Genomic DNA, 72,089 nt, shown 5'->3' with positions numbered 1-72,089 from the left:
TAATTTGCCGATTGGTTTCAGAACGGCTTGCATCAAAATGAACTAATTTTTGCCAGACATTCATTGTGGAACAAAAGTGATTTTCTCGGCGAGTTAAGCATTTTGAGTAATTTGCCCATTCGTTGCAGAACGTATTGCACTGAAATTTACTATTTTTTGCCAGCCATTCATTGTTGGAAAAAAGTCATTATCTCGGCGAGTTTAGCATTTTGAATAATTTGCCGATTGGTTTCAGAACGGCTTGCATCACAATTAACTATTTTTTGCCAGGCATTCATTGTGGAACAAAAGTGATTTTCTCGGCAAGTTAAGCATTTTGAGTAATTTGCCGATTGGTTTCAGAACGTCTTCCATCAAAATTAACTATTTATTGCCAGGCATTCATTGTGGGAAAAAAGTGATTTTCTCGGCGTTTCAAGCATTTTGAGTTATTTGCCCATTAGTTTCAGAACGTCTTGCACTGCAATTTACCATTTTTTGCCAACCATTCATTGTGGGGAAAAAGTGATTTTCTCGGCGAGTTAAGCATTTTGTGTAATTTGCCGATTGGCTTCAGAACGGCTTGCATTGAAATTTACTATTTTTTGCCAGGCATTCATTGTGGAACAACAGTGATTTTCTCGGCGAGTTAAGCATTTTGAGTAATTTGCCGATTGGTTTCAGAACGGCTTGCATTGAAATTAACTATTTATTGCCAGACATTCATTGTGGGGAAAAAGTGATTTTCTCGTCGCGTTAAGCATTTTGCCGATTAGTTTCAGAACGGCTTGCATCAAAATGAACTATTTTTTGCCAGACATTCATTGTGGAAAGAAAGTTATTTTCTCGGCGAGTTAAGCATTTTGTGTAATTTGCCGCTTGGCTTCAGAACGGCTTGCCTTGAAATTTACTATTTTTTGCCAGGCATTCATTGTGGAAAGAAAGTGATTTTCTCGGCTAGTTAAGCATTTTGAGTAATTTGCCGATTTGTTTCAGAACGGCTTGCATCACAATTAACTATTTTTTGCCAGCCATTCATTGTTGGTAAAAAGTGATTATCTCGGCGAGTTTAGCATTTTGAGTCGTTTGCCGATTGGTTTCAGAACGGCTTGCATCAAAATGAACTATTTTTTGCCAGGCATTCATTGTGGGAAAAACTGATTTTCTTGGCGAGTTAAGCATTTTGAGTAATTTGCCGATTGGTTTCAGAACGGCTTGCATTAAAATTTACTATTTTTTGCCAGACATTCATTGTGGAATGAAAGTGATTTTCTCGGCGAGTTAAGCATTTTGTGCAATTTGCCGATTGGTTTCAGAACGGCTTGCATTGAAATTTACTATTTTTTGCCAGGCATTCATTGTGGAAAGAAAGTGACTTTCTCGGCGAGTTAAGCATTTTGAGTAATTTGCCGATTGGTTTCAGAACGGCTTGCATCAAAATGAACTAATTTATGCCAGACATTCATTGTGGAACAAAAGTGATTTTCTCGGCGAGTTAAGCATTTTGAGTAATTTGCCCATTAGTTTCAGAACGTCTTGCACTGAAATTTACTATTTTTTGCCAGCCATTCATTGTTGGAAAAAAGTGATTATCTCGGCGAGTTTAGCATTTTGAGTAATTTGCCGATTGGTTTCAGAACGGCTTGCATCAAAATGAACTATTTTTCGCCAGGCATTCATTGTGTGAAAAACTGATTTTCTTGGCGAGTTAAGCATTTTGTGTAATTTGCCGATTGGTTTCAGAACGGCTTGCATTGAAATTTACTATTTTTTGCAAGGCATTCATTGTGGAACAATAGTGATTTTCTCGGCGAGTTAAGCATTTTGCGTAATTTGCCGATTGGTTTCAGAACGGCTTGCATTAAAATTTACTATTTTTTGCCAGACATTCATTGTGGGAAAAAATGATTTTCTCTGCGAGTTAAGCATTTAGAGTAATTTGCCAATTGGTTTCAGAACGGCTTGCATCAAAATGAACTATTTATTGCCAGACATTCATTGTGGAACAAAAGTGATTTTCTCGGCGAATTAAGAATTTTGAGTAATTTGCCGATTGGTTTCAGAACGTCTTGCATCAAAATTAACTATTTTTTGCCATACATTCATTGTGGGGAAAAAGTGATTTTCTCGGCGCGTTCAGCATTTTGAGTAATTTGCCGATTGGTTTCAGAACGGCTTGCATTGAAATTTACTCTTTTTTGCCATACATTCATTGTGGAAAGAAAGGGATTTTCTCGGCGAGTTAAGCATTTTGTGTAATTTGCCGATTGGTTTCAGAACGGCTTGCATCACAATTAACTATTTTTTGCCAGCCATTCATTGTTGTTAAAAGTGATTATCTCGGCGAGTTTAGCATTTTGAGTCATTTGCCGATTGGTTTCAGAACGGCTTGCATCAAAATGAACTATTTTTTGCCAGGCATTCATTGTGGGAAAAACTGATTTTCTTGGCGAGTTAAGCATTTTGAGTAATTTGCCGATTGGTTTCAGAACGGCTTGCATTAAAATTTACTACTTTTTGCCAGATATTCATTGTGGAATGAAAGTGATTTTCTCGGCGAGTTAAGCATTTTGTGTAATTTGCCGATTGGTTTCAGAACGGCTTGCATTGAAATTTACTATTTTTTGCCAGGCATTCATTGTGGAACAATAGTGATTTTCTCGGCGAGTTAAGCATTTTGAGTAATTTGCCGATTGGTTTCAGAACGGCTTGCATTAAAATTTACTATTTTTTGCCAGGCATTCATTGTGGAAAGAAAGTGATTTTCTCGGCGAGTTAAGCATTTTGAGTAATTTGCCGATTGGTTTCAGAACGGCTTGCATCACAATTAACTATTTTTTGCCAGGCATTCATTGTGGAACAAAGGTGATTTTCTCGGCAAGTTAAGCATTTTGAGTAATTTGCCGATTGGTTTCAGAACGTCCTGCATCAAAATTAACTATTTATTGCCAGACATTCATTGTGGAATGAAAGTGATTTTCTCGGCGAGTTAAGCATTTTGTGTAATTTGCCGATTGGTTTCAGAACGGCTTGCATCACAATTAACTATTTTTTGCCAGCCATTCATTGTTGTTAAAAGTGATTATCTCGGCGAGTTTAGCATTTTGAGTCATTTGCCGATTGGTTTCAGAACGGCTTGCATCAAAATGAACTATTTTTTGCCAGGCATTCATTGTGTGAAAAACTGATTTTTTTGGCGAGTTAAGCATTTTGAGTAATTTGCCGATTGGTTTCAGAACGGCTTGCATTAAAATTTACTATTTTTTGCCAGACATTCATTGTGGAATGAAAGTGATTTTCTCGGCGAGTTAAGCATTTTGTGTAATTTGCCGATTGGTTTCAGAACGGCTTGCATTGAAATTTACTATTTTTTGCCAGGCATTCATTGTGGAACAATAGAGATTTTCTCGGCGAGTTAAGCATTTTGAGTAATTTGCCGATTGGTTTCAGAACGGCTTTATTAATATTTACTATTTTTTGCCAGGCATTCATGGTGGAAAGAAAGTGATTTTCTCGGCGAGTTATGCATTTTGAGTAATTTGCCGATTGGTTTCAGAACGGCTTGCATCAAAATGAACTAATTTTTGCCAGACATTCATTGTGGAACAAAAGTGATTTTCTCGGCGAGTTAAGCATTTTGAGTAATTTGCCCATTCGTTGCAGAACGTATTGCACTGAAATTTACTATTTTTTGCCAGCCATTCATTGTTGGAAAAAAGTCATTATCTCGGCGAGTTTAGCATTTTGAATAATTTGCCGATTGGTTTCAGAACGGCTTGCATCACAATTAACTATTTTTTGCCAGGCATTCATTGTGGAACAAAAGTGATTTTCTCGGCAAGTTAAGCATTTTGAGTAATTTGCCGATTGGTTTCAGAACGTCTTCCATCAAAATTAACTATTTATTGCCAGGCATTCATTGTGGGAAAAAAGTGATTTTCTCGGCGTTTCAAGCATTTTGAGTTATTTGCCCATTAGTTTCAGAACGTCTTGCACTGCAATTTACCATTTTTTGCCAACCATTCATTGTGGGGAAAAAGTGATTTTCTCGGCGAGTTAAGCATTTTGTGTAATTTGCCGATTGGCTTCAGAACGGCTTGCATTGAAATTTACTATTTTTTGCCAGGCATTCATTGCGGAACAACAGTGATTTTCTCGGCGAGTTAAGCATTTTGAGTAATTTGCCGATTGGTTTCAGAACGGCTTGCATTGAAATTAACTATTTATTGCCAGACATTCATTGTGGGGAAAAAGTGATTTTCTCGTCGCGTTAAGCATTTTGCCGATTAGTTTCGGAACGGCTTGCATCAAAATGAACTATTTTTTGCCAGACATTCATTGTGGAAAGAAAGTTATTTTCTCGGCGAGTTAAGCATTTTGTGTAATTTGCCGCTTGGCTTCAGAACGGCTTGCCTTGAAATTTACTATTTTTTGCCAGGCATTCATTGTGGAAAGAAAGTGATTTTCTCGGCTAGTTAAGCATTTTGAGTAATTTGCCGATTTGTTTCAGAACGGCTTGCATCACAATTAACTATTTTTTGCCAGCCATTCATTGTTGGTAAAAAGTGATTATCTCGGCGAGTTTAGCATTTTGAGTCATTTGCCGATTGGTTTCAGAACGGCTTGCATCAAAATGAACTATTTTTTGCCAGGCATTCATTGTGGGAAAAACTGATTTTCTTGGCGAGTTAAGCATTTTGAGTAATTTGCCGATTGGTTTCAGAACGGCTTGCATTAAAATTTACTATTTTTTGCCAGACATTCATTGTGGAATGAAAGTGATTTTCTCGGCGAGTTAAGCATTTTGTGCAATTTGCCGATTGGTTTCAGAACGGCTTGCATTGAAATTTACTATTTTTTGCCAGGCATTCATTGTGGAAAGAAAGTGACTTTCTCGGCGAGTTAAGCATTTTGAGTAATTTGCCGATTGGTTTCAGAACGGCTTGCATCAAAATGAACTAATTTATGCCAGACATTCATTGTGGAACAAAAGTGATTTTCTCGGCGAGTTAAGCATTTTGAGTAATTTGCCCATTAGTTTCAGAACGTCTTGCACTGAAATTTCCTATTTTTTGCCAGCCATTCATTGTTGGAAAAAAGTGATTATCTCGGCGAGTTTAGCATTTTGAGTAATTTGCCGATTGGTTTCAGAACGGCTTGCATCAAAATGAACTATTTTTCGCCAGGCATTCATTGTGTGAAAAACTGATTTTCTTGGCGAGTTAAGCATTTTGTGTAATTTGCCGATTGGTTTCAGAACGGCTTGCATTGCAATTTACTATTTTTTGCAAGGCATTCATTGTGGAACAATAGTGATTTTCTCGGCGAGTTAAGCATTTTGCGTAATTTGCCGATTGGTTTCAGAACGGCTTGCATTAAAATTTACTATTTTTTGCCAGACATTCATTGTGGGAAAAAATGATTTTCTCTGCGAGTTAAGCATTTAGAGTAATTTGCCAATTGGTTTCAGAACGGCTTGCATCAAAATGAACTATTTATTGCCAGACATTCATTGTGGAACAAAAGTGATTTTCTCGGCGAATTAAGAATTTTGAGTAATTTGCCGATTGGTTTCAGAACGTCTTGCATCAAAATTAACTATTTTTTGCCATACATTCATTGTGGGGAAAAAGTGATTTTCTCGGCGCGTTCAGCATTTTGAGTAATTTGCCGATTGGTTTCAGAACGGCTTGCATTGAAATTTACTCTTTTTTGCCATACATTCATTGTGGAAAGAAAGGGATTTTCTCGGCGAGTTAAGCATTTTGTGTAATTTGCCGATTGGTTTCAGAACGGCTTGCATCACAATTAACTATTTTTTGCCAGCCATTCATTGTTGTTAAAAGTGATTATCTCGGCGAGTTTAGCATTTTGAGTCATTTGCCGATTGGTTTCAGAACGGCTTGCATCAAAATGAACTATTTTTTGCCAGGCATTCATTGTGGGAAAAACTGATTTTCTTGGCGAGTTAAGCATTTTGAGTAATTTGCCGATTGGTTTCAGAACGGCTTGCATTAAAATTTACTACTTTTTGCCAGATATTCATTGTGGAATGAAAGTGATTTTCTCGGCGAGTTAAGCATTTTGTGTAATTTGCCGATTGGTTTCAGAACGGCTTGCATTGAAATTTACTATTTTTTGCCAGGCATTCATTGTGGAACAATAGTGATTTTCTCGGCGAGTTAAGCATTTTGAGTAATTTGCCGATTGGTTTCAGAACGGCTTGCATTAAAATTTACTATTTTTTGCCAGGCATTCATTGTGGAAAGAAAGTGATTTTCTCGGCGAGTTAAGCATTTTGAGTAATTTGCCGATTGGTTTCAGAACGGCTTGCATCACAATTAACTATTTTTTGCCAGGCATTCATTGTGGAACAAAGGTGATTTTCTCGGCAAGTTAAGCATTTTGAGTAATTTGACGATTGGTTTCAGAACGTCCTGCATCAAAATTAACTATTTATTGCCAGACATTCATTGTGGAATGAAAGTGATTTTCTCGGCGAGTTAAGCATTTTGTGTAATTTGCCGATTGGTTTCAGAACGGCTTGCATCACAATTAACTATTTTTTGCCAGGCATTCATTGTTGGAAAAAAGTGATTATCTCGGCGAGTTTAGCATTTTGAGTAATTTGCCGATTGGTTTCAGAGCGGCTTGCATCAAAATGAACTATTTTTTGCCAGGCATTCATTGTGTGAAAAACTGATTTTCTTGGCGAGTTAAGCATTTTGTGTAATTTGCCGATTGGTTTCAGAACGGCTTGCATTGAAATTTACTATTTTTTGCAAGGCATTCATTGTGGAACAATAGTGATTTTCTCGGCGAGTTAAGCATTTTGCGTAATTTGCCGATTGGTTTCAGAACGGCTTGCATTAAAATTTACTATTTTTTGCCAGACATTCATTGTGGGAAAAAATGATTTTCTCTGCGAGTTAAGCATTTAGAGTAATTTGCCGATTGGTTTCAGAACGGCTTGCATCAAAATGAACTATTTATTGCCAGACATTCATTGTGGAACAAAAGTGATTTTCTCGGCGAATTAAGAATTTTGAGTAATTTGCCGATTGGTTTCAGAACGTCTTGCATCAAAATTAACTATTTTTTGCCATACATTCATTGTGTGGAAAAAGTGATTTTCTCGGCGCGTTCAGCATTTTGATTAATTTGCCGATTGGTTTCAGAACGGCTTGCATTGAAATTTACTCTTTTTTGCCATACATTCATTGTGGAAAGAAAGGGATTTTCTCGGCGAGTTAAGCATTTTGTGTAATTTGCCGATTGGTTTCAGAACGGCTTGCATCACAATTAACTATTTTTTGCCAGCCATTCATTGTTGTTAAAAGTGATTATCTCGGCGAGTTTAGCATTTTGAGTCATTTGCCGATTGGTTTCAGAACGGCTTGCATCAAAATGAACTATTTTTTGCCAGGCATTCATTGTGTGAAAAACTGATTTTTTTGGCGAGTTAAGCATTTTGAGTAATTTGCCGATTGGTTTCAGAACGGCTTGCATTAAAATTTACTATTTTTTGCCAGACATTCATTGTGGAATGAAAGTGATTTTCTCGGCGAGTTAAGCATTTTGTGTAATTTGCCGATTGGTTTCAGAACGGCTTGCATTGAAATTTACTATTTTTTGCCAGGCATTCATTGTGGAACCATAGAGATTTTCTCGGCGAGTTAAGCATTTTGAGTAATTTGCCGATTGGTTTCAGAACGGCTTTATTAATATTTACTATTTTTTGCCAGGCATTCATGGTGGAAAGAAAGTGATTTTCTCGGCGAGTTATGCATTTTGAGTAATTTGCCGATTGGTTTCAGAACGGCTTGCATCAAAATGAACTAATTTTTGCCAGACATTCATTGTGGAACAAAAGTGATTTTCTCGGCGAGTTAAGCATTTTGAGTAATTTGCCCATTCGTTGCAGAACGTATTGCACTGAAATTTACTATTTTTTGCCAGCCATTCATTGTTGGAAAAAAGTCATTATCTCGGCGAGTTTAGCATTTTGAATAATTTGCCGATTGGTTTCAGAACGGCTTGCATCACAATTAACTATTTTTTGCCAGGCATTCATTGTGGAACAAAAGTGATTTTCTCGGCAAGTTAAGCATTTTGAGTAATTTGCCGATTGGTTTCAGAACGTCTTCCATCAAAATTAACTATTTATTGCCAGGCATTCATTGTGGGAAAAAAGTGATTTTCTCGGCGTTTCAAGCATTTTGAGTTATTTGCCCATTAGTTTCAGAACGTCTTGCACTGCAATTTACCATTTTTTGCCAACCATTCATTGTGGGGAAAAAGTGATTTTCTCGGCGAGTTAAGCATTTTGTGTAATTTGCCGATTGGCTTCAGAACGGCTTGCATTGAAATTTACTATTTTTTGCCAGGCATTCATTGTGGAACAACAGTGATTTTCTCGGCGAGTTAAGCATTTTGAGTAATTTGCCGATTGGTTTCAGAACGGCTTGCATTGAAATTAACTATTTATTGCCAGACATTCATTGTGGGGAAAAAGTGATTTTCTCGTCGCGTTAAGCATTTTGCCGATTAGTTTCAGAACGGCTTGCATCAAAATGAACTATTTTTTGCCAGACATTCATTGTGGAAAGAAAGTTATTTTCTCGGCGAGTTAAGCATTTTGTGTAATTTGCCGCTTGGCTTCAGAACGGCTTGCCTTGAAATTTACTATTTTTTGCCAGGCATTCATTGTGGAAAGAAAGTGATTTTCTCGGCTAGTTAAGCATTTTGAGTAATTTGCCGATTTGTTTCAGAACGGCTTGCATCACAATTAACTATTTTTTGCCAGCCATTCATTGTTGGTAAAAAGTGATTATCTCGGCGAGTTTAGCATTTTGAGTCATTTGCCGATTGGTTTCAGAACGGCTTGCATCAAAATGAACTATTTTTTGCCAGGCATTCATTGTGGGAAAAACTGATTTTCTTGGCGAGTTAAGCATTTTGAGTAATTTGCCGATTGGTTTCAGAACGGCTTGCATTAAAATTTACAACTTTTTGCCAGATATTCATTGTGGAATGAAAGTGATTTTCTCGGCGAGTTAAGCATTTTGTGTAATTTGCCGATTGGTTTCAGAACGGCTTGCATTGAAATTTACTATTTTTTGCCAGGCATTCATTGTGGAACAATAGTGATTTTCTCGGCGAGTTAAGCATTTTGAGTAATTTGCCGATTGGTTTCAGAACGGCTTGCATTAAAATTTACTATTTTTTGCCAGGCATTCATTGTGGAACAATAGTGATTTTCTCGGCGAGTTAAGCATTTTGAGTAATTTGCCGATTGGTTTCAGAACGTCTTGCATCAAAATTAACTATTTTTTGCCATACATTCATTGTGGGGAAAAAGTGATTTTCTCGGCGCGTTCAGCATTTTGAGTAATTTGCCGATTGGTTTCAGAACGGCTTGCATCACAATTAACTATTTTTTGCCAGGCATTCATTGTGGAACAAAGGTGATTTTCTCGGCAAGTTAAGCATTTTGAGTAATTTGCCGATTGGTTTCAGAACGTCCTGCATCAAAATTAACTATTTATTGCCAGACATTCATTGTGGAATGAAAGTGATTTTCTCGGCGAGTTAAGCATTTTGTGTAATTTGCCGATTGGTTTCAGAACGGCTTGCATCACAATTAACTATTTTTTGCCAGGCATTCATTGTTGTTAAAAGTGATTATCTCGGCGAGTTTAGCATTTTGAGTCATTTGCCGATTGGTTTCAGAACGGCTTGCATCAAAATGAACTATTTTTTGCCAGGCATTCATTGTGGGAAAAACTGATTTTCTTGGCGAGTTAAGCATTTTGAGTAATTTGCCGATTGGTTTCAGAACGGCTTGCATTAAAATTTACTATTTTTTGCCAGACATTCATTGTGGAATGAAAGTGATTTTCTCGGCGAGTTAAGCATTTTGTGCAATTTGCCGATTGGTTTCAGAACGGCTTGCATTGAAATTTACTATTTTTTGCCAGGCATTCATTGTGGAAAGAAAGTGACTTTCTCGGCGAGTTAAGCATTTTGAGTAATTTGCCGATTGGTTTCAGAACGGCTTGCATCAAAATGAACTAATTTTTGCCAGACATTCATTGTGGAACAAAAGTGATTTTCTCGGCGAGTTAAGCATTTTGAGTAATTTGCCCATTAGTTTCAGAACGTCTTGCACTGAAATTTACTATTTTTTGCCAGCCATTCATTGTTGGAAAAAAGTGATTATCTCGGCGAGTTTAGCATTTTGAGTAATTTGCCGATTGGTTTCAGAACGGCTTGCATCAAAATGAACTATTTTTTGCCAGGCATTCATTGTCTGAAAAACTGATTTTCTTGGCGAGTTAAGCATTTTGTGTAATTTGCTGATTGGTTTCAGAACGGCTTGCATTGAAATTTACTATTTTTTGCAAGGCATTCATTGTGGAACAATAGTGATTTTCTCGGCGAGTTAAGCATTTTGCGTAATTTGCCGATTGGTTTCAGAACGGCTTGCATTAAAATTTACTATTTTTTGCCAGACATTCATTGTGGGAAAAAATGATTTTCTCTGCGAGTTAAGCGTTTAGAGTAATTTGCCGATTGGTTTCAGAACGGTTTGCATCAAAATGAACTATTTATTGCCAGACATTCATTGTGGAACAAAAGTGATTTTCTCGGCGAATTAAGAATTTTGAGTAATTTGCCGATTGGTTTCAGAACGTCTTGCATCAAAATTAACTATTTTTTGCCATACATTCATTGTGGGGAAAAAGTGATTTTCTCGGCTAGTTAAGCATTTTGAGTAATTTGCCGATTTGTTTCAGAACGGCTTGCATCACAATTAACTATTTTTTGCCAGCCATTCATTGTTGGTAAAAAGTGATTATCTCGGCGAGTTTAGCATTTTGAGTCATTTGCCGATTGGTTTCAGAACGGCTTGCATCAAAATGAACTATTTTTTGCCAGGCATTCATTGTGGGAAAAACTGATTTTCTTGGCGAGTTAAGCATTTTGAGTAATTTGCCGATTGGTTTCAGAACGGCTTGCATTAAAATTTACAACTTTTTGCCAGATATTCATTGTGGAATGAAAGTGATTTTCTCGGCGAGTTAAGCATTTTGTGTAATTTGCCGATTGGTTTCAGAACGGCTTGCATTGAAATTTACTATTTTTTGCCAGGCATTCATTGTGGAACAATAGTGATTTTCTCGGCGAGTTAAGCATTTTGAGTAATTTGCCGATTGGTTTCAGAACGGCTTGCATTAAAATTTACTATTTTTTGCCAGGCATTCATTGTGGAACAATAGTGATTTTCTCGGCGAGTTAAGCATTTTGAGTAATTTGCCGATTGGTTTCAGAACGTCTTGCATCAAAATTAACTATTTTTTGCCATACATTCATTGTGGGGAAAAAGTGATTTTCTCGGCGCGTTCAGCATTTTGAGTAATTTGCCGATTGGTTTCAGAACGGCTTGCATCACAATTAACTATTTTTTGCCAGGCATTCATTGTGGAACAAAGGTGATTTTCTCGGCAAGTTAAGCATTTTGAGTAATTTGCCGATTGGTTTCAGAACGTCCTGCATCAAAATTAACTATTTATTGCCAGACATTCATTGTGGAATGAAAGTGATTTTCTCGGCGAGTTAAGCATTTTGTGTAATTTGCCGATTGGTTTCAGAACGGCTTGCATCACAATTAACTATTTTTTGCCAGGCATTCATTGTTGTTAAAAGTGATTATCTCGGCGAGTTTAGCATTTTGAGTCATTTGCCGATTGGTTTCAGAACGGCTTGCATCAAAATGAACTATTTTTTGCCAGGCATTCATTGTGGGAAAAACTGATTTTCTTGGCGAGTTAAGCATTTTGAGTAATTTGCCGATTGGTTTCAGAACGGCTTGCATTAAAATTTACTATTTTTTGCCAGACATTCATTGTGGAATGAAAGTGATTTTCTCGGCGAGTTAAGCATTTTGTGCAATTTGCCGATTGGTTTCAGAACGGCTTGCATTGAAATTTACTATTTTTTGCCAGGCATTCATTGTGGAAAGAAAGTGACTTTCTCGGCGAGTTAAGCATTTTGAGTAATTTGCCGATTGGTTTCAGAACGGCTTGCATCAAAATGAACTAATTTTTGCCAGACATTCATTGTGGAACAAAAGTGATTTTCTCGGCGAGTTAAGCATTTTGAGTAATTTGCCCATTAGTTTCAGAACGTCTTGCACTGAAATTTACTATTTTTTGCCAGCCATTCATTGTGGGGAAAAAGTGATTTTCTCGGCTAGTTAAGCATTTTGAGTAATTTGCCGATTTGTTTCAGAACGGCTTGCATCACAATTAACTATTTTTTGCCAGCCATTCATTGTTGGTAAAAAGTGATTATCTCGGCGAGTTTAGCATTTTGAGTCATTTGCCGATTGGTTTCAGAACGGCTTGCATCAAAATGAACTATTTTTTGCCAGGCATTCATTGTGGGAAAAACTGATTTTCTTGGCGAGTTAAGCATTTTGAGTAATTTGCCGATTGGTTTCAGAACGGCTTGCATTAAAATTTACAACTTTTTGCCAGATATTCATTGTGGAATGAAAGTGATTTTCTCGGCGAGTTAAGCATTTTGTGTAATTTGCCGATTGGTTTCAGAACGGCTTGCATTGAAATTTACTATTTTTTGCCAGGCATTCATTGTGGAACAATAGTGATTTTCTCGGCGAGTTAAGCATTTTGAGTAATTTGCCGATTGGTTTCAGAACGGCTTGCATTAAAATTTACTATTTTTTGCCAGGCATTCATTGTGGAACAATAGTGATTTTCTCGGCGAGTTAAGCATTTTGAGTAATTTGCCGATTGGTTTCAGAACGTCTTGCATCAAAATTAACTATTTTTTGCCATACATTCATTGTGGGGAAAAAGTGATTTTCTCGGCGCGTTCAGCATTTTGAGTAATTTGCCGATTGGTTTCAGAACGGCTTGCATCACAATTAACTATTTTTTGCCAGGCATTCATTGTGGAACAAAGGTGATTTTCTCGGCAAGTTAAGCATTTTGAGTAATTTGCCGATTGGTTTCAGAACGTCCTGCATCAAAATTAACTATTTATTGCCAGACATTCATTGTGGAATGAAAGTGATTTTCTCGGCGAGTTAAGCATTTTGTGTAATTTGCCGATTGGTTTCAGAACGGCTTGCATCACAATTAACTATTTTTTGCCAGGCATTCATTGTTGTTAAAAGTGATTATCTCGGCGAGTTTAGCATTTTGAGTCATTTGCCGATTGGTTTCAGAACGGCTTGCATCAAAATGAACTATTTTTTGCCAGGCATTCATTGTGGGAAAAACTGATTTTCTTGGCGAGTTAAGCATTTTGAGTAATTTGCCGATTGGTTTCAGAACGGCTTGCATTAAAATTTACTATTTTTTGCCAGACATTCATTGTGGAATGAAAGTGATTTTCTCGGCGAGTTAAGCATTTTGTGCAATTTGCCGATTGGTTTCAGAACGGCTTGCATTGAAATTTACTATTTTTTGCCAGGCATTCATTGTGGAAAGAAAGTGACTTTCTCGGCGAGTTAAGCATTTTGAGTAATTTGCCGATTGGTTTCAGAACGGCTTGCATCAAAATGAACTAATTTTTGCCAGACATTCATTGTGGAACAAAAGTGATTTTCTCGGCGAGTTAAGCATTTTGAGTAATTTGCCCATTAGTTTCAGAACGTCTTGCACTGAAATTTACTATTTTTTGCCAGCCATTCATTGTTGGAAAAAAGTGATTATCTCGGCGAGTTTAGCATTTTGAGTAATTTGCCGATTGGTTTCAGAACGGCTTGCATCAAAATGAACTATTTTTTGCCAGGCATTCATTGTCTGAAAAACTGATTTTCTTGGCGAGTTAAGCATTTTGTGTAATTTGCTGATTGGTTTCAGAACGGCTTGCATTGAAATTTACTATTTTTTGCAAGGCATTCATTGTGGAACAATAGTGATTTTCTCGGCGAGTTAAGCATTTTGCGTAATTTGCCGATTGGTTTCAGAACGGCTTGCATTAAAATTTACTATTTTTTGCCAGACATTCATTGTGGGAAAAAATGATTTTCTCTGCGAGTTAAGCGTTTAGAGTAATTTGCCGATTGGTTTCAGAACGGTTTGCATCAAAATGAACTATTTATTGCCAGACATTCATTGTGGAACAAAAGTGATTTTCTCGGCGAATTAAGAATTTTGAGTAATTTGCCGATTGGTTTCAGAACGTCTTGCATCAAAATTAACTATTTTTTGCCATACATTCATTGTGGGGAAAAAGTGATTTTCTCGGCGCGTTCAGCATTTTGAGTAATTTGCCGATTGGTTTCAGAACGGCTTGCATTGAAATTTACTCTTTTTTTGCCATACATTCATTGTGGAAAGAAAGGGATTTTCTCGGCGAGTTAAGCATTTTGTGTAATTTGCCAATTGGCTTCAGAACGGCTTGCATCAAAATTTACTATTTTTTGTCAGGCATTCATTGTGGAAAGAAAGTGATTTTCTCGGCAAGTTAAGCATTTTGAGTAATTTGCCCATTGGTTTCAGAACGGTTTGCATCAAAATGAACTAATTTTTGCCAGACATTCATTGTGGAACAAAAGTGATTTTCTCGGCGCGTCAAGCATTTTGAGTTATTTGCCCATTAGTTTCAGAACGTCTTGCACTGCAATTTACTATTTTTTGCCAACCATTCATTGTGGGGAAAAAGTGATTTTCTCGGCGAGTTAAGCATTTTGTGTAATTTGCCGATTGGCTTCAGAACGGCTTGCATTGAAATTTACTATTTTTTGCCAGGCATTCATTGTGGAACAACAGTGATTTTCTCGGCGAGTTAAGCATTTTGAGTAATTTGCCGATTGGTTTCAGAACGGCTTGCATTAAAATTTACTATTTTTTGCCAGGCATTCATTGTGGAAAGAAAGTGATTTTCTCGGCGAGTTAATCATTTTGAGTAATTTGCCGATTGGTTTCAGAACGGCTTGCATTGAAATTAACTATTTATTGCCAGACATTCATTGTGGGGAAAAAGTGATTTTCTCGTCGCGTTAAGCATCTTGCCGATTGGTTTCTGAACGGCTTGCATCAAAATGAACTATTTTTTGCCAGACATTCATTGTGGAAAGAAAGTTATTTTCTCGGCGAGTTAAGCATTTTGTGTAATTTCCCGATTGGCTTCAGAACGGCTTGTCTTGAAATGTACTATTTTTTGCCAGGCATTCATTGTGGAACAATAGTGATTTTCTCGGCGAGTTAAGCATTTTGAGTAATTTGCCGATTGGTTTCAGAACGGCTTGCATCAAAATGAACCATTTTTTGCCAGGCATTGCTTGTGGGAAAAACTGATTTTCTTGGCGAGTTAAGCATTTTGAGTAATTTGCCGATTGGTTTCAGAACGGCTTGCATTAAAATTTACTATTTTTTGCCAGACATTCATTGTGGAATGAAAGTGATTTTCTCGGCGAGTTAAGCATTTTGTGTAATTTGCCGATTGGTTTCAGAACGGCTTGCATTGAAATTTACTATTTTTTGCCAGGCATTCATTGTGGAACAATAGTGATTTTCTCGGCGAGTTAAGCATTTTGAGTAATTTGCCGATTGGTTTCAGAACGTCTTGCATCAAAATTAACTATTTTTTGCCATACATTCATTGTGGGGAAAAAGTGATTTTCTCGGCGCGTTCAGCATTTTGAGTAATTTGCCGATTGGTTTCAGAACGGCTTGCATTGAAATTTACTCTTTTTTGCCATACATTCATTGTGGAAAAAAAGGGATTTTCTCGGCGAGTTAAGCATTTTGTGTAATTTGCCAATTGGCTTCAGAATGGCTTGCATCAAAATTTACTATTTTTTGTCAGGCATTCATTGTGGAAAGAAAGTGATTTTCTCGGCAAGTTAAGCATTTTGAGTAATTTGCCCATTTGTTTCAGAACGGTTTGCATCAAAATGAACTAATTTTTGCCAGACATTCATTGTGGAACAAAAGTGATTTTCTCGGCGCGTCAAGTATTTTGAGTTATTTGCCCATTAGTTTCAGAACGTCTTGCACTGCAATTTACTATTTTTTGCCAACCATTCATTGTGGGGAAAAAGTGATTTTCTCGGCGAGTTAAGCATTTTGTGTAATTTGCCGATTGGCTTCAGAACGGCTTGCATTGAAATTTACTATTTTTTGCCAGGCATTCATTGTGGAACAACAGTGATTTTCTCGGCGAGTTAAGCATTTTGAGTAATTTGCCGATTGGTTTCAGAACGGCTTGCATTAAAATTTACTATTTTTTGCCAGGCATTCATTGTGGAAAGAAAGTGATTTTCTCGGCGAGTTAATCATTTTGAGTAATTTGCCGATTGGTTTCAGAACGGCTTGCATTGAAATTAACTATTTATTGCCAGACATTCATTGTGGGGAAAAAGTGATTTTCTCGTCGCGTTAAGCATCTTGCCGATTGGTTTCTGAACGGCTTGCATCAAAATGAACTATTTTTTGCCAGACATTCATTGTGGAAAGAAAGTTATTTTCTCGGCGAGTTAAGCATTTTGTGTAATTTCCCGATTGGCTTCAGAACGGCTTGTCTTGAAATGTACTATTTTTTGCCAGGCATTCATTGTGGAACAATAGTGATTTTCTCGGCGAGTTAAGCATTTTGAGTAATTTGCCGATTGGTTTCAGAACGGCTTGCATCAAAATGAACTAATTTTTGCCAGACATTCATTGTGGAACAAAAGTGATTTTCTCGGCGAGTTAAGCATTTTGAGTAATTTGCCGATTGGTTTCAGAACGGCTTGCATTAAAATTTACTATTTTTTGCCAGACATTCATTGTGGAATGAAAGTGATTTTCTCGGCGAGTTAAGCATGTTGTGTAATTTGCCGATTGGTTTCAGAACGGCTTGCATTGAAATTCACTATTTTTTGCCAGGCATTCATTGTGGAACAATAGTGATTTTCTCGGCGAGTTAAGCATTTTGAGTAATTTGCCGATTGGTTTCAGAACGGCTTGCATCAAAATAAACAAATTTTTGCCAGACATTCATTGTGGAACAAAAGTGATTTTCTCGGCGAGTTAAGCATTTTGAGTAATTTGCCCATTAGTTTCAGAGCGTCTTGCACTGAAATTTACTATTTTTTGCCAGCCATTCATTGTTGGAAAAAAGTGATTATCTCGGCGAGTTTAGCATTTTGAGTAATTTGCCGATTGGTTTCAGAACGGCTTGCATCAAAATGAACTATTTTTTGCCAGGCATTGCTTGTGGGAAAAACTGATTTTCTTGGCGAGTTAAGCATTTTGAGTAATTTGCCGATTGGTTTCAGAACGGCTTGCATTAAAATTTACTATTTTTTGCCAGACATTCATTGTGGAATGAAAGTGATTTTCTCGGCGAGTTAAGCATTTTGTGTAATTTGCCGATTGGTTTCAGAACGGCTTGCATTGAAATTTACTATTTTTTGCCAGGCATTCATTGTGGAACAATAGTGATTTTCTCGGCGAGTTAAGCATTTTGAGTAATTTGCCGATTGGTTTCAGAACGGCTTGCATTAAAATTTACTATTTTTTGCCAGGCATTCATTGTGGAAAGAAAGTGATTTTCTCGGCGAGTTAAGCATTTTGAGTAATTTGCCGATTGGTTTCAGAACGGCTTCCATTACAATTAACTATTTTTTGCCAGGCATTCATTGTGGAACAAAGGTGATTTTCTCGGCAAGTTAAGCATTTTGAGTAATTTGCCGATTGGTTTCAGAACGTCCTGCATCAAAATGAACTATTTATTGCCGGACATTCATTGTGGAACAAAAGTGATTTTCTCGGCGAATTAAGAATTTTGAGTAATTTGCCGATTGGTTTCAGAACGTCTTGCATCAAAATTAACTATTTTTTGCCAGGCATTCGTTGTGGGAAAATTTGATTTTCTTGGCGAGTTAAGCATTTTGAGTAATTTGCCAATTGGTTTCAGAACGTCTTGCATCAAAATTAACTATTTTTTGCCATACGTTCATTGTGGGGAAAAAGTGATTTTCTCGGCGCGTTAAGCATTTTGAGTAATTTGCCGATTGGTTTCAGAACGGCTTGCATTGAAATTTACTCTTTTTTGCCAGACATTCATTGTGGAACAAAAGTGATTTTCTCGGCGAGTTAAGCATTTTGAGTAATTTGCCGATTGGTTTCAGAACGCCTTGCATCAAAATGAACTATTTTTTGCCAGGCATTCATTGTGGGAAAAAACTGATTTCATTGGCGAGTTAAGCATTTTGAGTAATTTGCCGATTGGTTTCAGAACGTCTTGCATCAAAATGTACTATTTTTTGCCAGACATTCATTGTGGGGAACAAGTGATTTTCTCGGCGCGTTAAGCATTTTGCCGATTGGTTTCAGAACGGCTTGCATTGAAATTTACTATTTTTTGCCAGGCATTCATTGTGGAACAATAGTGATTTTCTCGGCGAGTTAAGCATTTTGAGTAATTTGCCGATTGGTTTCAGAACGGCTTGCATTAAAATTTACTATTTTTTGCCAGGCATTCATTGTGGAAAGAAAGTGATTTTCTCGGCGAGTTAAGCATTTTGAGTAATTTGCCGATTGGTTTCAGAACGGCTTCCATTACAATTAACTATTTTTTGCCAGGCATTCATTGTGGAACAAAGGTGATTTTCTCGGCAAGTTAAGCATTTTGAGTAATTTGCCGATTGGTTTCAGAACGTCCTGCATCAAAATGAACTATTTATTGCCGGACATTCATTGTGGAACAAAAGTGATTTTCTCGGCGAATTAAGAATTTTGAGTAATTTGCCGATTGGTTTCAGAACGTCTTGCATCAAAATTAACTATTTTTTGCCAGGCATTCGTTGTGGGAAAATTTGATTTTCTTGGCGAGTTAAGCATTTTGAGTAATTTGCCAATTGGTTTCAGAACGTCTTGCATCAAAATTAACTATTTTTTGCCATACGTTCATTGTGGGGAAAAAGTGATTTTCTCGGCGCGTTAAGCATTTTGAGTAATTTGCCGATTGGTTTCAGAACGGCTTGCATTGAAATTTACTCTTTTTTGCCAGACATTCATTGTGGAACAAAAGTGATTTTCTCGGCGAGTTAAGCATTTTGAGTAATTTGCCGATTGGTTTCAGAACGCCTTGCATCAAAATGAACTATTTTTTGCCAGGCATTCATTGTGGGAAAAAACTGATTTCATTGGCGAGTTAAGCATTTTGAGTAATTTGCCGATTGGTTTCAGAACGCCTTGCATCAAAATGTACTATTTTTTGCCAGACATTCATTGTGGGGAACAAGTGATTTTCTCGGCGCGTTAAGCATTTTGCCGATTGGTTTCAGAACGGCTTGCATTGAAATTTACTATTTTTTGCCAGGCATTCATTGTGGAACAACAGTGATTTTCTCGGCGAGTTAAGCATTTTGAGTAATTTGCCGATTGGTTTCAGAACGGCTTGCATTAAAATTTGCTATTTTTTGCCAGACATTCATTGTGGAATGAAAGTGATTTTCTCGGCGAGTTAAGCATTTTGTGTAATTTGCCGATTGGTTTCAGAACGGCTTGCATTGAAATTTACTATTTTTTGCCAGGCATTCATTGTGGAACAATAGTGATTTTCTCGGCGAGTTAAGCATTTTGAGTAATTTGCCGATTGGTTTCAGAACGGCTTGCATCAAAATGAACTAATTTTTGACAGACATTCATTGTGGAACAAAAGTGATTTTCTCGGCGAGTTAAGCATTTTGAGTAATTTGCCCATTAGTTTCAGAACGTCTTGCACTGAAATTTACTATTTTTTGCCAGCCATTCATTGTTGGAAAAAAGTGATTATCTCGGCGAGTTTAGCATTTTGAGTAATTTGCCGATTGGTTTCAGAACGGCTTGCATCAAAATGAACTATTTTTTGCCAGGCATTCATTGTGGGAAAAACTGATTTTCTTGGCGAGTTAAGCATTTTGAATAATTTGCCGATTGGTTTCAGAACGGCTTGCATTAAAATTTACTATTTTTTGCCAGACATTCATTGTGGAATGAAAGTGATTTTCTCGGCGAGTTAAGCATTTTGTGTAAATTGCCGATTGGTTTCAGAACGGCTTTCAATGAAATTTACTATTTTTTGCCAGGCATTCATTGTGGAACAATAGAGATTTTCTCGGCGAGTTAAGCATTTTGAGTAATTTGCCGATTGGTTTCAGAACGGCTTTATTAATATTTACTATTTTTACCAGGCATTCATTGTGGAAAGAAAGTGATTTTCTCGGCGAGTTAAGCATTTTGAGTAATTTGCCCATTAGTTTCAGAACGTCTTGCACTGAAATTTACTATTTTTTTTGCCAGCCATTCATTGTCGGAAAAAAGTGATTATCTCGGCGAGTTTAGCATTTTGAGTAATTTGCCGATTGGTTTCAGAACGGCTTGCATTAAAATTTACTATTTTTTGCCAGACATTCATTGTGGGAAAAAATGATTTTCTCTGCGAGTTAAGCATTTAGAGTAATTTGCCGATTGGTTTCAGAACGGCTTGCATCAAAATGAACTATTTATTGCCAGACATTCATTGTGGAACAAAAGTCATTTTCTCGGCGAATTAAGAATTTTGAGTAATTTGCCGATTGGTTTCAGAACGTCTTGCATCAAAATTAACTATTTTTTGCCATACATTCATTGTGGGGAAAAAGTGATTTTCTCGGCGCGTTCAGCATTTTGAGTAATTTGCCGATTGGTTTCAGAACGGCTTGCATTGAAATTTACTCTTTTTTGCCATACATTCATTGTGGAAAGAAAGGGATTTTCTCGGCGAGTTAAGCATTTTGTGTAATTTGCCAATTGGCTTCAGAACGGCTTGCATCAAAATTTACTATTTTTTGTCAGGCATTCATTGTGGAATGAAAGTGATTTTCTCGGCGAGTTAAGCATTTTGAGTTATTTGCCCATTAGTTTCAGAACGTCTTGCACTGCAATTTACTATTTTTTGCCAACCATTCATTGTGGGGAAAAAGTGATTTTCTCGGCGAGTTAAGCATTTTGTGTAATTTGCCGATTGGCTTCAGAACGGCTTGCATTGAAATTTACTATTTTTTGCCAGGCATTCATTGTGGAACAACAGTGATTTTCTCGGCGAGTTAAGCATTTTGAGTAATTTGCCGATTGGTTTCAGAACGGCTTGCATTAAAATTTACTATTTTTTGCCAGGCATTCATTGTGGAAAGAAAGTGATTTTCTCGGCGAGTTAATCATTTTGAGTAATTTGCCGATTGGTTTCAGAACGGCTTGCATTGAAATTAACTATTTATTGCCAGACATTCATTGTGGGGAAAAAGTGATTTTCTCGTCGCGTTAAGCATCTTGCCGATTGGTTTCTGAACGGCTTGCATCAAAATGAACTATTTTTTGCCAGACATTCATTGTGGAAAGAAAGTTATTTTCTCGGCGAGTTAAGCATTTTGTGTAATTTCCCGATTGGCTTCAGAACGGCTTGTCTTGAAATGTACTATTTTTTGCCAGGCATTCATTGTGGAACAATAGTGATTTTCTCGGCGAGTTAAGCATTTTGAGTAATTTGCCGATTGGTTTCAGAACGGCTTGCATCAAAATGAACTAATTTTTGCCAGACATTCATTGTGGAACAAAAGTGATTTTCTCGGCGAGTTAAGCATTTTGAGTAATTTGCCGATTGGTTTCAGAACGGCTTGCATTAAAATTTACTATTTTTTGCCAGACATTCATTGTGGAATGAAAGTGATTTTCTCGGCGAGTTAAGCATGTTGTGTAATTTGCCGATTGGTTTCAGAACGGCTTGCATTGAAATTCACTATTTTTTGCCAGGCATTCATTGTGGAACAATAGTGATTTTCTCGGCGAGTTAAGCATTTTGAGTAATTTGCCGATTGGTTTCAGAACGGCTTGCATCAAAATGAACTAATTTTTGCCAGACATTCATTGTGGAACAAAAGTGATTTTCTCGGCGAGTTAAGCATTTTGAGTAATTTGCCCATTAGTTTCAGAGCGTCTTGCACTGAAATTTACTATTTTTTGCCAGCCATTCATTGTTGGAAAAAAGTGATTATCTCGGCGAGTTTAGCATTTTGAGTAATTTGCCGATTGGTTTCAGAACGGCTTGCATCAAAATGAACTATTTTTTGCCAGGCATTGCTTGTGGGAAAAACTGATTTTCTTGGCGAGTTAAGCATTTTGAGTAATTTGCCGATTGGTTTCAGAACGGCTTGCATTAAAATTTACTATTTTTTGCCAGACATTCATTGTGGAATGAAAGTGATTTTCTCGGCGAGTTAAGCATTTTGTGTAATTTGCCGATTGGTTTCAGAACGGCTTGCATTGAAATTTACTATTTTTTGCCAGGCATTCATTGTGGAACAATAGTGATTTTCTCGGCGAGTTAAGCATTTTGAGTAATTTGCAGATTGGTTTCAGAACGGCTTGCATTAAAATTTACTATTTTTTGCCAGGCATTCATTGTGGAAAGAAAGTGATTTTCTCGGCGAGTTAAGCATTTTGAGTAATTTGCCGATTGGTTTCAGAACGGCTTCCATTACAATTAACTATTTTTTGCCAGGCATTCATTGTGGAACAAAGGTGATTTTCTCGGCAAGTTAAGCATTTTGAGTAATTTGCCGATTGGTTTCAGAACGTCCTGCATCAAAATGAACTATTTATTGCCAGACATTCATTGTGGAACAAAAGTGATTTTCTCGGCGAATTAAGAATTTTGAGTAATTTGCCGATTGGTTTCAGAACGTCTTGCATCAAAATTAACTATTTTTTGCCAGGCATTCGTTGTGGGAAAATTTGATTTTCTTGGCGAGTTAAGCATTTTGAGTAATTTGCCAATTGGTTTCAGAACGTCTTGCATCAAAATTAACTATTTTTTGCCATACGTTCATTGTGGGGAAAAAGTGATTTTCTCGGCGCGTTAAGCATTTTGAGTAATTTGCCGATTGGTTTCAGAACGGCTTGCATTGAAATTTACTCTTTTTTGCCAGACATTCATTGTGGAACAAAAGTGATTTTCTCGGCGAGTTAAGCATTTTGGGTAATTTGCCGATTGGTTTCAGAACGCCTTGCATCAAAATGAACTATTTTTTGCCAGGCATTCATTGTGGGAAAAAACTGATTTCATTGGCGAGTTAAGCATTTTGAGTAATTTGCCGATTGGTTTCAGAACGTCTTGCATCAAAATGTACTATTTTTTGACACACATTCATTGTGGAGAACAAGTGATTTTCTCGGCGCGTTAAGCATTTTGCCGATTGGTTTCAGAACGGCTTGCATTGAAATTTACTATTTTTTGCCAGGCATTCATTGTGGAACAACAGTGATTTTCTCGGCGAGTTAAGCATTTTGAGTAATTTGCCGATTGGTTTCAGAACGGCTTGCATTAAAATTTGCTATTTTTTGCCAGACATTCATTGTGGAATGAAAGTGATTTTCTCGGCGAGTTAAGCATTTTGTGTAATTTGCCGATTGGTTTCAGAACGGCTTGCATTGAAATTTACTATTTTTTGCCAGGCATTCATTGTGGAACAATAGTGATTTTCCCGGCGAGTTAAGCATTTTGAGTAATTTGCCGATTGGTTTCAGAACGGCTTGCATCAAAATGAACTAATTTTTGCCAGACATTCATTGTGGGGAAAAAGTGATTTTCTCGGCGCGTTCAGCATTTTGAGTAATTTGCCGATTGGTTTCAGAACGGCTTGCATTGAAATTTACTCTTTTTTGCCATACATTCATTGTGGAAAGAAAGGGATTTTCTCGGCGAGTTAAGCATTTTGTGTAATTTGCCAATTGGCTTCAGAACGGCTTGCATCAAAATTTACTATTTTTTGTCAGGCATTCATTGTGGAATGAAAGTGATTTTCTCGGCGAGTTAAGCATTTTGTGTAAATTGCCGATTGGTTTCAGAACGGCTTTCAATGAAATTTACTATTTTTTGCCAGGCATTCATTTTGGAACAATAGAGATTTTCTCGGCGAGTTAAGCATTTTGAGTAATTTGCCGATTGGTTTCAGAACGGCTTTATTAATATTTACTATGAACTAATTTTTGCCAGACATTCATTGTGGAACAAAAGTGATTTTCTCGGCGCGTCAAGCATTTTGAGTTATTTGCCCATTAGTTTCAGAACGTCTTGCACTGCAATTTACTATTTTTTGCCAACCATTCATTGTGGGGAAAAAGTGATTTTCTCGGCGAGTTAAGCATTTTGTGTAATTTGCCGATTGGCTTCAGAACGGCTTGCATTGAAATTTACTATTTTTTGCCAGGCATTCATTGTGGAACAACAGTGATTTTCTCGGCGAGTTAAGCATTTTGAGTAATTTGCCGATTGGTTTCAGAACGGCTTGCATTAAAATTTACTATTTTTTGCCAGGCATTCATTGTGGAAAGAAAGTGATTTTCTCGGCGAGTTAATCATTTTGAGTAATTTGCCGATTGGTTTCAGAACGGCTTGCATTGAAATTAACTATTTATTGCCAGACATTCATTGTGGGGAAAAAGTGATTTTCTCGTCGCGTTAAGCATCTTGCCGATTGGTTTCTGAACGGCTTGCATCAAAATGAACTATTTTTTGCCAGACATTCATTGTGGAAAGAAAGTTATTTTCTCGGCGAGTTAAGCATTTTGTGTAATTTCCCGATTGGCTTCAGAACGGCTTGTCTTGAAATGTACTATTTTTTGCCAGGCATTCATTGTGGAACAATAGTGATTTTCTCGGCGAGTTAAGCATTTTGAGTAATTTGCCGATTGGTTTCAGAACGGCTTGCATCAAAATGAACTAATTTTTGCCAGACATTCATTGTGGAACAAAAGTGATTTTCTCGGCGAGTTAAGCATTTTGAGTAATTTGCCGATTGGTTTCAGAACGGCTTGCATTAAAATTTACTATTTTTTGCCAGACATTCATTGTGGAATGAAAGTGATTTTCTCGGCGAGTTAAGCATGTTGTGTAATTTGCCGATTGGTTTCAGAACGGCTTGCATTGAAATTCACTATTTTTTGCCAGGCATTCATTGTGGAACAATAGTGATTTTCTCGGCGAGTTAAGCATTTTGAGTAATTTGCCGATTGGTTTCAGAACGGCTTGCATCAAAATGAACTAATTTTTGCCAGACATTCATTGTGGAACAAAAGTGATTTTCTCGGCGAGTTAAGCATTTTGAGTAATTTGCCCATTAGTTTCAGAGCGTCTTGCACTGAAATTTACTATTTTTTGCCAGCCATTCATTGTTGGAAAAAAGTGATTATCTCGGCGAGTTTAGCATTTTGAGTAATTTGCCGATTGGTTTCAGAACGGCTTGCATCAAAATGAACTATTTTTTGCCAGGCATTGCTTGTGGGAAAAACTGATTTTCTTGGCGAGTTAAGCATTTTGAGTAATTTGCCGATTGGTTTCAGAACGGCTTGCATTAAAATTTACTATTTTTTGCCAGACATTCATTGTGGAATGAAAGTGATTTTCTCGGCGAGTTAAGCATTTTGTGTAATTTGCCGATTGGTTTCAGAACGGCTTGCATTGAAATTTACTATTTTTTGCCAGGCATTCATTGTGGAACAATAGTGATTTTCTCGGCGAGTTAAGCATTTTGAGTAATTTGCAGATTGGTTTCAGAACGGCTTGCATTAAAATTTACTATTTTTTGCCAGGCATTCATTGTGGAAAGAAAGTGATTTTCTCGGCGAGTTAAGCATTTTGAGTAATTTGCCGATTGGTTTCAGAACGGCTTCCATTACAATTAACTATTTTTTGCCAGGCATTCATTGTGGAACAAAGGTGATTTTCTCGGCAAGTTAAGCATTTTGAGTAATTTGCCGATTGGTTTCAGAACGTCCTGCATCAAAATGAACTATTTATTGCCAGACATTCATTGTGGAACAAAAGTGATTTTCTCGGCGAATTAAGAATTTTGAGTAATTTGCCGATTGGTTTCAGAACGTCTTGCATCAAAATTAACTATTTTTTGCCAGGCATTCGTTGTGGGAAAATTTGATTTTCTTGGCGAGTTAAGCATTTTGAGTAATTTGCCAATTGGTTTCAGAACGTCTTGCATCAAAATTAACTATTTTTTGCCATACGTTCATTGTGGGGAAAAAGTGATTTTCTCGGCGCGTTAAGCATTTTGAGTAATTTGCCGATTGGTTTCAGAACGGCTTGCATTGAAATTTACTCTTTTTTGCCAGACATTCATTGTGGAACAAAAGTGATTTTCTCGGCGAGTTAAGCATTTTGGGTAATTTGCCGATTGGTTTCAGAACGCCTTGCATCAAAATGAACTATTTTTTGCCAGGCATTCATTGTGGGAAAAAACTGATTTCATTGGCGAGTTAAGCATTTTGAGTAATTTGCCGATTGGTTTCAGAACGTCTTGCATCAAAATGTACTATTTTTTGACACACATTCATTGTGGAGAACAAGTGATTTTCTCGGCGCGTTAAGCATTTTGCCGATTGGTTTCAGAACGGCTTGCATTGAAATTTACTATTTTTTGCCAGGCATTCATTGTGGAACAACAGTGATTTTCTCGGCGAGTTAAGCATTTTGAGTAATTTGCCGATTGGTTTCAGAACGGCTTGCATTAAAATTTGCTATTTTTTGCCAGACATTCATTGTGGAATGAAAGTGATTTTCTCGGCGAGTTAAGCATTTTGTGTAATTTGCCGATTGGTTTCAGAACGGCTTGCATTGAAATTTACTATTTTTTGCCAGGCATTCATTGTGGAACAATAGTGATTTTCTCGGCGAGTTAAGCATTTTGAGTAATTTGCCGATTGGTTTCAGAACGGCTTGCATCAAAATGAACTAATTTTTGCCAGACATTCATTGTGGAACAAAAGTGATTTTCTCGGCGAGTTAAGCATTTTGAGTAATTTGCCCATTAGTTTCAGAACGTCTTGCACTGAAATTTACTATTTTTTGCCAGCCATTCATTGTTGGAAAAAAGTGATTATCTCGGCGAGTTTAGCATTTTGAGTAATTTGCCGATTGGTTTCAGAACGGCTTGCATCAAAATGAACTATTTTTTGCCAGGCATTCATTGTGGGAAAAACTGATTTTCTTGGCGAGTTAAGCATTTTGAGTAATTTGCCGATTGGTTTCAGAACGGCTTGCATTAAAATTTACTATTTTTTGCCAGACATTCATTGTGGAATGAAAGTGATTTTCTCGGCGAGTTAAGCATTTTGTGTAAATTGCCGATTGGTTTCAGAACGGCTTTCAATGAAATTTACTATTTTTTGCCAGGCATTCATTGTGGAACAATAGAGATTTTCTCGGCGAGTTAAGCATTTTGAGTAATTTGCCGATTGGTTTCAGAACGGCTTTATTAATATTTACTATTTTTACCAGGCATTCATTGTGGAAAGAAAGTGATTTTCTCGGCGAGTTAAGCATTTTGAGTAATTTGCCCATTAGTTTCAGAACGTCCTGCATCAAAATTAACTATTTATTGCCAGACATTCATTGTGGAATGAAAGTGATTTTCTCGGCGAGTTAAGCATTTTGAGTAATTTGCCGATTGGTTTCAGAACGGCTTGCATCAAAATGAACTAATTTTTGCCAGGCATTCATTGTGGAACAAAAGTGATTTTCTCGGCGAGTTAAGCATTTTGAGTAATTTGCCGATTGGTTTCAGAACGGCTTGCATCAAAATGAACTAATTTTTGCCAGACATTCATTGTGGAATGAAAGTGATTTTCTCCGCGAGTTAAGCATTTTGTATAATTTGCCGATTGGTTTCAGAACGGCTTGCATTGAAATTTACTATTTTTTGCCAGGCATTCATTGTGGAACAAAAGTGATTTTCTCGGCAAGTTAAGCATTTTGAGTAATTTGCCGATTGGTTTCAGAACGTCTTGCATCAAAATTAACTATTTATTGCCAGGCATTCATTGTGGGGAAAAAAGTGATTTTCTCGGCGCGTCAAGCATTTTGAGTTATTTGCCCATTAGTTTCAGAACGTCTTGCACTGCAATTTACTATTTTTTGCCAACCATTCATTGTGGGGAAAAAGTGATTTTCTCGGCGAGTTAAGCATTTTGTGTAATTTGCCGATTGGCTTCAGAACGGCTTGCATTGGAATTTACTATTTTTTGCCAGGCATTCATTGCGGAACAACAGTGATTTTCTCGGCGAGTTAAGCATTTTGAGTAATTTGCCGATTGGTTTCAGAACGGCTTGCATTAAAATTTACTATTTTTTGCCAGGCATTCATTGTGGAACGAAAGTGATTTTCTCGGCGAGTTAAGCATTTTGAGTAATTTGCCGATTGGTTTCAGAACGGCTTGCATTGAAATTAACTATTTATTGCCAGACATTCATTGTGGGGAAAAAGTGATTTTCTCGTCGCGTTAAGCATTTTGCCGATTGGTTTCAGAACGGCTTGCATCAAAATGAACTATTTTTTGCCAGACATTCATTGTGGAATGAAAGTTATTTTCTCGGCGAGTTAAGCATTTTGTGTAATTTGCCGATTGGCTTCAGAACGGCTTGCCTTGAAATTTACTATTTTTTGCCAGGCATTCATTGTGGAAAGAAAGTGATTTTCTCGGCGAGTTAAGCATTTTGAGTAATTTGCCCATTAGTTTCAGAACGTCTTGCACTGAAATTTACTATTTTTTTTGCCAGCCATTCATTGTTGGAAAAAAGTGATTATCTCGGCGAGTTTAGCATTTTGAGTAATTTGCCGATTGGTTTCAGAACGGCTTGCATCACAATTATCTATTTTTTGCCAGGCATTCATTGTGGAACAAAAGTGATTTTCTCGGCAAGTTAAGCATTTTGAGTAATTTGCCGATTGGTTTCAGAACGTCTTCCATCAAAATTAACTATTTATTGCCAGGCATTCATTGTGGGAAAAAAGTGATTTTCTCGGCGTTTCAAGCATTTTGAGTTATTTGCCCATTAGTTTCAGAACGTCTTGCACTGCAATTTACCATTTTTTGCCAACCATTCATTGTGGGGGAAAAAGTGATTTTCTCGGCGAGTTAAGCATTTTGTGTAATTTGCCGATTGGCTTCAGAACGGCTTGCATTGAAATTTACTATTTTTTGCCAGGCATTCATTGTGGAACAACAGTGATTTTCTCGGCGAGTTAAGCATTTTGAGTAATTTGCCGATTGGTTTCAGAACGGCTTGCATTGAAATTAACTATTTATTGCCAGACATTCATTGTGGGGAAAAAGTGATTTTCTCGTCGCGTTAAGCATTTTGCCGATTAGTTTCAGAACGGCTTGCATCAAAATGAATTATTTTTTGCCAGACATTCATTGTGGAAAGAAAGTTATTTTCTCGGCGAGTTAAGCATTTTGTGTAATTTGCCGATTGGCTTCAGAACGGCTTGCCTTGAAATTTACTATTTTTTGCCAGGCATTCATTGTGGAAAGAAAGTGATTTTCTCGGCAAGTTAAGCATTTTGAGTAATTTGCCGATTTGTTTCAGAACGGCTTGCATCAAAATGAACTATTTTTTGCCAGGCATTTATTGTGGGAAAAACTGATTTTCTTGGCGAGTTAAGCATTTTGAGTAATTTGCCGATTGGTTTCAGAACGGCTTGCATTAAAATTTACTATTTTTTGCCAGACAGTCATTGTGGAATGAAAGTGATTTTCTCGGCGAGTTAAGCATTTTGTGTAATTTGCCGATTGGTTTCAGAACGGCTTGCATCACAATTAACTATTTTTTGCCAGCCATTCATTGTTGTTAAAAGTGATTATCTCGGCGAGTTTAGCATTTTGAGTCATTTGCCGATTGGTTTCAGAACGGCTTGCATCAAAATGAACTATTTTTTGCCACGCATTCATTGTGTGAAAAACTGATTTTTTTGGCGAGTTAAGCATTTTGAGTAATTTGCCGATTGGTTTCAGAACGGCTTGCATTAAAATTTACTATTTTTTGCCAGACATTCATTGTGGAATGAAAGTGATTTTCTCGGCGAGTTAAGCATTTTGTGTAATTTGCCGATTGGTTTCAGAACGGCTTGCATTGAAATTTACTATTTTTTGCCAGGCATTCATTGTGGAACAATAGAGATTTTCTCGGCGAGTTAAGCATTTTGAGTAATTTGCCGATTGGTTTCAGAACGGCTTTATTAATATTTACTATTTTTTGCCAGGCATTCATGGTGGAAAGAAAGTGATTTTCTCGGCGAGTTATGCATTTTGAGTAATTTGCCGATTGGTTTCAGAACGGCTTGCATCAAAATGAACTAATTTTTGCCAGACATTCATTGTGGAACAAAAGTGATTTTCTCGGCGAGTTAAGCATTTTGAGTAATTTGCCGATTGGTTTCAGAACGTCTTCCATCAAAATTAACTATTTATTGCCAGGCATTCATTGTGGGAAAAAAGTGATTTTCTCGGCGTTTCAAGCATTTTGAGTTATTTGCCCATTAGTTTCAGAACGTCTTGCACTGCAATTTACCATTTTTTGCCAACCATTCATTGTGGGGAAAAAGTGATTTTCTCGGCGAGTTAAGCATTTTGTGTAATTTGCCGATTGGCTTCAGAACGGCTTGCATTGAAATTTACTATTTTTTGCCAGGCATTCATTGTGGAACAACAGTGATTTTCTCGGCGAGTTAAGCATTTTGAGTAATTTGCCGATTGGTTTCAGAATGGCTTGCATTGAAATTAACTATTTATTGCCAGACATTCATTGTGGGGAAAAAGTGATTTTCTCGTCGCGTTAAGCATTTTGCCGATTAGTTTCAGAACGGCTTGCATCAAAATGAATTATTTTTTGCCAGACATTCATTGTGGAAAGAAAGTTATTTTCTCGGCGAGTTAAGCATTTTGTGTAATTTGCCGATTGGCTTCAGAACGGCTTGCCTTGAAATTTACTATTTTTTGCCAGGCATTCATTGTGGAAAGAAAGTGATTTTCTCGGCTAGTTAAGCATTTTGAGTAATTTGCCGATGTGTTTCAGAACGGCTTGCATCACAATTAACTATTTTTTGCCAGCCATTCATTGTTGGTAAAAAGTGATTATCTCGGAGAGTTTAGCATTTTGAGTCATTTGCCGATTGGTTTCAGAACGGCTTGCATCAAAATGAACTATTTTTTGCCAGGCATTCATTGTGGGAAAAACTGATTTTCTTGGCGAGTTAAGCATTTTGAGTAATTTGCCGATTGGTTTCAGAACGGCTTGCATTAAAATTTACTATTTTTTGCCAGACATTCATTGTGGAATGAAAGTGATTTTCTCGGCGAGTTAAGCATTTTGTGCAATTTGCCGATTGGTTTCAGAACGGCTTGCATTGAAATTTACTATTTTTTGCCAGGCATTCATTGTGGAAAGAAAGTGATTTTCTCGGCGAGTTAAGCATTTTGAGTAATTTGCCGATTGGTTTCAGAACGGCTTGCATCAAAATGAACTAATTTTTGCCAGACATTCATTGTGGAACAAAAGTGATTTTCTCGGCGAGTTAAGCATTTTGAGTAATTTGCCCATTAGTTTCAGAACGTCTTGCACTGAAATTTACTATTTTTTGCCAGCCATTCATTGTTGGAAAAAAGTGATTATCTCGGCGAGTTTAGCATTTTGAGTAATTTGCCGATTGGTTTCAGAACGTCTTGCATCAAAATTAACTATTTTTTGCCATACATTGATTGTGGGGAAAAAGTGATTTTCTCGGCGCGTTCAGCATTTTGAGTAATTTGCCGATTGGTTTCAGAACGGCTTGCATTGAAATTTACTCTTTTTTGCCATACATTCATTGTGGAAAGAAAGGGATTTTCTCGGCGAGTTAAGCATTTTGTGTAATTTGCCGAATGGCTTCAGAACGGCTTGCATCAAAATTTACTATTTTTTGTCAGGCATTCATTGTGGAACAACAGTGATTTTCTCGGCAAGTTAAGCATTTTGAGTAATTTGCCGATTGGTTTCAGAACGGCTTGCATTAAAATTTACTATTTTTTGCCAGGCATTCATTGTGGAAAGAAATGATTTTCTCGGCAAGTTAAGCATTTTGAGTAATTTGCCCATTGGTTTCAGAACGGTTTGCATCAAAATGAACTAATTTTTGCCAGACATTCATTGTGGAACAAAAGTGATTTTCTCGGCGAGTTAAGCATTTTGAGTAATTTGCCGATTGATTTCAGAACGGCTTGCGTTGAAATTTACTATTTTTTGCCAGACATTCATTGTGGGAAAAAAGTGATTTTCTCGGCGAGTTGAGCATTTTGAGTAATTTGCCGATTGGTTTCAGAACGGCTTGCATCACAATTAACTATCTTTTGCCAGGCATTCATTGTGGAACAAAAGTGATTTTCTCGGCAAGTTAAGCATTTTGAGTAATTTGCCGATTGGTTTCAGAACGGCTTGCATCAAAATTAACTATTTATTGCCAGGCATTCATTGTGGGAAGAAAGTGATTTTCTCGGCGCGTCAAGCATTTTGAGTTATTTGCCCATTAGTTTCAGAACGTCTTGCACTGCAATTTACTATTTTTTGCCAACCATTCATTGTGGGGAAAAAGTGATTTTCTCGGCGAGTTAAGCATTTTGAGTAATTTGCCGATTGGTTTCAGAACGGCTTGCATCAAAATGAACTAATTTTTGCCAGACATTCATTGTGGAACAAAAGTGATTTTCTCGGCGAGTTAAGCATTTTGAGTAATTTGCCGATTGGTTTCAGAACGGCTTGCATCAACATGAACTAATTTTTGCCAGACATTCATTGTGGAACAAAAGTGATTTTCTCGGCGAGTTAAGCATGTTGTGTAATTTGCCGATTGGTTTCAGAACGGCTTGCATTGAAATTCACTATTTTTTGCCAGGCATTCATTGTGGAACAATAGTGATTTTCTCGGCGAGTTAAGCATTTTGAGTAATTTGCCGATTGGTTTCAGAACGGCTTGCATCAAAATAAACTAATTTTTGCCAGACATTCATTGTGGAACAAAAGTGATTTTCTCGGCGAGTTAAGCATTTTGAGTAATTTGCCCATTAGTTTCAGAACGTCTTGCACTGAAATTTACTATTTTTTGCCAGCCATTCATTGTTGGAAAAAAGTGATTATCTCGGCGAGTTTAGCATTTTGAGTAATTTGCCGATTGGTTTCAGAACGGCTTGCATCAAAATGAACTATTTTTTGCCAGGCATTCATTGTGGGAAAAACTGATTTTCTTGGCGAGTTAAGCATTTTGAGTAATTTGCCGATTGGTTTCAGAACGGCTTGCATTAAAATTTACTATTTTTTGCCAGACATTCATTGTGGAATGAAAGTGATTTTCTCGGCGAGTTAAGCATTTTGTGTAATTTGCCGATTGGTTTCAGAACGGCTTGCATTGAAATTTACTATTTTTTGCCAGGCATTCATTGTGGAACAATAGTGATTTTCTCGGCGAGTTAAGCATTTTGAGTAATTTGCCGATTGGTTTCAGAACGTCCTGCATCAAAATGAACTATTTATTGCCAGACATTCATTGTGGAACAAAAGTGATTTTCTCGGCGAATTAAGAATTTTGAGTAATTTGCCGATTGGTTTCAGAACGTCTTGCATCAAAATTAACTATTTTTTGCCAGGCATTCGTTGTGGGAAAATTTGATTTTCTTGGCGAGTTAAGCATTTTGAGTAATTTGCCAATTGGTTTCAGAACGTCTTGCATCAAAATTAACTATTTTTTGCCATACGTTCATTGTGGGGAAAAAGTGATTTTCTCGGCGCGTTAAGCATTTTGAGTAATTTGCCGATTGGTTTCAGAACGGCTTGCATTGAAATTTACTCTTTTTTGCCAGACATTCATTGTGGAACAAAAGTGATTTTCTCGGCGAGTTAAGCATTTTGAGTAATTTGCAGATTGGTTTCAGAACGCCTTGCATCAAAATGAACTATTTTTTGCCAGGCATTCATTGTGGGAAAAAACTGATTTCATTGGCGAGTTAAGCATTTTGAGTAATTTGCCGATTGGTTTCAGAACGTCTTGCATCAAAATGTACTATTTTTTGCCAGACATTCATTGTGGGGAACAAGTGATTTTCTCGCCGCGTTAAGCATTTTGCCGATTGGTTTCAGAACGGCTTGCATTGAAATTTACTATTTTTTGCCAGGCATTCATTGTGGAACAACAGTGATTTTCTCGGCGAGTTAAGCATTTTGAGTAATTTGCCGATTGGTTTCAGAACGGCTTGCATTAAAATTTGCTATTTTTTGCCAGACATTCATTGTGGAATGAAAGTGATTTTCTCGGCGAGTTAAGCATTTTGTGTAATTTGCCGATTGGTTTCAGAACGGCTTGCATTGAAATTTACTATTTTTTGCCAGGCATTCATTGTGGAACAATAGTGATTTTCTCGGCGAGTTAAGCATTTTGAGTAATTTGCCGATTGGTTTCAGAACGGCTTGCATCAAAATGAACTAATTTTTGCCAGACATTCATTGTGGAATGAAAGTTATTTTCTCGGCGAGTTAAGCATTTTGTGTAAATTGCCGATTGGTTTCAGAACGGCTTTCAATGAAATTTACTATTTTTTGCCAGGCATTCATTGTGGAACAATAGAGATTTTCTCGGCGAGTTAAGCATTTTGAGTAATTTGCCGATTGGTTTCAGAACGGCTTTATTAATATTTACTATTTTTACCAGGCATTCATTGTGGAAAGAAAGTGATTTTCTCGGCGAGTTAAGCATTTTGAGTAATTTGCCGATTGGTTTCAGAACGGCTTGCATCAAAATGAACTAATTTTTGCCAGACATTCATTGTGGAACAAAAGTGATTTTCTCGGCGAGTTAAGCATTTTGAGTAATTTGCCCATTAGTTTCAGAACGTCTTGCACTGAAATTTACTATTTTTTGCCAGACATTCATTGTGGGAAAAAAGTGATTTTCTCGGCGAGTTGAGCATATTGAGTAATTTGCCGATTGGTTTCAGAACGGCTTGCATCACAATTAACTATCTTTTGCCAGGCATTCATTGTGGAACAAAAGTGATTTTCTCGGCAAGTTAAGCATTTTGAGTAATTTGCCGATTGGTTTCAGAACGGCTTGCATCAAAATTAACTATTTATTGCCAGGCATTCATTGTGGGAAGAAAGTGATTTTCTCGGCGCGTCAAGCATTTTGAGTTATTTGCCCATTAGTTTCAGAACGTCTTGCACTGCAATTTACTATTTTTTGCCAACCATTCATTGTGGGGAAAAAGTGATTTTCTCGGCGAGTTAAGCATTTTGTGTAATTTGCCGATTGGCTTCAGAACGGCTTGCATTGAAATTTACTATTTTTTGCCAGGCATTCATTGTGGAACAACAGTGATTTTCTCGGCGTGTTAAGCATTTTGAGTAATTTGCAGATTGGTTTCAGAACGCCTTGCATCAAAATGAACTATTTTTTGCCAGGCATTCATTGTGGGAAAAAACTGATTTCATTGGCGAGTTAAGCATTTTGAGTAATTTGCCGATTGGTTTCAGAACGTCTTGCATCAAAATGTACTATTTTTTGCCAGACATTCATTGTGGGGAACAAGTGATTTTCTCGGCGCGTTAAGCATTTTGCCGATTGGTTTCAGAACGGCTTGCATTGAAATTTACTATTTTTTGCCAGGCATTCATTGTGGAACAACAGTGATTTTCTCGGCGAGTTAAGCATTTTGAGTAATTTGCCGATTGGTTTCAGAACGGCTTGCATTAAAATTTGCTATTTTTTGCCAGACATTCATTGTGGAATGAAAGTGATTTTCTCGGCGAGTTAAGCATTTTGTGTAATTTGCCGATTGGTTTCAGAACGGCTTGCATCAAAATGAACTAATTTTTGCCAGACATTCATTGTGGAATGAAAGTTATTTTCTCGGCGAGTTAAGCATATAGTGTAAATTGCCGATTGGTTTCAGAACGGCTTTCAATGAAATTTACTATTTTTTGCCAGGCATTCATTGTGGAACAATAGAGATTTTCTCGGCGAGTTAAGCATTTTGAGTAATTTGCCGATTGGTTTCAGAACGGCTTTATTAATATTTACTATTTTTACCAGGCATTCATTGTGGAAAGAAAGTGATTTTCTCGGCGAGTTAAGCATTTTGAGTAATTTGCCGATTGGTTTCAGAACGGCTTGCATCAAAATGAACTAATTTTTGCCAGACATTCATTGTGGAACAAAAGTGATTTTCTCGGCGAGTTAAGCATTTTGAGTAATTTGCCCATTAGTTTCAGAACGTCTTGCACTGAAATTTACTATTTTTTGCCAGACATTCATTGTGGGAAAAAAGTGATTTTCTCGGCGAGTTGAGCATTTTGAGTAATTTGCCGATTGGTTTCAGAACGGCTTGCATCAAAATTAACTATTTATTGCCAGGCATTCATTGTGGGAAGAAAGTGATTTTCTCGGCGCGTCAAGCATTTTGAGTTATTTGCCCATTAGTTTCAGAACGTCTTGCACTGCAATTTACTATTTTTTGCCAACCATTCATTGTGGGGAAAAAGTGATTTTCTCGGCGAGTTAAGCATTTTGTGTAATTTGCCGATTGGCTTCAGAACGGCTTGCATTGAAATTTACTATTTTTTGCCAGGCATTCATTGTGGAACAACAGTGATTTTCTCGGCGTGTTAAGCATTTTGAGTAATTTGCCGATTGGTTTCAGAACGGCTTGCATTAAAATTTACTATTTTTTGCCAGGCATTCATTGTGGAAAGAAAGTGATTTTCTCGGCGAGTTAAGCATTTTGAGTAATTTGCCAATTGGTTTCAGAACGGCTTGCATTGAAATTAACTATTTATTGCCAGACATTCATTGTGGGGAAAAAGTGATTTTCTCGTCGCGTTAAGCATTTTGCCGATTGGTTTCTGAACGGCTTGCATCAAAATGAACTATTTTTTGCCAGACATTCATTGTGGAAAGAAAGTTATTTTCTCGGCGAGTTAAGCATTTTGTGTAATTTCCCGATTGGCTTCAGAACGGCTTGCCTTGAAATTTACTATTTTTTGCCAGGCATTCATTGTGGAACAATAGTGATTTTCTCGGCGAGTTAAGCATTTTGAGTAATTTGCCGATTGGTTTCAGAACGGCTTGCATCAAAATGAACTAATTTTTGCCAGACATTCATTGTGGAACAAAAGTGATTTTCTCGGCGAGTTAAGCATTTTGAGTAATTTGCCGATTGGTTTCAGAACGGCTTGCATTGAAATTTACTATTTTTTGCCAGACATTCATTGTGGAATGAAAGTGATTTTCTCGGCGAGTTAAGCATGTTGTGTAATTTGCCGATTGGTTTCAGAACGGCTTGCATTGAAATTCACTATTTTTTGCCAGGCATTCATTGTGGAACAATAGTGATTTTCTCGGCGAGTTAAGCATTTTGAGTAATTTGCCGATTGGTTTCAGAACGGCTTGCATCAAAATAAACTAATTTTTGCCAGACATTCATTGTGGAACAAAAGTGATTTTCTCGGCGAGTTAAGCATTTTGAGTAATTTGCCCATTAGTTTCAGAATGTCTTGCACTGAAATTTACTATTTTTTGCCAGCCATTCATTGTTGGAAAAAAGTGATTATCTCGGCGAGTTTAGCATTTTGAGTAATTTGCCGATTGGTTTCAGAACGGCTTGCATCAAAATGAACTATTTTTTGCCAGGCATTCATTGTGGGAAAAACTGATTTTCTTGGCGAGTTAAGCATTTTGAGTAATTTGCCGATTGGTTTCAGAACGGCTTGCATTAAAATTTACTATTTTTTGCCAGACATTCATTGTGGAATGAAAGTGATTTTCTCGGCGAGTTAAGCATTTTGTGTAATTTGCCGATTGGTTTCAGAACGGCTTGCATTGAAATTTACTATTTTTTGCCAGGCATTCATTGTGGAACAATAGTGATTTTCTCGGCGAGTTAAGCATTTTGAGTAATTTGCCGATTGGTTTCAGAACGGCTTGCATTAAAATTTACTATTTTTTGCCAGGCATTCATTGTGGAAAGAAAGTGATTTTCTCGGCGAGTTAAGCATTTTGAGTAATTTGCCGATTGGTTTCAGAACGGCTTCCATTACAATTAACTATTTTTTGCCAGGCATTCATTGTGGAACAAAAGTGATTTTCTCGGCAAGTTAAGCATTTTGAGTAATTTGCCGATTGGTTTCAGAACGTCCTGCATCAAAATGAACTATTTATTGCCAGACATTCATTGTGGAACAAAAGTGATTTTCTCGGCGAATTAAGAATTTTGAGTAATTTGCCGATTGGTTTCAGAACGTCTTGCATCAAAATTAACTATTTTTTGCCAGGCATTCGTTGTGGGAAAATTTGATTTTCTTGGCGAGTTAAGCATTTTGAGTAATTTGCCAATTGGTTTCAGAACGTCTTGCATCAAAATTAACTATTTTTTGCCATACGTTCATTGTGGGGAAAAAGTGATTTTCTCGGCGCGTTAAGCATTTTGAGTAATTTGCCGATTGGTTTCAGAACGGCTTGCATTGAAATTTACTCTTTTTTGCCAGACATTTATTGTGGAACAAAAGTGATTTTCTCGGCGAGTTAAGCATTTTGAGTAATTTGCAGATTGGTTTCAGAACGCCTTGCATCAAAATGAACTATTTTTTGCCAGGCATTCATTGTGGGAAAAAACTGATTTCATTGGCGAGTTAAGCATTTTGAGTAATTTGCCGATTGGTTTCAGAACGTCTTGCATCAAAATGTACTATTTTTTGCCAGACATTCATTGTGGGGAACAAGTGATTTTCTCGGCGCGTTAAGCATTTTGCCGATTGGTTTCAGAACGGCTTGCATTGAAATTTACTATTTTTTGCCAGGCATTCATTGTGGAACAACAGTGATTTTCTCGGCGAGTTAAGCATTTTGAGTAATTTGCCGATTGGTTTCAGAACGGCTTGCATTAAAATTTGCTATTTTTTGCCAGACATTCATTGTGGAATGAAAGTGATTTTCTCGGCGAGTTAAGCATTTTGTGTAATTTGCCGATTGGTTTCAGAACGGCTTGCATTGAAATTTACTATTTTTTGCCAGGCATTCATTGTGGAACAATAGTGATTTTCTCGGCGAGTTAAGCATTTTGAGTAATTTGCCGATTGGTTTCAGAACGGCTTGCATCAAAATGAACTAATTTTTGCCAGACATTCATTGTGGAATGAAAGTGATTTTCTCGGCGAGTTAAGCATTTTGTGTAAATTGCCGATTGGTTTCAGAACGGCTTTCAATGAAATTTACTATTTTTTGCCAGGCATTCATTGTGGAACAATAGAGATTTTCTCGGCGAGTTAAGCATTTTGAGTAATTTGCCGATTGGTTTCAGAACGGCTTTATTAATATTTACTATTTTTACCAGGCATTCATTGTGGAAAGAAAGTGATTTTCTCGGCGAGTTAAGCATTTTGAGTAATTTGCCGATTGGTTTCAGAACGGCTTGCATCAAAATGAACTATTTTTTGCCAGGCATTCATTGTGGGAAAAACTGATTTTCTTGGCGAGTAAAGCATTTTGAGTAATTTGCCGATTGGTTTCAGAACGGCTTGCATTAAAATTTACTACTTTTTGCCAGGCATTCATTGTGGAATGAAAGTGATTTTCTCAGCGAGTTAAGCATTTTGTGTAATTTGCCGATTGGTTTCAGAACGGCTTGCATTGAAATTTACTATTTTTTGCCAGGCATTCATTGTGGAACAATAGTTATTTTCTCGGCGAGTTAAGCATTTTGAGTAATTTGCCGATTGGTTTCAGAACGGCTTGCATTAAAATTTACTATTTTTTGCAAGGCATTCATTGTGGAAAGAAAGTGATTTTCTCGGCGAGTTAAGCATTTTGAGTAATTTGCCGATTGGTTTCAGAACGGCTTGCATCACAATTAACTATTTTTTGCCAGGCATTCATTGTGGAACAAAGGTGATTTTCTCGGCAAGTTAAGCATTTTGAGTAATTTGCCGATTGGTTTCAGAACGTCCTGCATCAAAATTAACTATTTATTGCCAGACATTCATTGTGGAATGAAAGTGATTTTCTCGGCGAGTTAAGCATTTTGAGTAATTTGCCGATTGGTTTCAGAACGGCTTGCATCAAAATGAACTAATTTTTGCCAGGCATTCATTGTGGAACAAAAGTGATTTTCTCGGCGAGTTAAGCATTTTGAGTAATTTGCCGATTGGTTTCAGAACGGCTTGCATCAAAATTTACTATTTTTTGCCAGGCATTCATTGTGGAAAGAAAGTGATTTTCTCGGCGAGTTAAGCATTTTGAGTAATTTGCCGATTGGTTTCAGAACGGCTTCCATTACAATTAACTATTTTTTGCCAGGCATTCATTGTGGAACAAAAGTGATTTTCTCGGCAAGTTAAGCATTTTGAGTAATTTGCCGATTGGTTTCAGAACGTCCTGCATCAAAATGAACTATTTATTGCCAGACATTCATTGTGGAACAAAAGTGATTTTCTCGGCGAATTAAGAATTTTGAGTAATTTGCCGATTGGTTTCAGAACGTCTTGCATCAAAATTAACTATTTTTTGCCAGGCATTCGTTGTGGGAAAATTTGATTTTCTAGGCGAGTTAAGCATTTTGAGTAATTTGCCAATTGGTTTCAGAACGTCTTGCATCAAAATTAACTATTTTTTGCCATACGTTCATTGTGGGGAAAAAGTGATTTTCTCGGCGCGTTAAGCATTTTGAGTAATTTGCCGATTGGTTTCAGAACGGCTTGCATTGAAATTTACTCTTTTTTGCCAGACATTCATTGTGGAACAAAAGTGATTTTCTCGGCGAGTTAAGCATTTTGAGTAATTTGCCGATTGGTTTCAGAACGCCTTGCATCAAAATGAACTATTTTTTGCCAGGCATTCATTGTGGGAAAAAACTGATTTCATTGGCGAGTTAAGCATTTTGAGTAATTTGCCGATTGGTTTCAGAACGTCTTGCATCAAAATGTACTATTTTTTGCCAGACATTCATTGTGGGGAACAAGTGATTTTCTCGGCGCGTTAAGCATTTTGCCGATTGGTTTCAGAACGGCTTGCATTGAAATTTACTATTTTTTGCCAGGCATTCATTGTGGAACAACAGTGATTTTCTCGGCGAGTTAAGCATTTTGAGTAATTTGCCGATTGGTTTCAGAACGGCTTGCATTAAAATTTGCTATTTTTTGCCAGACATTCATTGTGGAATGAAAGTGATTTTCTCGGCGAGTTAAGCATTTTGTGTAATTTGCCGATTGGTTTCAGAACGGCTTGCATTGAAATTTACTATTTTTTGCCAGGCATTCATTGTGGAACAATAGTGATTTTCTCGGCGAGTTAAGCATTTTGAGTAATTTGCCGATTGGTTTCAGAACGGCTTGCATCAAAATGAACTAATTTTTGCCAGACATTCATTGTGGAATGAAAGTGATTTTCTCGGCGAGTTAAGCATTTTGTGTAAATTGCCGATTGGTTTCAGAACGGCTTTCAATGAAATTTACTATTTTTTGCCAGGCATTCATTGTGGAACAATAGAGATTTTCTCGGCGAGTTAAGCATTTTGAGTAATTTGCCGATTGGTTTCAGAACGGCTTTATTAATATTTACTATTTTTACCAGGCATTCATTGTGGAAAGAAAGTGATTTTCTCGGCGAGTTAAGCATTTTGAGTAATTTGCCGATTGGTTTCAGAACGGCTTGCATCAAAATGAACTAATTTTTGCCAGACATTCATTGTGGAACAAAAGTGATTTTCTCGGCGAGTTAAGCATTTTGAGTAATTTGCCCATTAGTTTCAGAACGTCTTGCACTGAAATTTACTATTTTTTTTGCCAGCCATTCATTGTCGGAAAAAAGTGATTATCTCGGCGAGTTTAGCATTTTGAGTAATTTGCCGATTGGTTTCAGAACGGCTTGCATCAAAATGAACTATTTTTTGCCAGGCATTCATTGTGGGAAAAACTGATTTTCTTGGCGAGTAAAGCATTTTGAGTAATTTGCCGATTGGTTTCAGAACGGCTTGCATTAAAATTTACTACTTTTTGCCAGACATTCATTGTGGAATGAAAGTGATTTTCTCAGCGAGTTAAGCATTTTGTGTAATTTGCCGATTGGTTTCAGAACGGCTTGCATTGAAATTTACTATTTTTTGCCAGGCATTCATTGTGGAACAATAGTGATTTTCTCGGCGAGTTAAGCATTTTGAGTAATTTGCCGATTGGTTTCAGAACGGCTTGTATTAAAATTTACTATTTTTTGCAAGGCATTCATTGTGGAAAGAAAGTGATTTTCTCGGCGAGTTAAGCATTTTGAGTAATTTGCCGATTGGTTTCAGAACGGCTTGCATCAAAATGAACTAATTTTTGCCAGGCATTCATTGTGGAACAAAAGTGATTTTCTCGGCGAGTTAAGCATTTTGAGTAATTTGCCGATTGGTTTCAGAACGTCCTGCATCAAAATGAACTAATTTTTGCCAGACATTCATTGTGGAATGAAAGTGATTTTCTCGGCGAGTTAAGCATTTTGTGTAATTTGCCGATTGGTTTCAGAACGGCTTGCATTGAAATTTACTATTTTTTGCCAGGCATTCATTGTGGAACAAAAGTGATTTTCTCGGCAAGTTAAGCATTTTGAGTAATTTGCCGATTGGTTTCAGAACGTCTTGCATCAAAATTAACTATTTATTGCCAGGCATTCATTGTGGGGAAAAAAGTGATTTTCTCGGCGAGTCAAGCATTTTGAGTTATTTGCCCATTAGTTTCAGAACGTCTTGCACTGCAATTTACTATTTTTTGCCAACCATTCATTGTGGGGAAAAAGTGATTTTCTCGGCGAGTTAAGCATTTTGTGTAATTTGCCAATTGGCTTCAGAACGGCTTGCATTGGAATTTACTATTTTTTGCCAGCCATTCATTGTTGGAAAAAACTGATTATCTCGGCGAGTTTAGCATTTTGAGCAATTTGCCGATTGGTTTCAGAGCGGCTTGCATCAAAATGAACTATTTTTTGCCAGGCATTCATTGTGGGAAAAACTGATTTTCTTGGCGAGTTAAGCATTTTGAGTAATTTGCCGATTGGTTTCAGAACGGCTTGCATTAAAATTTACTACTTTTTGCCAGATATTCATTGTGGAATGAAAGTGATTTTCTCGGCGAGTTAAGCATTTTGTGTAATTTGCCGATTGGTTTCAGAACGGCTTGCATTGAAATTTACTATTTTTTGCCAGGCATTCATTGTGGAACAATAGTGATTTTCTCGGCGAGTTAAGCATTTTGAGTAATTTGCCGATTGGTTTCAGAACGGCTTGCATTAAAATTTACTATTTTTTGCCAGGCATTCATTGTGGAAAGAAAGTGATTTTCTCGGCGAGTTAAGCATTTTGAGTAATTTGCCGATTGGTTTCAGAACGGCTTGCATCACAATTAACTATTTTTTGCCAGGCATTCATTGTGGAACAAAGGTGATTTTCTCGGCAAGTTAAGCATTTTGAGTAATTTGCCGATTGGTTTCAGAACGTCCTGCATCAAAATTAACTATTTATTGCCAGACATTCATTGTGGAATGAAAGTGATTTTCTCGGCGAGTTAAGCATTTTGAGTAATTTGCCGATTGGTTTCAGAACGGCTTGCATCAAAATGAACTAATTTTTGCCAGGCATTCATTGTGGAACAAAAGTGATTTTCTCGGCGAGTTAAGCATTTTGAGTAATTTGCCGATTGGTTTCAGAACGGCTTGCATCAAAATTAACTATTTATTGCCAGACATTCATTGTGGAATGAAAGTGATTTTCTCGGCGAGTTAAGCATTTTGAGTAATTTGCCGATTGGTTTCAGAACGGCTTGCATCAAAATGAACTAATTTTTGCCAGACATTCATTGTGGAATGAAAGTGATTTTCTCGGCGAGTTAAGCATTTTGTGTAATTTGCCGATTGGTTTCAGAACGGCTTGCATTGAAATTTACTATTTTTTGCCAGGCATTCATTGTGGAACAAAAGTGATTTTCTCGGCAAGTTAAGCATTTTGAGTAATTTGCCGATTGGTTTCAGAACGTCTTGCATCAAAATTAACCATTTATTGCCAGGCATTCATTGTGGGGAAAAAAGTGATTTTCTCGGCGCGTCAAGCATTTTGAGTTATTTGCCCATTAGTTTCAGAACGTCTTGCACTGCAATTTACTATTTTTTGCCAACCATTCATTGTGGGGAAAAAGTGATTTTCTCGGCGAGTTAAGCATTTTGTGTAATTTGCCAATTGGCTTCAGAACGGCTTGCATTGGAATTTACTATTTTTTGCCAGGCATTCATTGCGGAACAACAGTGATTTTCTCGGCGAGTTAAGCATTTTGAGTAATTTGCCGATTGGTTTCAGAACGGCTTGCATTAAAATTTACTATTTTTTGCCAGGCATTCATTGTGGAAAGAAAGTGATTTTCTCGGCGAGTTTAGCATTTTGAGTAATTTGCCGATTGGTTTCAGAACGGCTTGCATTGAAATTAACTATTTATTGCCAGACATTCATTGTGGGGAAAAAGTGATTTTCTCGTCGCGTTAAGCATTTTGCCGATTGGTTTCAGAACGGCTTGCATCAAAATGAACTATTTTTTGCCAGACATTCATTGTGGAAAGAAAGTTATTTTCTCGGCGAGTTAAGCATTTTGTGTAATTTGCCGATTGGCTTCAGAACGGCTTGCCTTGAAATTTACTATTTTTTGCCAGGCATTCATTGTGGAAAGAAAGTGATTTTCTCGGCGAGTTAAGCATTTTGAGTAATTTGCCCATTAGTTTCAGAACGTCTTGCACTGAAATTTACTATTTTTTTTGCCAGCCATTCATTGTTGGAAAAAACTGATTATCTCGGCGAGTTTAGCATTTTGAGCAATTTGCCGATTGGTTTCAGAGCGGCTTGCATCAAAATGAACTATTTTTTGCCAGGCATTCATTGTGGGAAAAACTGATTTTCTTGGCGAGTTAAGCATTTTGAGTAATTTGCCGATTGGTTTCAGAACGGCTTGCATTAAAATTTACTACTTTTTGCCAGATATTCATTGTGGAATGAAAGTGATTTTCTCGGCGAGTTAAGCATTTTGTGTAATTTGCCGATTGGTTTCAGAACGGCTTGCATTGAAATTTACTATTTTTTGCCAGGCATTCATTGTGGAACAATAGTGATTTTCTCGGCGAGTTAAGCATTTTGAGTAATTTGCCGATTGGTTTCAGAACGGCTTGCATTAAAATTTACTATTTTTTGCCAGGCATTCATTGTGGAAAGAAAGTGATTTTCTCGGCGAGTTTAGCATTTTGAGTAATTTGCCGATTGGTTTCAGAACGGCTTGCATCACAATTAACTATTTTTTGCCAGGCATTCATTGTGGAACAAAGGTGATTTTCTCGGCAAGTTAAGCATTTTGAGTAATTTGCCGATTGGTTTCAGAACGTCCTGCATCAAAATTAACTATTTATTGCCAGACATTCATTGTGGGAAAAAAGTGATTTTCTCGGCGAGTTAAGCATTTAGAGTAATTTGCCGATTGGTTTCAGAACGGCTTGCATCAAAATGAACTATTTATTGCCAGACATTCATTGTGGAACAAAAGTGATTTTCTCGGCGAATTATGAATTTTGAGTAATTTGCCGATTGGTTTCAGAACGTCTTGCATCAAAATTAACTATTTTTTGCCAGGCATTCGTTGTGGGAAAATTTGATTTTCTTGGCGAGTTAAGCATTTTGAGTAATTTGCCGATTGGTTTCAGAACGTCTTGCATCAAAATTAACTATTTTTTGCCATACATTCATTGTGGGGAAAAAGTGATTTTCTCAACGCGTTAAGCATTTTGAGTAATTTGCCGATTGGTTTCAGAACGGCTTGCATTGAAATTGACTCTTTTTTGCCAGACATTCATTGTGGAAAGAAAGTGATTTTCTCGGCGAGTTAAGCATTTTGAGTAATTTGCCGATTGGTTTCAGAACGGCTTGCATCAAAATGAACTAATTTTTGCCAGACATTCATTGTGGAACAAAAGTGATTTTCTCGGCGAGTTAAGCATTTTGAGTAATTTGCCGATTGGTTTCAGAACGGCTTGCATTGAAATTTACTATTTTTTGCCAGACTTTCATTGTGGGAAAAAAGTGATTTTCTCGGCGAGTTAAGCATTTTGAGAAATTTGCCGATTGGTTTCAGAACGGCTTGCATTGAAATTTACTATTTTTTGCCAGACATTCATTGTGGGAAAAAAGTGATTTTCTCGGCGAGTTAAGCATTTTGTGTAATTTGCCGATTGGCTTCAGAACGGCTTGCATTGAAATTTACTATTTTTTGCCAGGCATTCATTGTGGAACAACAGTGATTTTCTCGGCGAGTTAAGCATTTTGAGTAATTTGCCGATTGGTTTCAGAACGGCTTGCATCACAATTAACTATTTTTGCCAGGCATTCACTGTGGAACAAAAGTGATTTTCTCGGACAGTTAAGCATTTTGAGTAATTTGCCGATTGGTTTCAGAACGGCTTGCATCAAAATTAACAATTTTTTGCCAGACATTCGTTGTGGGAATAAACTGATTTTCTCGGCGCGTTAAGCATTTTGAGTTTCAGAACGGCTTGCATCACAATTAATTATTTTTTGCCAGGCATTCATTGTGGAACAAAAGTTATTTTCTCGACGAGTTAAGCAGTTTGGGTAATTTGCCGATTGGTTTCAGAACGGCTTGCATTGAAATTTACTATTTTTTGCCAGGCATTCATTGTGGGAAAGAAGTGATTTTCTCGGCGAGCTAAGCATTTTGAGTAATTTGCCGATTGGTTTCAGAACGGCTTGCATCACAATTAACTATTTTTGCCAGGCATTCATTGTGGGAAAAAAGTGATTTTCTCTGCGAGGTAAGCATTTTGAGTAATTTGCCGATTGGTTTCAGAACGGCTTGCATTGAAATTTACTATTTTTTGCCAGACATTCATTGTGGAACAAGAGTGATTTTCTCTGCGAGTTAAGCATTTCGGGTAATTTGCCGATTGGTTTCAGAACGGCTTGCATTGAAATGTACTATTTTTTGCCAGACATTCATTGTGGGGAAAAAGTGATTTTCTCGGCGAGTTAAGCATTTTGAGTAATTTGCCGATTGGTTTCAGAACGGCTTGCATCACAATTAACTATTTTTGCCAGGCATTCACTGTGGAACAAAAGTGATTTTCTCGGACAGTTAAGCATTTTGAGTAATTTGCCGATTGGTTTCAGAACGTCTTGCATCAAAATCAACTATTTTTTCCCAGTCATTCAGTGTGGGAAAAAAGTGATTTTCACGGCGCGTTAAGCATTTTGAGTTTCAGAACGGCTTGCATCACAATTACTTATTTTTTGCCAGGCATTCATTGTGCAACAAAAGTTATTTTCTCGGCGAGTTAAGCATTTTGAGTAATTTGCCGATTGGTTTCAGAACGGCTTGCATCACAATTAACTATTTTTGCCAGTCATTCACTGTGGAACAAAAGTGATTTTCTCGGACAGTTAAGCATTTTGAGTAATTTGCCGATCGGTTTCAGAACGGCTTGCATCAAAATTAACAATTTTTTGCCAGACATTCGTTGTGGAAATAAAGTGATTTTCTCGGCGAGTTAAGCATTTTGAGTAATTTGCCGATTGGTTTCAGAACGGCTTGCATTGAAATTAACTATTTATTGCCAGACATTCATTGTGGGGAAAAAGTGATTTTCTCGTCGCGTTAAGCATTTTGCCGATTGGTTTCAGAACGGCTTGCATCAAAATGAACTATTTTTTGCCAGACATTCATTGTGGAAAGAAAGTTATTTTCTCGGCGAGTTAAGCATTTTGTGTAATTTGCCGATTGGCTTCAGAACGGCTTGCCTTGAAATTTACTATTTTTTGCCAGGCATTCATTGTGGGAAAAACTGATTTTCTCGGCGAGTTAAGCATTTTCAGTAATTTGCCGATTGGTTTCAGAACGGCTTGCATTAAAATTTACTACTTTTTGCCAGATATTCATTGTGGAATGAAAGTGATTTTCTCGGCGAGTTAAGCATTTTGTGTAATTTGCCGATTGGTTTCAGAACGGCTTGCATTAAAATTTACTATTTTTTGCCAGGCATTCATTGTGGAACAACAGTGATTTTCTCGGCGAGTTAAGCATTTAGAGTAATTTGCCGATTGGTTTCAGAACGGCTTGCATCAAAATGAACTATTTATTGCCAGACATTCATTGTGGAACAAAAGTGATTTTCTCGGCGAATTAAGAATTTTGAGTAATTTGCCGATTGGTTTCAGAACGTCTTGCATCAAAATTAACTATTTTTTGCCAGGCATTCGTTGTGGGAAAATTTGATTTTCTTGGCGAGTTAAGCATTTTGAGTAATTTGCCGATTGGTTTCAGAACGTCTTGCATCAAAATTAACTATTTTTTGCCATACATTCATTGTGGGGAAAAAGTGATTTTCTCAACGCGTTAAGCATTTTGAGTAATTTGCCGTTTGGTTTCAGAACGGCTTGCATTGAAATTTACTCTTTTTTGCCAGACATTCATTGTGGAAAGAAAGTGATTTTCTCGGCGAGTTAAGCATTTTGAGTAATTTGCCGATTGGTTTCAGAACGGCTTGCATCAAAATGAACTAATTTTTGCCAGACATTCATTGTGGAACAAAAGTGATTTTCTCGGCGAGTTAAGCATTTTGAGTAATTTGCCGATTGGTTTCAGAACGGCTTGCATTGAAATTTACTATTTTTTGCCAGACTTTCATTGTGGGAAAAAAGTGATTTTCTCGGCGAGTTAAGCATTTTGAGCAATTTGCCGATTGGTTTCAGAACGGCTTGCATTGAAATTTACTATTTTTTGCCAGGCATTCATTGTGGAACAACAGTGATTTTCTCGGCGAGTTAAGCATTTTGCGTAATTTGCCGATTGGTTTCAGAACGGCTTGCATTAAAATTTACTATTTTTTGCCAGGCATTCATTGTGCAACAAAAGTTATTTTCTCGGCGAGTTAAGCATTTTGAGTAATTTGCCGATTGGTTTCAGAACGGCTTGCATCACAATTAACTATTTTTGCCAGGCATTCACTGTGGAACAAAAGTGATTTTCTCGGACAGTTAAGCATTTTGAGTAATTTGCCGATTGGTTTCAGAACGGCTTGCATCAAAATTAACAATTTTTTGCCAGATATTCGTTGTGGGAATAAAGTGATTTTCTCGGCGCGTTAAGCATTTTGAGTTTCAGAACGGCTTGCATCACAATTAATTATTTTTTGCCAGGCATTCATTGTGGAACAAAAGTTATTTTCTCGACGAGTTAAGCAGTTTGGGTAATTTGCCGATTGGTTTCAGAACGGCTTGCATTGAAATTTACTATTTTTTGCCAGACATTCATTGTGGGAAAGAAGTGATTTTCTCGGCGAGCTAAGCATTTTGAGTAATTTGCCGATTGGTTTCAGAACGGCTTGCATCACAATTAACTATTTTTGCCAGGCATTCATTGTGGGAAAAAAGTGATTTTCTCTGCGAGGTAAGCATTTTGAGTAATTTGCCGATTGGTTTCAGAACGGCTTGCATTGAAATTAACTATTTTTGCCAGGCATTCATTGTGCAACAAAAGTTATTTTCTCGGCGAGTTAAGCATTTTGAGTAATTTGCCGATTGGTTTCAGAACGGCTTGCATCACAATTAACTATTTTTGCCAGTCATTCACTGTGGAACAAAAGTGATTTTCTCGGACAGTTAAGCATTTTGAGTAATTTGCCGATCGGTTTCAGAACGGCTTGCATCAAAATTAACAATTTTTTGCCAGACATTCGTTGTGGAAATAAAGTGATTTTCTCGGCGAGTTAAGCATTTTGAGTAATTTGCCGATTGGTTTCAGAACGGCTTGCATTGAAATTAACTATTTATTGCCAGACATTCATTGTGGGGAAAAAGTGATTTTCTCGTCGCGTTAAGCATTTTGCCGATTGGTTTCAGAACGGCTTGCATCAAAATGAACTATTTTTTGCCAGACATTCATTGTGGAAAGAAAGTTATTTTCTCGGCGAGTTAAGCATTTTGTGTAATTTGCCGATTGGCTTCAGAACGGCTTGCCTTGAAATTTACTATTTTTTGCCAGGCATTCATTGTGGGAAAAACTGATTTTCTCGGCGAGTTAAGCATTTTCAGTAATTTGCCGATTGGTTTCAGAACGGCTTGCATTAAAATTTACTACTTTTTGCCAGATATTCATTGTGGAATGAAAGTGATTTTCTCGGCGAGTTAAGCATTTTGTGTAATTTGCCGATTGGTTTCAGAACGGCTTGCATTAAAATTTACTATTTTTTGCCAGGCATTCATTGTGGAACAAAGGTGATTTTCTCGGCAAGTTAAGCATTTTGAGTAATTTGCCGATTGGTTTCAGAACGTCCTGCATCAAAATTAACTATTTATTGCCAGACATTCATTGTGGGAAAAAAGTGATTTTCTCGGCGAGTTAAGCATTTAGAGTAATTTGCCGATTGGTTTCAGAACGGCTTGCATCAAAATGAACTATTTATTGCCAGACATTCATTGTGGAACAAAAGTGATTTTCTCGGCGAATTAAGAATTTTGAGTAATTTGCCGATTGGTTTCAGAACGTCTTGCATCAAAATTAACTATTTTTTTGCCAGGCATTCGTTGTGGGAAAATTTGATTTTCTTGGCGAGTTAAGCATTTTGAGTAATTTGCCGATTGGTTTCAGAACGTCTTGCATCAAAATTAACTATTTTTTGCCATACATTCATTGTGGGGAAAAAGTGATTTTCTCAACGCGTTAAGCATTTTGAGTAATTTGCCGTTTGGTTTCAGAACGGCTTGCATTGAAATTTACTCTTTTTTGCCAGACATTCATTGTGGAAAGAAAGTGATTTTCTCGGCGAGTTAAGCATTTTGAGTAATTTGCCGATTGGTTTCAGAACGGCTTGCATCAAAATGAACTAATTTTTGCCAGACATTCATTGTGGAACAAAAGTGATTTTCTCGGCGAGTTAAGCATTTTGAGAAATTTGCCGATTGGTTTCAGAACGGCTTGCATTGAAATTTACTATTTTTTGCCAGACTTTCATTGTGGGAAAAAAGTGATTTTCTCGGCGAGTTAAGCATTTTGAGCAATTTGCCGATTGGTTTCAGAACGGCTTGCATTGAAATTTACTATTTTTTGCCAGGCATTCATTGTGGAACAACAGTGATTTTCTCGGCGAGTTAAGCATTTTGCGTAATTTGCCGATTGGTTTCAGAACGGCTTGCATTAAAATTTACTATTTTTTGCCAGGCATTCATTGTGCAACAAAAGTTATTTTCTCGGCGAGTTAAGCATTTTGAGTAATTTGCCGATTGGTTTCAGAACGGCTTGCATCACAATTAACTATTTCTGCCAGTCTTTCACTGTGGAACAAAAGTGATTTTCTCGGACAGTTAAGCATTTTGAGTAATTTGCCGATTGGTTTCAGAACGGCTTGCATCAAAATTAACAATTTTTTGCCAGATATTCGTTGTGGGAATAAAGTGATTTTCTCGGCGCGTTAAGCATTTTGAGTTTCAGAACGGCTTGCATCACAATTAATTATTTTTTGCCAGGCATTCATTGTGGAACAAAAGTTATTTTCTCGACGAGTTAAGCAGTTTGGGTAATTTGCCGATTGGTTTCAGAACGGCTTGCATTGAAATTTACTATTTTTTGCCAGACATTCATTGTGGGAAAGAAGTGATTTTCTCGGCGAGCTAAGCATTTTGAGTAATTTGCCGATTGGTTTCAGAACGGCTTGCATCACAATTAACTATTTTTGCCAGGCATTCATTGTGGGAAAAAAGTGATTTTCTCTGCGAGGTAAGCATTTTGAGTAATTTGCCGATTGGTTTCAGAACGGCTTGCATTGAAATTTACTATTTTTTGCCAGACATTCATTGTGGAACAAAAGTGATTTTCTCTGCGAGTTAAGCATTTCGGGTAATTTGCCGATTGGTTTCAGAACGGCTTGCATTGAAATCTACTATTTTTTGCCAGACATTCATTGTGGGGAAAAAGTGATTTTCTCGGCGAGTTAAGCATTTTGAGTAATTTGCCGATTGGTTTCAGAACGGCTTGCATCACAATAAACTATTTTTGCCAGGCATTCACTGTGGAACAAAAGTGATTTTCTCGGACAGTTAAGCATTTTGAGTAATTTGCCGATTGGTTTCAGAACGTCTTGCATCAAAATCAACTATTTTTTCCCAGTCATTCAGTGTGGGAAAAAAGTGATTTTCTCGGCGCGTTAAGCATTTTGAGTTTCAGAACGGCTTGCATCACAATTACTTATTTTTTGCCAGGCATTCATTGTGCAACAAAAGTTATTTTCTCGGCGAGTTAAGCATTTTGAGTAATTTGTCGATTGGTTTCAGAACGGCTTGCATCACAATTAACTATTTTTGCCAGTCATTCACTGTGGAACAAAAGTGATTTTCTCGGACAGTTAAGCATTTTGAGTAATTTGCCGATCGGTTTCAGAACGGCTTGCATCAAAATTAACAATTTTTTGCCAGACATTCGTTGTGGGAATAAAGTGATTTTCTCGGCGAGTTAAGCATTTTGAGTTATTTGCTGATTGTTTTCAGAACGGCTTGCATCAAAATCAACTATTTTTTGCCAGAAATTCAGTATGGAACAAAAGTGATTTTCTCGGCGAGTTAAGCATTTTCAGTTATTTGCCGAATGGTTTCAGAATGCCTTGCATCAAATTTAGCAATTTTTTGCTATGCATTCATTGTGGGAAAAAGTGATTTTCTCGGCCAGTTAAGCATTTTGAGTAATTTGACGATTGGGTTCAGAACGTCTTGCATCAAAATGAACTATTTTTTGCCAGACATTCATTGCGTTAAGCATTGTGAGTAATTTGCCGATTGGTTTCAGAACGGCTTGCATTGAAATTTACTATTTTTTGCCAGACATTGATTGTGAAACAAAATGATTTTCTAGGCGAGTTAAGCATTTTGAGTAATTTGACGATTGGTTTCAGAACGGCTTGCATCACAATTAACTATTTTGTGCCAGACATTCATTGTGGGAAAAAAGTGATTTTCTCGGCGCGTTAAGCATTTTGATTAATTTGCCGATTGGTTTCAGAACGTCTTGCATCAAAATTAACTATTTTTTGCATGACATTCATTGTGGGAAAAAAGTGATTTTCGCGGCGCGTTAAGCATTTTGCCGATTGGTGTCAGAACGGATTGCATTGAAATTTACTATTTTTTGCCAGACATTCATTGTGGGAAAAAAGTGATTTTCTCGGCGAGTTAAGCATTTTGAGTAATTTGCCGATTGGTTTCAGAACGCCTTGCATCAAAATTAACTATTTTTTGCCAGACATTCATTGTGGAACAAAATGATTTTCTCGGCCAGTTAAGCATTTTGGGTAATTTACCGAATGGTTTCAGAACGGCTTGCATTGAAATTTACTATTTTTCGCCAGACATTCATTGTGGGAAAAAAAAAAATTTCTCGGCGAGTTAAGCATTTTGAGTAATTTGCCGATTGGTTTCAGAACGTCTTGCATCAAAATTAACTATTTTTTGCATGACATTCATTGTGGGAAAAAAGTGATTTTCGCGGCGCGTTAAGAATTTTGCCGATTGGTGTCAGAACGGATTGCATTGAAATTTACTATTTTTTGCCAGACATTCATTGTGGGAAAAAAGTGATTTTCTCGGCGAGTTAAGCATTTTGAGTAATTTGCCGATTGGTTTCAGAACGCCTTGCATCAAAATTAACTATTTTTTGCCAGACATTCATTGTGGAACAAAATGATTTTCTCGGCGAGTTAAGCATTTTGGGTAATTTGCCGAATGGTTTCAGAACGGCTTGCATTGAAATTTACTATTTTTTGCCAGGCATTCATTGTGGGAAAGAAGTGATTTTCTCGGCGAGCTAAGCATTTTGAGTAATTTGCCGATTGGTTTCAGAACGGCTTGCATCACAATTAACTATTTTTGCCAGGCATTCATTGTGGGAAAAAAGTGATTTTCTCTGCGAGGTAAGCATTTTGAGTAATTTGCCGATTGGTTTCAGAACGGCTTGCATTGAAATTTACTATTTTTTGCCAGACATTCATTGTGGAACAAGAGTGATTTTCTCTGCGAGTTAAGCATTTCGGGTAATTTGCCGATTGGTTTCAGAACGGCTTGCATTGAAATGTACTATTTTTTGCCAGACATTCATTGTGGGGAAAAAGTGATTTTCTCGGCGAGTTAAGCATTTTGAGTAATTTGCCGATTGGTTTCAGAACGGCTTGCATCACAATTAACTATTTTTGCCAGGCATTCACTGTGGAACAAAAGTGATTTTCTCGGACAGTTAAGCATTTTGAGTAATTTGCCGATTGGTTTCAGAACGTCTTGCATCAAAATCAACTATTTTTTCCCAGTCATTCAGTGTGGGAAAAAAGTGATTTTCACGGCGCGTTAAGCATTTTGAGTTTCAGAACGGCTTGCATCACAATTACTTATTTTTTGCCAGGCATTCATTGTGCAACAAAAGTTATTTTCTCGGCGAGTTAAGCATTTTGAGTAATTTGCCGATTGGTTTCAGAACGGCTTGCATCACAATTAACTATTTTTGCCAGTCATTCACTGTGGAACAAAAGTGATTTTCTCGGACAGTTAAGCATTTTGAGTAATTTGCCGATCGGTTTCAGAACGGCTTGCATCAAAATTAACAATTTTTTGCCAGACATTCGTTGTGGAAATAAAGTGATTTTCTCGGCGAGTTAAGCATTTTGAGTAATTTGCCGATTGGTTTCAGAACGGCTTGCATTGAAATTAACTATTTATTGCCAGACATTCATTGTGGGGAAAAAGTGATTTTCTCGTCGCGTTAAGCATTTTGCCGATTGGTTTCAGAACGGCTTGCATCAAAATGAACTATTTTTTGCCAGACATTCATTGTGGAAAGAAAGTTATTTTCTCGGCGAGTTAAGCATTTTGTGTAATTTGCCGATTGGCTTCAGAACGGCTTGCCTTGAAATTTACTATTTTTTGCCAGGCATTCATTGTGGGAAAAACTGATTTTCTCGGCGAGTTAAGCATTTTCAGTAATTTGCCGATTGGTTTCAGAACGGCTTGCATTAAAATTTACTACTTTTTGCCAGATATTCATTGTGGAATGAAAGTGATTTTCTCGGCGAGTTAAGCATTTTGTGTAATTTGCCGATTGGTTTCAGAACGGCTTGCATTAAAATTTACTATTTTTTGCCAGGCATTCATTGTGGAAAGAAAGTGATTTTCTCGGCGAGTTAAGCATTTTGAGTAATTTGCCGATTGGTTTCAGAACGGCTTGCATCACAATTAACTATTTTTTGCCAGGCATTCATTGTGGAACAAAGGTGATTTTCTCGGCAAGTTAAGCATTTTGAGTAATTTGCCGATTGGTTTCAGAACGTCCTGCATCAAAATTAACTATTTATTGCCAGACATTCATTGTGGGAAAAAAGTGATTTTCTCGGCGAGTTAAGCATTTAGAGTAATTTGCCGATTGGTTTCAGAACGGCTTGCATCAAAATGAACTATTTATTGCCAGACATTCATTGTGGAACAAAAGTGATTTTCTCGGCGAATTAAGAATTTTGAGTAATTTGCCGATTGGTTTCAGAACGTCTTGCATCAAAATTAACTATTTTTTGCCAGGCATTCGTTGTGGGAAAATTTGATTTTCTTGGCGAGTTAAGCATTTTGAGTAATTTGCCGATTGGTTTCAGAACGTCTTGCATCAAAATTAACTATTTTTTGCCATACATTCATTGTGGGGAAAAAGTGATTTTCTCAACGCGTTAAGCATTTTGAGTAATTTGCCGTTTGGTTTCAGAACGGCTTGCATTGAAATTTACTCTTTTTTGCCAGACATTCATTGTGGAAAGAAAGTGATTTTCTCGGCGAGTTAAGCATTTTGAGTAATTTGCCGATTGGTTTCAGAACGGCTTGCATCAAAATGAACTAATTTTTGCCAGACATTCATTGTGGAACAAAAGTGATTTTCTCGGCGAGTTAAGCATTTTGAGTAATTTGCCGATTGGTTTCAGAACGGCTTGCATTGAAATTTACTATTTTTTGCCAGACTTTCATTGTGGGAAAAAAGTGATTTTCTCGGCGAGTTAAGCATTTTGAGCAATTTGCCGATTGGTTTCAGAACGGCTTGCATTGAAATTTACTATTTTTTGCCAGACATTCATTGTGGGAAAAAAGTGATTTTCTCGGCGAGTTAAGCATTTTGTGTAATTTGCCGATTGGCTTCAGAACGGCTTGCATTGAAATTTACTATTTTTTGCCAGGCATTCATTGTGGAACAACAGTGATTTTCTTGGCGAGTTAAGCATTTTGCGTAATTTGCCGATTGGTTTCAGAACGGCTTGCATTAAAATTTACTATTTTTTGCCAGGCATTCATTGTGCAACAAAAGTTATTTTCTCGGCGAGTTAAGCATTTTGAGTAATTTGCCGATTGGTTTCAGAACGGCTTGCATCACAATTAACTATTTTTGCCAGGCATTCACTGTGGAACAAAAGTGATTTTCTCGGACAGTTAAGCATTTTGAGTAATTTGCCGATTGGTTTCAGAACGGCTTGCATCAAAATTAACAATTTTTTGCCAGATATTCGTTGTGGGAATAAAGTGATTTTCTCGGCGCGTTAAGCATTTTGAGTTTCAGAACGGCTTGCATCACAATTAATTATTTTTTGCCAGGCATTCATTGTGGAACAAAAGTTATTTTCTCGACGAGTTAAGCAGTTTGGGTAATTTGCCGATTGGTTTCAGAACGGCTTGCATTGAAATTTACTATTTTTTGCCAGACATTCATTGTGGGAAAGAAGTGATTTTCTCGGCGAGCTAAGCATTTTGAGTAATTTGCCGATTGGTTTCAGAACGGCTTGCATCACAATTAACTATTTTTGCCAGGCATTCATTGTGGGAAAAAAGTGATTTTCTCTGCGAGGTAAGCATTTTGAGTAATTTGCCGATTGGTTTCAGAACGGCTTGCATTGAAATTTACTATTTTTTGCCAGACATTCATTGTGGAACAAAAGTGATTTTCTCTGCGAGTTAAGCATTTCGGGTAATTTGCCGATTGGTTTCAGAACGGCTTGCATTGAAATTTACTATTTTTTGCCAGACATTCATTGTGGGGAAAAAGTGATTTTCTCGGACAGTTAAGCATTTTGAGTAATTTGCCGATTGGTTTCAGAACGTCTTGCATCAAAATCAACTATTTTTTCCCAGTCATTCAGTGTGGGAAAAAAGTGATTTTCTCGGCGCGTTAAGCATTTTGAGTTTCAGAACGGCTTGCATCACAATTACTTATTTTTTGCCAGGCATTCATTGTGCAACAAAAGTTATTTTCTCGGCGAGTTAAGCATTTTGAGTAATTTGCCGATTGGTTTCAGAACGGCTTGCATCACAATTAACTATTTTTGCCAGTCATTCACTGTGGAACAAAAGTGATTTTCTCGGACAGTTAAGCATTTTGAGTAATTTGCCGATCGGTTTCAGAACGGCTTGCATCAAAATTAACAATTTTTTGCCAGACATTCGTTGTGGGAATAAAGTGATTTTCTCGGCGAGTTAAGCATTTTGAGTTATTTGCTGATTGTTTTCAGAACGGCTTGCATCAAAATCAACTATTTTTTGCCAGAAATTCAGTATGGAACAAAAGTGATTTTCTCGGCGAGTTAAGCATTTTCAGTTATTTGCCGAATGGTTTCAGAATGCCTTGCATCAAATTTAGCAATTTTTTGCTAGGCATTCATTGTGGGAAAAAAGTGATTTTCTCGGCCAGTTAAGCATTTTGAGTAATTTGACGATTGGGTTCAGAACGTCTTGCATCAAAATGAACTATTTTTTGCCAGACATTCATTGCGTTAAGCATTGTGAGTAATTTGCCGATTGGTTTCAGAACGGCTTGCATTGAAATTTACTATTTTTTGCCAGACATTGATTGTGAAACAAAATGATTTTCTCGGCGAGTTAAGCATTTTGAGTAATTTGACGATTGGTTTCAGAACGGCTTGCATCACAATTAACTATTTTGTGCCAGACATTCATTGTGGGAAAAAAGTGATTTTCTCGGCGCGTTAAGCATTTTGATTAATTTGCCGATTGGTTTCAGAACGTCTTGCATCAAAATTAACTATTTTTTGCATGACATTCATTGTGGGAAAAAAGTGATTTTCGCGGCGCGTTAAGCATTTTGCCGATTGGTGTCAGAACGGATTGCATTGAAATTTACTATTTTTTGCCAGACATTCATTGTGGGAAAAAAGTGATTTTCTCGGCGAGTTAAGCATTTTGAGTAATTTGCCGATTGGTTTCAGAACGCCTTGCATCAAAATTAACTATTTTTTGCCAGACATTCATTGTGGAACAAAATGATTTTCTCGGCGAGTTAAGCATTTTGGGTAATTTACCGAATGGTTTCAGAACGGCTTGCATTGAAATTTACTATTTTTCGCCAGACATTCATTGTGGGAAAAAAAAAATTTTCTCGGCGAGTTAAGCATTTTGAGTAATTTGCCGATTGGTTTCAGAACGTCTTGCATCAAAATTAACTATTTTGTGCCAGACATTCATTGTGGGAAAAAAGTGATTTTCTCGGCGCGTTAAGCATTTTGATTAATTTGCTGATTGGTTTCAGAACGTCTTGCATCAAAATTAACTATTTTTTGCATGACATTCATTGTGGGAAAAAAGTGATTTTCGCGGCGCGTTAAGCATTTTGCCGATTGGTGTCAGAACGGATTGCATTGAAATTTACTATTTTTTGCCAGACATTCATTGTGGAACAAAAGTGATTTTCTCGGCGAGTTAAGCATTTTGAGTAATTTGACGATTGGTTTCAGAACGGCTTGCATTAAAATTTACTATTTTTTGCCAGGCATTCATTGTGGAAAGAAAGTGATTTTCTCGGCGAGTTAAGCATTTTGAGTAATTTGCCGATTGGTTTCAGAACGGCTTGCATCACAATTAACTATTTTTTGCCAGGCATTCATTGTGGAACAAAGGTGATTTTCTCGGCAAGTTAAGCATTTTGAGTAATTTGCCGATTGGTTTCAGAACGTCCTGCATCAAAATTAACTATTTATTGCCAGACATTCATTGTGGGAAAAAAGTGATTTTCTCGGCGAGTTAAGCATTTAGAGTAATTTGCCGATTGGTTGCAGAACGGCTTGCATCAAAATGAACTATTTATTGCCAGACATTCATTGTGGAACAAAAGTGATTTTCTCGGCGAATTAAGAATTTTGAGTAATTTGCCGATTGGTTTCAGAACGTCTTGCATCAAAATTAACTATTTTTTGCCAGGCATTCGTTGTGGGAAAATTTGATTTTCTTGGCGAGTTAAGCATTTTGAGTAATTTGCCGATTGGTTTCAGAACGTCTTGCATCAAAATTAACTATTTTTTGCCATACATTCATTGTGGGGAAAAAGTGATTTTCTCAACGCGTTAAGCATTTTGAGTAATTTGCCGTTTGGTTTCAGAACGGCTAGCATTGAAATTTACTCTTTTTTGCCAGACATTCATTGTGGAAAGAAAGTGATTTTCTCGGCGAGTTAAGCATTTTGAGTAATTTGCCGATTGGTTTCAGAACGGCTTGCATCAAAATGAACTAATTTTTGCCAGACATTCATTGTGGAACAAAAGTGATTTTCTCGGCGAGTTAAGCATTTTGAGTAATTTGCCGATTGGTTTCAGAACGGCTTGCATTGAAATTTACTATTTTTTGCCAGACTTTCATTGTGGGAAAAAAGTGATTTTCTCGGCGAGTTAAGCATTTTGAGCAATTTGCCGATTGGTTTCAGAACGGCTTGCATTGAAATTTACTATTTTTTGCCAGACATTCATTGTGGGAAAAAAGTGATTTTCTCGGCGAGTTAAGCATTTTGTGTAATTTGCCGATTGGCTTCAGAACGGCTTGCATTGAAATTTACTATTTTTTGCCAGGCATTCATTGTGGAACAACAGTGATTTTCTCGGCGAGTTAAGCATTTTGAGTAATTTGCCGATTGGTTTCAGAACGGCTTGCATCACAATTAACTATTTTTGCCAGGCATTCACTGTGGAACAAAAGTGATTTTCTCGGACAGTTAAGCATTTTGAGTAATTTGCCGATTGGTTTCAGAACGGCTTGCATCAAAATTAACAATTTTTTGCCAAACATTCGTTGTGGGAATAAAGTGATTTTCTCGGCGCGTTAAGCATTTTGAGTTTCAGAACGGCTTGCATCACAATTAATTATTTTTTGCCAGGCATTCATTGTGGAACAAAAGTTATTTTCTCGACGAGTTAAGCAGTTTGGGTAATTTGCCGATTGGTTTCAGAACGGCTTGCATTGAAATTTACTATTTTTTGCCAGACATTCATTGTGGGAAAGAAGTGATTTTCTCGGCGAGCTAAGCATTTTGAGTAATTTGCCGATTGGTTTCAGAACGGCTTGCATCACAATTAACTATTTTTGCCAGGCATTCATTGTGGGAAAAAAGTGATTTTCTCTGCGAGGTAAGCATTTTGAGTAATTTGACGATTGGTTTCAGAACGGCTTGCATTGAAATTTACTATTTTTTGCCAGACATTCATTGGGGGAAAAAAGTGATTTTCTCGGCGAGTTAAGCATATTGAGTAATTTGCCGATTGGTTTCAGAACGCCTTGCATCAAAATTAACTATTTTGTGCCAGACATTCATTGTGGAACAAAATGATTTTCTCGGCGAGTTAAGGATTTTGGGTAATTTGCCGATTGGTTTCTGAACGGCTTGCATTGAAATTTACTATTTTTTGATAGGCATTCATTGTGGGAAAAAAGTGATTTTCTCGGCCAGTTAAGCATTTTGAGTAATTTGCCGATTGGTTTCAGACCGTCTTGCATCAAAATGAACTATTTTTTGCCAGACATTCATTGTGGGAAAAAAGTGATTTTCTCGGCGCGTTAAGCATTGTGAGTAATTTGCCGATTGGTTTCAGAACGGCTTGCATTGAAATTTACTATTTTTTGCCAGACATTGATTGTGAAACAAAATTATTTTCTCGGCGAGTTAAGCATTTTGAGTAATTTGACGATTGGTTTCAGAACGGCTTGCATTGAAATTTACTATTTTTTACCAGACATTCATTGTGTGAAAAAAGTGATTTTCTCGGCGAGTTAAGCATTTTGAGTAATTTGCCGATTGGTTTCAGAACGCCTTGCATCAAAATTAACTATTTTTTGCCAGACATTCATTGTGGAACAAAATGATTTTCTCGGCGAATTAAGCATTTTGGGTAATTTGCCGAATGGTTTCAGAACGGCTTGCATTGAAATTTACTATTTTTCGCCAGACATTCATTGTGGGAAAAAATTGATTTTCTCGGCGAGTTAAGCATTTTGAGTAATTTGCCGATTGGTTTCAGAACGGCTTGCATCACAATTAACTATTTTGTGCCAGACATTCATTGTGGGAAAAAAGTGATTTTCTCGGCGCGTTAAGCATTTTGATTAATTTGCCGATTGGTTTCAGAACGTCTTGCATCAAAATTAACTATTTTTTGCATGACATTCATTGTGGGAAAAAAGTGATTTTCGCGGCGCGTTAAGCATTTTGCCGATTGGTGTCAGAACGGATTGCATTGAAATTTACTATTTTTTGCCAGACATTCATTGTGGAACAAAAGTGATTTTCTCGGCGAGTTAAGCATTTTGAGTAATTTGACGATTGGTTTCAGAACGGCTTGCATTGAAATTTACTATTTTTTGCCAGACATTCATTGTGGGAAAAAAGTGATTTTCTCGGCGAGTTAAGCATATTGAGTAATTTGCCGATTGGTTTCAGAACGCCTTGCATCAAAATTAACTATTTTGTGCCAGACATTCATTGTGGAACAAAATGATTTTCTCGGCGAGTTAAGCATTTTGGGTAATTTGCCGATTGGTTTCAGAACGGCTTGCATTGAAATTTACTATTTTTTGCTAGGCATTCATTGTGGGAAAAAAGTGATTTTCTCGGCGAGTTAAGCATTTTGAGCAATTTGCCGATTGGTTTCAGAACGGCTTGCATTGAAATTTACTATTTTTTGCCAGACATTCATTGTGGGAAAAAAGTGATTTTCTCGGCGAGTTAAGCATTTTGTGTAATTTGCCGATTGGCTTCAGAACGGCTTGCATTGAAATTTACTATTTTTTGCCAGGCATTCATTGTGGAACAACAGTGATTTTCTCGGCGAGTTAAGCATTTTGAGTAATTTGCCGATTGGTTTCAGAACGGCTTGCATCACAATTAACTATTTTTGCCAGGCATTCACTGTGGAACAAAAGTGATTTTCTCGGACAGTTAAGCATTTTGAGTAATTTGCCGATTGGTTTCAGAACGGCTTGCATCAAAATTAACAATTTTTTGCCAAACATTCGTTGTGGGAATAAAGTGATTTTCTCGGCGCGTTAAGCATTTTGAGTTTCAGAACGGCTTGCATCACAATTAATTATTTTTTGCCAGGCATTCATTGTGGAACAAAAGTTATTTTCTCGACGAGTTAAGCAGTTTGGGTAATTTGCCGATTGGTTTCAGAACGGCTTGCATTGAAATTTACTATTTTTTGCCAGACATTCATTGTGGGAAAGAAGTGATTTTCTCGGCGAGCTAAGCATTTTGAGTAATTTGCCGATTGGTTTCAGAACGGCTTGCATCACAATTAACTATTTTTGCCAGGCATTCATTGTGGGAAAAAAGTGATTTTCTCTGCGCGGTAAGCATTTTGAGTAATTTGACGATTGGTTTCAGAACGGCTTGCATTGAAATTTACTATTTTTTGCCAGACATTCATTGGGGGAAAAAAGTGATTTTCTCGGCGAGTTAAGCATATTGAGTAATTTGCCGATTGGTTTCAGAACGCCTTGCATCAAAATTAACTATTTTGTGCCAGACATTCATTGTGGAACAAAATGATTTTCTCGGCGAGTTAAGGATTTTGGGTAATTTGCCGATTGGTTTCTGAACGGCTTGCATTGAAATTTACTATTTTTTGATAGGCATTCATTGTGGGAAAAAAGTGATTTTCTCGGCCAGTTAAGCATTTTGAGTAATTTGCCGATTGGTTTCAGACCGTCTTGCATCAAAATGAACTATTTTTTGCCAGACATTCATTGTGGGAAAAAAGTGATTTTCTCGGCGCGTTAAGCATTGTGAGTAATTTGCCGATTGGTTTCAGAACGGCTTGCATTGAAATTTACTATTTTTTGCCAGACATTGATTGTGAAACAAAATTATTTTCTCGGCGAGTTAAGCATTTTGAGTAATTTGACGATTGGTTTCAGAACGGCTTGCATTGAAATTTACTATTTTTTACCAGACATTCATTGTGTGAAAAAAGTGATTTTCTCGGCGAGTTAAGCATTTTGAGTAATTTGCCGATTGGTTTCAGAACGCCTTGCATCAAAATTAACTATTTTTTGCCAGACATTCATTGTGGAACAAAATGATTTTCTCGGCGAATTAAGCATTTTGGGTAATTTGCCGAATGGTTTCAGAACGGCTTGCATTGAAATTTACTATTTTTCGCCAGACATTCATTGTGGGAAAAAATTGATTTTCTCGGCGAGTTAAGCATTTTGAGTAATTTGCCGATTGGTTTCAGAACGGCTTGCATCACAATTAACTATTTTGTGCCAGACATTCATTGTGGGAAAAAAGTGATTTTCTCGGCGCGTTAAGCATTTTGATTAATTTGCCGATTGGTTTCAGAACGTCTTGCATCAAAATTAACTATTTTTTGCATGACATTCATTGTGGGAAAAAAGTGATTTTCGCGGCGCGTTAAGCATTTTGCCGATTGGTGTCAGAACGGATTGCATTGAAATTTACTATTTTTTGCCAGACATTCATTGTGGAACAAAAGTGATTTTCTCGGCGAGTTAAGCATTTTGAGTAATTTGACGATTGGTTTCAGAACGGCTTGCATTGAAATTTACTATTTTTTGCCAGACATTCATTGTGGGAAAAAAGTGATTTTCTCGGCGAGTTAAGCATATTGAGTAATTTGCCGATTGGTTTCAGAACGCCTTGCATCAAAATTAACTATTTTGTGCCAGACATTCATTGTGGAACAAAATGATTTTCTCGGCGAGTTAAGCATTTTGGGTAATTTGCCGATTGGTTTCAGAACGGCTTGCATTGAAATTTACTATTTTTTGCTAGGCATTCATTGTGGGAAAAAAGTGATTTTCTCGGCCAGTTAAGCATTTTGAGTAATTTGCCGATTGGTTTCAGAACGTCTTGCATCAAAATGAACTATTTTTTGCCAGACATACATTGTGGGAAAAAAGTGATTTTATCGGCGCGTTAAGCATTGTGAGTAATTTGCCGATTGGTTTCAGAACGGCTTGCATTGAAATTTACTATTTTTTGCCAGACATTGATTGTGAAACAAAATGATTTTCTCGGCGAGTTAAGCATTTTGAGTAATTTGACGATTGGTTTCAGAACGGCTTGCATTGAAATTTACTATTTTTTACCAGACATTCATTGTGTGAAAAAAGTGATTTTCTCGGCGGGTTAAGCATTTTGAGTAATTTGTCGATTGGTTTCAGAACGCCTTGCATCAAAATTAACTATTTTTTGCCAGACATTCATTGTGGAACAAAATGATTTTCTCGGCGAGTTAAGCATTTTGGGTAATTTGCCGAATGGTTTCAGAACGGCTTGCATTGAAATTTACTATTTTTCGCCAGACATTCATTGTGGGAAAAAATTGATTTTCTCGGCGAGTTAAGCATTTTGAGTAATTTGCCGATTGGTTTCAGAACGGCTTGCTTCACAATTAACTATTTTGTGCCAGACATTCATTGCGGGAAAAAAGTGATTTTCTCGGCGCGTTAAGCATTTTGATTAATTTGCCGATTGGTTTCAGAACGTCTTGCATCAAAATTAACTATTTTTTGCATGACATTCATTGTGGGAAAAAAGTGATTTTCGCGGCGCGTTGAGCATTTTGCCGATTGGTGTCAGAACGGATTGCATTGAAATTTACTATTTTTTGCCAGACATTCATTGTGGGAAAAAAGTGATTTTCTCGGCGAGTTAAGCATTTTGAGTAATTTGCCGATTGGTTTCTGAACGCCTTGCATCAAAATTAACTATTTTTTGCCAGACATTCATTGTGGAACAAAATCATTTTCTAGGCGAGTTAAGCATTTTGGGTAATTTGCCGAATGGTTTCAGAACGGCTTGCATTGAAATTTACTATTTTTCGCCAGACATTCATTGTGGGAAAAAATTGATTTTCTCGGCGAGTTAAGCATTTTGAGTAATTTGCCGATTGGTTTCAGAACGGCTTGCTTCACAATTAACTATTTTGTGCCAGACATTCATTGTGGGAAAAAAGTGATTTTCTCGGCGCGTTAAGCATTTTGATTAATTTGCCGATTGGTTTCAGAACGTCTTGCATCAAAATTAACTATTTTTTGCATGACATTCATTGTGGGAAAAAAGTGATTTTCGCGGCGCGTTGAGCATTTTGCCGATTGGTGTCAGAACGGATTGCATTGAAATTTACTATTTTTTGCCAGACATTCATTGTGGAACAAAAGTGATTTTCTCGGCGAGTTAAGCATTTTGAGTAATTTGACGATTGGTTTCAGAACGGCTTGCATTGAAATTTACTATTTTTTGCCAGACATTCATTGTGGGAAAAAAGTGATTTTCTCGGCGAGTTAAGCATATTGAGTAATTTGCCGATTGGTTTCAGAACGCCTTGCATCAAAATTAACTATTTTGTGCCAGACATTCATTGTGGAACAAAATGATTTTCTCGGCGAGTTAAGCATTTTGGGTAATTTGCCGATTGGTTTCAGAACGGCTTGCATTGAAATTTACTATTTTTTGCTAGGCATTCATTGTGGGAAAAAAGTGATTTTCTCGGCCAGTTAAGCATTTTGAGTAATTTGCCGATTGGTTTCAGAACGTCTTGCATCAAAATGAACTATTTTTTGCCAGACATTCATTGTGGGAAAAAAGTGATTTTATCGGCGCGTTAAGCATTGTGAGTAATTTGCCGATTGGTTTCAGAACGGCTTGCATTGAAATTTACTATTTTTTGCCAGACATTGATTGTGAAACAAAATGATTTTCTCGGCGAGTTAAGCATTTTGAGTAATTTGACGATTGGTTTCAGAACGGCTTGCATTGAAATTTACTATTTTTTACCAGACATTCATTGTGTGAAAAAAGTGATTTTCTCGGCGAGTTAAGCATTTTGAGTAATTTGCCGATTGGTTTCAGAACGCCTTGCATCAAAATTAACTATTTTTTGCCAGACATTCATTGTGGAACAAAATGATTTTCTCGGCGAGTTAAGCATTTTGGGTAATTTGCCGAATGGTTTCAGAACGGCTTGCATTGAAATTTACTATTTTTCGCCAGACATTCATTGTGGGAAAAAATTGATTTTCTCGGCGAGTTAAGCATTTTGAGTAATTTGCCGATTGGTTTCAGAACGGCTTGCTTCACAATTAACTATTTTGTGCCAGACATTCATTGTGTGAAAAAAGTGATTTTCTCGGCGAGTTAAGCATTTTGAGTAATTTGCCGATTGGTTTCAGAACGCCTTGCATCAAAATTAACTATTTTTTGCCAGACATTCATTGTGGAACAAAATGATTTTCTCGGCGAGTTAAGCATTTTGGGTAATTTGCCGAATGGTTTCAGAACGGCTTGCATTGAAATTTACTATTTTTCGCCAGACATTCATTGTGGGAAAAAATTGATTTTCTCGGCGAGTTAAGCATTTTGAGTAATTTGCCGATTGGTTTCAGAACGGCTTGCTTCACAATTAACTATTTTGTGCCAGACATTCATTGTGGGAAAAAAGTGATTTTCGCGGCGCATTAAGCATTTTGCCGATTGGTGTCAGAACGGATTGCATTGACATTTACTATTTTTTGCCAGACATTCATTGTGGGAAAAAGTGATTTTCTCGGCGAGTTAAGCATTTTGAGTAATTTGCCGATTGGTTTTAGAACGGCTTGCATCACAATTAATTATTTTTTGCCAGGCATTCATTTTGGAACAAAAGTGATTTTCTCGGCGAGTTAAGCATTTTGGGTAATTTGCCGATTGGTTTCAGAACGGCTTGCATCACAATTAATTATTTTTTGCCATGCATTCATTTTGGAACAAAAGTGATTTTCTCGGCGAGTTAAGCATTTTGGGTAATTTGCCGATTGGTTTCAGAACGGCTTCCATTGAAATGAACTATTTTGCCAGACATTCATTGTGGGAAAAAAGTGATTTCTCGGCGCGTTAAGCATTTTGAGTAATTTGCCGATTGGTTTCAGAACGGCTTGCATTGAAATTTACTATTTTTTGCCAGACATTCATTGTGGAACAAAAGTGATTTTCTCGGCGAGTTAAGCATTTTGGGTAATTTGCCGATTGGTTTCAGAACGGCTTGCATTGAAATTTACTATTTTTGGCCAGACATTCATTGTGGGAAAAAGTGATTTTCTCGGCGAGTTAAGCATTTTGAGTAATTTGCCGATTGGTTTCAGAACGGCTTGCATCAAAATTAACAATTTTTTGCCAGACATTCGTTGTGGGAATAAAGTGATTTTCTCTGCTAGTTCAGCATTTTGAGTTATTTGCTGATTGTTTTCAGAACGGCTTGCATCAAAATCAACTATTTTTTGCCAGGTATTCAGTATGGAACAAAAGTGATTTTCTCGGTGAGTTAAGCATTTTCAGTAATTTGCCGAATGGTTTCAGAATGCCTTGCATCAAAATTAGCAATTTTTTGCCAGACAGTCATTATGGAACAAAAGTGATTTTCTCGGCGCGTTAAGCAGTTTGGGTAATTTGCCGATTGGTTTCAGAACGGCTTGCATTGAAATTTACTATTTTTTGCCAGACATTCATTGTGGGAAGGAAGTGATTTTCTCGGCGAGTTAAGCATTTTGAGTTTCAGAACGGCTTGCATCACAATTAATTATTTTTTGCCAGGCATTCATTGTGGAACAAAAGTTATTTTCTCGGCGAGTTAAGCAGTTTGGGTAATTTGCCGATTGGTTTCAGAACGGCTTGCATTGAAATTTACTATTTTTTGCCATGCATTCATTGTGGGAAAAAAGTGATTTTCTCGGCGAGTTAAGCATATTGAGTAATTTGCCGATTGGTTTAAGAACGCCTTGCATCAAAATTAACTATTTTGTGCCAGACATTCATTGTGGAACAAAATGATTTTCTCGGCGCGTTCAGCATTTTGAGTAATTTGCTGATTGGTTTCAGAACGGCTTGCATCACAATTAACTATTTTTTGCCAGGCATTCATTGTGGAACAAAATGATTTTCTCGGCGAGTTAAGCATTTTGGGTAATTTGCCGATTGGTTTCAGAACGGCTTGCATTGAAATTTACTATTTTTGGCCAGACATTCATTGTGGGAAAAAGTGATTTTCTCGGCGAGTTAAGCATTTTGAGTAATTTGCCGATTGGTTTCAGAACGGCTTGCATCAAAATTAACAATTTTTTGCCAGACATTCGTTGTGGGAATAAAGTGATTTTCTCTGCTAGTTCAGCATTTTGAGTTATTTGCTGATTGTTTTCAGAACGGCTTGCATCAAAATCAACTATTTTTTGCCAGGTATTCAGTATGGAACAAAAGTGATTTTCTCGGTGAGTTAAGCATTTTCAGTAATTTGCCGAATGGTTTCAGAATGCCTTGCATCAAAATTAGCAATTTTTTGCCAGACAGTCATTATGGAACAAAAGTGATTTTCTCGGCGCGTTAAGCAGTTTGGGTAATTTGCCGATTGGTTTCAGAACGGCTTGCATTGAAATTTACTATTTTTTGCCAGACATTCATTGTGGGAAAGAAGTGATTTTCTCGGCGAGTTAAGCATTTTGAGTTTCAGAACGGCTTGCATCACAATTAATTATTTTTTGCCAGGCATTCATTGTGGAACAAAAGTTATTTTCTCGGCGAGTTAAGCAGTTTGGGTAATTTGACGATTGGTTTCAGAACGGCTTGCATTGAAATTTACTATTTTTTGCCATGCATTCATTGTGGGAAAAAAGTGATTTTCTCGGCCAGTTAAGCATTTTGAGTAATTTGCCGATTGGTTTCAGAACGTCTTGCATCAAAATGAACTATTTTTTGCCAGACATTCATTGTGGGAAAAAAGTGATTTTCTCGGCGCGGTAAGCATTGTGAGTAATTTGCCGATTGGTTTCAGAACGGCTTGCATTGAAATTTACTATTTTTCGCCAGACATTGATTGTGAAACAAAAGTGATTTTCTCGGCGAGTTAAGCATTTTGGGTAATTTGACGATTGGTTGCAGAACGGCTTGCATTGAAATTTACTATTTGTTACCAGACATTCATTGTGGGAAAAAAGTGATTTTCTCGGCGAGTTAAGCATTTTGGGTAATGTGCCGAATGGTTTCAGAACGGCTTGCATTGAAATTTCCTATTTTTCGCCAGACATTCATTGTGTGAAAAAAGTGATTTTCTCGGCGAGTTAAGCATTTTGAGTAATTTGCCGATTGGTTTCAGAACGCCTTGCATCAAAATTAACTATTTTTTGCCAGACATTCATTGTGGAACAAAATGATTTTCTCGGCGAGTTAAGCATTTTGGGTAATTTGCCGAATGATTTCAGAACGGCTTGCATTGAAATTTACTATTTTTCGCCAGACATTCATTGTGGGAAAAAATTGATTTTCTCGGCGAGTTAAGCATTTTGAGTAATTTGCCGATTGGTTTCAGAACGGCTTGCATCACAATTAACTATTTTGTGCCAGACATTCATTGTGGGAAAAAAGTGATTTTCGCGGCGCATTAAGCATTTTGCCGATTGGTGTCAGAACGGATTGCATTGACATTTACTATTTTTTGCCAGACATTCATTGTGGGAAAAAGTGATTTTCTCGGCGAGTTAAGCATTTTGAGTAATTTGCCGATTGGTTTTAGAACGGCTTGCATCACAATTAATTATTTTTTGCCAGGCATTCATTTTGGAACAAAAGTGATTTTCTCGGCGAGTTAAGCATTTTGGGTAATTTGCCGATTGGTTTCAGAACGGCTTGCATCACAATTAATTATTTTTTGCCATGCATTCATTTTGGAACAAAAGTGATTTTCTCGGCGAGTTAAGCATTTTGGGTAATTTGCCGATTGGTTTCAGAACGGCTTCCATTGAAATGAACTATTTTTTGCCAGACATTCATTGTGGGAAAAAAGTGATTTCTCGGCGCGTTAAGCATTTTGAGTAATTTGCCGATTGGTTTCAGAACGGCTTGCATTGAAATTTACTATTTTTTGCCAGACATTCATTGTGGAACAAAAGTGATTTTCTCGGCGAGTTAAGCATTTTGAGTAATTTGACGATTGGTTTCAGAACGGCTTGCATTGAAATTTACTATTTTTTGCCAGACATTCATTGTGGGAAAAAAGTGATTTTCTCGGCGAGTTAAGCATATTGAGTAATTTGCCGATAGGTTTAAGAACGCCTTGCATCAAAATTAACTATTTTGTGCCAGACATTCATTGTGGAACAAAATGATTTTTTCGGCGAGTTAAGCATTTTGGGTAATTTGCCGATTGGTTTCAGAACGGCTTGCATTGAAATTAACAATTTTTGGCCAGACATTCGTTGTGGGAATAAAGTGATTTTCTCTGCTAGTTCAGCATTTTGAGTTATTTGCTGATTGTTTTCAGAACGGCTTGCATCAAAATCAACTATTTTTTGCCAGGTATTCAGTATGGAACAAAAGTGATTTTCTCGGTGAGTTAAGCATTTTCAGTAATTTGCCGAATGGTTTCAGAATGCCTTGCATCAAAATTAGCAATTTTTTGCCAGACAGTCATTATGGAACAAAAGTGATTTTCTCGGCGCGTTAAGCAGTTTGGGTAATTTGCCGATTGGTTTCAGAACGGCTTGCATTGAAATTTACAATTTTTTCCCAGACATTCATTGTGGGAAAGAAGTGATTTTCTCGGCGAGTTAAGCATTTTGAGTTTCAGAACGGCTTGCATCACAATTAATTATTTTTTGCCAGGCATTCATTGTGGAACAAAAGTTATTTTCTCGGCGAGTTAAGCATTTTGAGTAATTTGCCGATTGGTTGCAGAACGGCTTGCATTGAAATTTACTATTTGTTACCAGACATTCATTGTGGGAAAAAAGTGATTTTCTCGGCGAGTTAAGCATTTTGGGTAATGTGCCGAATGGTTTCAGAACGGCTTGCATTGAAATTTCCTATTTTTCGCCAGACATTCATTGTGGGAAAAAGTGATTTTCTCGGCGAGTTAAGCATTTTGAGTAATTTGCCGATTGGTTTCAGAACGGCTTGCATCACAATTAACTATTTTGTGCCAGACATTCATTGTGGGAAAAAAGTGATTTTCTCGGCGCGTTAAGCATTGTGAGTAATTTGCCGATTGGTTTCAGAACGGCTTGCATTGAAATTTACTATTTTTTGCCAGACATTGATTGTGAAACAAAATGATTTTCTCGGCGAGTTAAGCATTTTGAGTAATTTGACGATTGGTTTCAGAACGGCTTGCATTGAAATTTACTATTTTTTACCAGACATTCATTGTGGGAAAAAAGTGATTTTCTCGGCGAGTTAAGCATTTTGAGTAATTTGCCGATTGGTTTCAGAACGCCTTGCATCAAAATTAACTATTTTTTGCCAGACATTCATTGTGGAACAAAGTGATTTTCTCGGCGAGTTAAGCATTTTGGGTAATTTGCCGAATGGTTTCAGAACGGCTTGCATTGAAATTTACTATTTTTCGCCAGACATTCATTGTGGGAAAAAATTGATTTTCTCGGCGAGTTAAGCATTTTGAGTAATTTGCCGATTTGTTTCAGAACGGCTTGCATCACAATTAACTATTTTGTGCCAGACATTCATTGTGGGAAAAAAGTGATTTTCTCGGCGCGTTAAGCATTTTGATTAATTTGCCGATTGGTTTCAGAACGTCTTGCATCAAAATTAACTATTTTTTGCATGACATTCATTGTGGGAAAAAAGTGATTTTCGCGGCGCGTTAAGCATTTTGCCGATTGGTGTCAGAACGGATTGCATTGAAATTTACTATTTTTTGCCAGACATTCATTGTGTGAAAAAAGTGATTTTCTCGGCGAGTAAAGCATTTTGAGTAATTTGTCGATTGGTTTCAGAACGCCTTGCATCAAAATTAACTATTTTTTGCCAGACATTCATTGTGGAACAAAATGATTTTCTCGGCGAGTTAAGCATTT

Source organism: Scyliorhinus torazame, chromosome 13, assembly GCF_047496885.1.
Source record: "Scyliorhinus torazame isolate Kashiwa2021f chromosome 13, sScyTor2.1, whole genome shotgun sequence".
Classification (NCBI taxonomy): Eukaryota; Metazoa; Chordata; class Chondrichthyes; order Carcharhiniformes; family Scyliorhinidae; genus Scyliorhinus; species Scyliorhinus torazame.
The sequence above is the reverse complement of the archived record's forward strand: the minus strand, read 5'-3'. Positions refer to the sequence as shown.